This window comes from Gossypium hirsutum, chromosome A12 (genome assembly GCF_007990345.1).
Source record: "Gossypium hirsutum isolate 1008001.06 chromosome A12, Gossypium_hirsutum_v2.1, whole genome shotgun sequence".
Taxonomy (NCBI): domain Eukaryota; kingdom Viridiplantae; phylum Streptophyta; class Magnoliopsida; order Malvales; family Malvaceae; genus Gossypium; species Gossypium hirsutum.
This window is the reverse complement of record NC_053435.1, coordinates 89,303,858-89,364,805: the sequence shown is the minus strand read 5'-3', so window position 1 is coordinate 89,364,805 and position 60,948 is coordinate 89,303,858. Positions and strand designations below refer to the sequence as shown.

The 60,948-nt window shown below is 32.8% G+C and overlaps 4 protein-coding genes across 5 annotated transcripts; 2 read left to right on the top strand and 2 right to left on the bottom strand.

The window, feature by feature from the left end:
• Nucleotides 1–24,481: 24,481 nt before the first annotated feature.
• Nucleotides 24,482–28,447, bottom strand: LOC121210958 (benzaldehyde dehydrogenase, mitochondrial). Its single transcript, XM_041083015.1, has 11 exons — nt 28,240–28,447; nt 27,985–28,122; nt 26,937–27,079; nt 26,702–26,855; nt 26,378–26,607; nt 26,107–26,196; nt 25,682–25,855; nt 25,463–25,600; nt 25,158–25,295; nt 25,009–25,070; nt 24,482–24,915 (listed from the first exon to the last, which is right to left on the bottom strand). The coding sequence occupies exons 1-11, from the start codon at nt 28,292–28,294 to the stop codon at nt 24,642–24,644; spliced, it is 1,596 nt and encodes a 531-aa protein (XP_040938949.1). The 5' UTR covers nt 28,295–28,447; the 3' UTR covers nt 24,482–24,641.
• Nucleotides 28,448–30,438: 1,991 nt separating this feature from the next.
• Nucleotides 30,439–34,144, bottom strand: LOC121210957 (sec-independent protein translocase protein TATC, chloroplastic). The gene is made up of 4 exons (XM_041083014.1): nt 33,761–34,144; nt 31,730–32,031; nt 30,979–31,269; nt 30,439–30,814 (listed from the first exon to the last, which is right to left on the bottom strand). Exons 1-4 carry the CDS (start codon nt 34,032–34,034, stop codon nt 30,605–30,607), a joined length of 1,077 nt encoding a protein of 358 aa, XP_040938948.1. The 5' UTR covers nt 34,035–34,144; the 3' UTR covers nt 30,439–30,604.
• Nucleotides 34,145–34,848: 704 nt separating this feature from the next.
• On the top strand, nt 34,849–40,099 carry LOC107946216 (uncharacterized). Of its 2 annotated transcripts, XM_016880450.2 has the most exons (8): nt 34,860–35,124; nt 35,438–35,580; nt 36,078–36,127; nt 36,233–36,816; nt 37,896–37,976; nt 39,105–39,167; nt 39,592–39,640; nt 39,883–40,099. In XM_016880450.2, exons 1-8 carry the CDS (start codon nt 35,071–35,073, stop codon nt 39,888–39,890), a joined length of 1,032 nt encoding a protein of 343 aa, XP_016735939.2. In that variant the 5' UTR covers nt 34,860–35,070; the 3' UTR covers nt 39,891–40,099. The 2 variants fall into 2 exon arrangements, with proteins under 2 accessions (XP_016735938.2, XP_016735939.2); XM_016880449.2 differs by lacking the exon at nt 39,592–39,640 and having other exon boundaries at nt 34,849–35,124.
• A 12,530-nt stretch (nt 40,100–52,629) lies between these two features.
• LOC107946215 (zinc finger protein 5) lies at nt 52,630–53,779 on the top strand. Its single transcript, XM_016880448.2, has one exon. The coding sequence runs from the start codon at nt 52,831–52,833 to the stop codon at nt 53,455–53,457; it is 627 nt and encodes a 208-aa protein (XP_016735937.2). The 5' UTR covers nt 52,630–52,830; the 3' UTR covers nt 53,458–53,779.
• Nucleotides 53,780–60,948: the final 7,169 nt, after the last annotated feature.

Sequence of the window (60,948 nt, the reverse complement as noted above, 5' to 3'; positions counted from 1 at the left end):
AGGGCATGATTCTCGAATTGTCAAAAACCGAATATTGCCTTCGTTTTAAAGGATTTTTAGAAGACATGAGTGAAATTTTGAAGGGATATTTGATTATTTTAAGCAAATGGGAAATTGCAACCCAGCACGTTAGGGCACGATTCCGCGAATTACCAAATATCGTATATCGTCTTCGTTTAAGGGATTTTTAAAAGACATGGGTGAAATTCTAAAGGGACCTTCGATCACTTTGAGCAAACGAGAAATTGCAACCCAACACGTTAGGGCACGATTCCACGAATTGCCAAGAATCGAAAATCGCCTTCGTTTTAAAGAATTCTTAATAATTGTGAAACTAGCTTAAAATGCATTAATTCGATTTGAAATAAGACGAAATTAATCATAAAATTTGGATTTTATAAAACCGCATTTCTAAAATCAAGTGGAAAACGATGAATGGGGTAATATGTGTATGCATGAAAATACGACAATGGAAAAAATGAAGACAATACAATTTATTTAATCAACTACAAGAACTTAAATGACTAAGCATAACTAGCTTGGAAATATAATTTGATTTCAATCATGCATGGAGTATGATTAACATGACAATACAAAACAATGAATACAATATGCAATGACAATATGCATGACATAACATGATATGACTACTATTAGATACACAAAACAAAATGCAAATCAAAGACGTAATAAGGTATAAAATCATTTTAAGAACGACGAATAAAGGGGCACATGAAATGTAGGTTGACAAATTTGTATATATAAAAAGAACTAGGGCTAGATATATAGTTTTTTGAAATAGACATTATAGAATGAAAGTTTGAATCGAATTGCATGTAAAGCATTTTAAACACAAGTACATTTAAAAAGTTGACACTACATGATGATTTAAATAATATATATAATATAAAAGAATAATAATGAAGACATATGACAAGACATAACACACAAAATAGATTTATAAAACATATGTACATGTAAGTTTATTGTAAAAAAAAACGTGAAATTAATAACAAGATATATATATAATTTCTTAAAATAGTCTAAAAATTATGCATAATCTTATATCAAAACATTTAAAATAATAGACTATATATATACAAAAGCAATATAATGTAAAAACTCAAACAATAATAATTTTATAATTACAAAAAAGAAACAATGAAATTTCCAAAATTATTTCATATATAGAGAGAGAGAGAGAAAATACTTGATAACTCACAAAGCAAAAAGTGTTTTAAATAAAAAACTATTAAAGCAATAAGTGTATTAATATATATACATATAAATTTAAAAATAAATACATGTAAAACAACATAGAAATGGTAACATATATAGGGCTAAATTAATTTTATTATAAATTACACAATAGATTTAAAAACAACATGTTTGTATATGTATAGAGGAAAATACATGTATAAAATACACGTATTTAGTAACGTATAGATCAAATACGGATATCTACGAATGTATATACATGCATGATAATAACTTAAAAACATTTTACGTAGGATTATATGATGAAGTACAAGAATAAATTTGAAAAGAAATCATGTGTATAAAAATAATATAAGGTTGATAATAGTATATATATAAAACTTTAGTACAAACTATATATGTGTATATATATATAATGGCGTACATAAAACATTTACATGAAATATACAAAACATATTAAAATAACCAATATATGAATGTATGAGTAAATTAGTTAAGATAAAATTAGAACAAGAAAATGGCCGATTTGCAAATAAAATAACCCACAAAGGACCAATGCACGAAGCGCGCTAGCATATAGGGACCAGAACTAATAATAAACCCAGCTCTAAAACGCAGCGCAGAGACATGGACCAATGTGAATTCGTGCGTAAACTATGGGAGAAAATTTTAAAAAAAGTAAGCACACATGCAAGCTGATTTGAACAGGGTGCGAATGGGGAGGGACTGATATGGCAAATAACCCTCACTGCTAAAACACACGGCTCATCAGGGCAGCAAGCCGGATCGGGTCGGGCGTGACTTTAAACGACTTCGTTTTTCAAGCCATTGTATTTGGCTGAAACGACGTCGTTTTTTGTTTCCTTTATAAGGCTAAGAATGGCCTTCATCCAGCCAGCCCACAACTGAACCCTAGCCCCCCCTTTTTTGTTTCTCAGTCGGATCCTAAAGGTCTCTCTAAGCACTAGCGTCGATCTGCCTTCGCAAAAAAAGACCGGCGGACTCTAGCCCTTGGCGATAATCTCCGGCCTTGAGACCCCTCCTTCAACTTCACATCCGACGAAGCGAAGAGGGATCTATGGCAGATCCATGAGGTAAGATTTCTCCTTTCTTTTTTTTTTATTTTAACACGATAATGGACGATAAAAAAAGAGTTATTTGAGAGAAATCCTAAAGCGACTATTAAACAGAAAATCACTTCCAAAAAAGAATTACTTTTTGATAATGCTTTGTATTGCTTCTGCTTTTATGCGTTTGTATTTCGAAATGTATCTACTGTGCGCGTAACCCATTACAAGTGATTCTCTTTAGGCTTTATAGCCGAGAGAAGAAGAGAAAAGAAAAAAAACAAAAATAAAATATACAATTTTTTTGTCTGTTGTTTTCTTGCACGTATTTGCTGTTGTGGTTTGTCCCTTTCTTCGCAAGTACAGGCGTGCGCTGGCGTGTGTATGGGAGCCGAGCTAGCGTACGGAGGCTTGGCGTGGTCGCTGGAAGCGTTGTACGGCGTTTGGAGTCTGCAGGGGTTGCGGCGCAAAGGAGGGAGGGGTGACCTAGAGTTGCTGGAGCCTTTTGGGCCATTTGGGCCTCGTAACATTGGATAAATGGGCTAGGGTATTAGTGTTGGGTTTTAATTGACTAGTGGGTTGTTTGGGTCTTTGGGCTTGTAATAGGACATTAATTAATGGATTGTGGTTTTTATTTATTTTATTTTGTTTTTTGGGTTTCCAATGCGCTGGGCAAATTGGCCTGCTTACACGGTGTATAGACTGAAAAAGTATGAAAATATACCTTTGAATAAACTGTTTTTCTTTTTGCTATTTTGACTGATATCTATTGCGTTCGTAAGTTTTCTACAATATACAATCGGCCTCCCTTTTATAGCCGAATAGAAATTAAAATATAAATGCAAATTTTCCTCATTTTTTTATGCTATTGCCTTGCTGTATTTTGTTACTTTTTCTTCTCGAAGGTTCGACTGACGTGGAAGTGTATGGAGGCCGTACGAGGGCAGTGCATGGGGTGTACGGAGGCTGCTTGGTGGCTACTACGGTGCCTAGCAGAAAGGGAAACCCTAGGGTTGCTGTTTTTGAAAAATTTTGGACCATTGGGCTTGTTTTCGTTACTGGGCCACTGTAATTTGGTCTGTTTGGGTGTAATGGGGTAAGGGGTTAAGTTTATTGGGTTCGTTGGGCCATTGTATAATTTTTATTTTGGTTTATTTTTGTTTTTGTTTTCTAGTTTTTTGGATTCTAACGGGCCCGGGCAGATTGGGCCAATTACATTTTCTATTTGTTAAAACTAGTCCACAAGCTCGCCTCACTCAAAAAATAAATTGTTCAAAAAAAAAGTACAAGGACTACTTTTAACAAATGGAAAATATAGAAAAACTACGTTAAAAGAAATGGACGAAGGAGGAAAACAGAGGGAGAAGTAGAAGAGAATGAAAAAAGAAAAAAAAAGGAATGTCAAAAGAACATAAAATAAAAAAAATTAAATTGCTCAAAATGAAAAAATATGGGGATCGATTGTATAAATTAACCTAAAATTTCTGTTTAAAATGATGATTTAACATGCCACATCAAATTACCATTACACCGTTAATGACAATTAATGGCTTAGTGACTAAAATGTTATAACTTGATAACGTAAGTGACTAAAACATAACATTTCAAATATAAGTGACTAAAATGTAACCTAAGGTAAACAAATGTGACTATTTTAATAGTTTGCCCTTTTCTTTTTTGCTTTTTAATATAATTACATAGAATTAGGGGTGAGTATTCGATTAGATCAAGTAAATTTTTTTTGAGTTAATCGAGTTGATGAGTCTTATTTTATCATCATAACTCGATTTGAATTTTTTTCAAATCAAATAGAGTGAAATGAAATTTGAGTCAAGTCGAATCAAGTGAAATCATTCAAGTTAAATTAAAAAATTAAGCATGTAAAATTAAAATTTTGTTACAGTATAATTATTTTTATGTTAGAGCACATAAATTTAAAACCATATATATTTGAAAACTTTTTCAAAGCAAATTAATAATAAAAAAGTACTTTAGTATAATAAACTTGAATCATTACTTAATTTATTTTTATCCCAAAATATTTTTTAGAGAATTTTTAACATTCTTTATATATTCTTTAGATTTTTATAAAAATTTTAAAAATATAAAATTTAGAATTTTTATAAATATTTAGAATTTTAAAAATTATTTTGAATATTTGAAAATTATTTTTTTTTGTAATTTTTGTTGAGAGATAAACTAATTTGCTCATTTTCAAAATTGACAGAGATCAAAGAGGTATTTACACTAATATGTTATACGAATTATTTGAATTGTAAAATTCAACTTGACTCAAACTCGAATTAATTATTCGAATTGACTCGAATAACGTGAATAACTCGAACAACTCAATTCGATTAATTCGAATTTTAATTTTTTTTATTTTCGAATTAAATCAAGTTTTGCTCATGCTTAATTGGGATAAGTCATAATTAATAATGAAAGCAGATTTTATTTTTAAGCGTTTATCATGTGCCTAAAATTTAATTAAACTTTTAGTATTGAGTTGATATTATAAAATTTTTTATATGTTTAGTAAAAACAAAGTATTGAATATAATTATATTGTTTGATAAAAATAAATTTAATTTTTAAAAATGATTTATTTTATTATTTAATATATTATTTGATATTATTTTGAATAATTTTGGATAAAAATTAAATAAATATGAGCTTTAATTATGTTATTCTCTCCTCCTCCCTAATGCTGTAATGATAAAAAGAAAGTTAAATATTATGAGTTTTTTTTATAAAAATAATATAAAAACAATTAATCATGAAAGTGATATTGGATTTTGATTATTTACGAAAATAAAATATTTTCAACAGTAGCTTTAGGTGCCGCTTAATAGGTGGTTGGCTAAACCATTCTAAATTTTCCCTCACTCATCAACCAATCATGATGCTCTAAAAAATAAATTTTTAAGTGGTGTTGCCTAACACATTGGCAGCACCGATATTAATTTTTTAAAAATTACTTGTATTTCCTCTTAAATACAATACAAAAAATAAACGATAAAAAATACTCTCTTTTTTTGCAACTTGACACATTAATGACACCAATGTGATTTTTTATAATAAAAAAAAACAATAACAAGGGGAAAAAAACCTGAAAAGGCGAAAAAAATGATAACATAAAGATTTATCTTTTCTCTACTACACCTCAAAATTTTCTTGGATAATTAAATTACCTCATGTTTATTAAATTTTCTTCTTCAAAAGCATTTAAAAAACATCATGTCAATTTTCTTCAAAAAAAAAAAGAAAATGTATTTATAGATTCAAAAATGGGAGGGTTTGAGTAAAAATATATACTCAAAAAATGAGTTTGGACAAAAAAATAAGGCCTGTTTACATAATAGGTTGGGCCTTAGGTAAGGCTTTTGGCCTGGGCTCGACCTGAATATGCAAAAAAAAAACTTTTTTTACTATTTTCTTGTTGTTTTTTACTGTTTTATTTCTATTTTGTTGTTTTTCACTATTTTACTACTGTTTCACTATTATGTTACTACTATTTTGTTATTATTGTTTGGATATTGTATAACTCTTAGTTTATTTGTTAATTTTGTTACTATTTTAGAAGTTTTTGCTTGTTAAGTTGCACCTGTCTTAGTGTTATTTAAGTATAAATAAATTTTTTATTTATTTTCAATTTTTTGAGAAACATTTATTTTAATGTTTTTAGTATTTTTGATATATTATTTTTTTGTAAAAAATAATACGAGCGGGTCGAGCCCGAGTTTTAACATTTTTATCTGAACTGGGCTTGGATAAAATTTGAGGTCCATTTTTCGGGCCGAGTCCGAACCTAGCAAACGGGTCTAAACTTTTGGTTAGGTCTAGCTAAAACTTGATCCAGCTCATGGACACCTCTATTCATGATTACCATTATGTCAATTTTCCTAAAAAAAGAAAAGGTATTCATTGTTACATCATGTCAATTTTCTTCGAAAAAAGTATTCGTGGTTACTACAAAAATAATAAAGGGTTGGATATTCTATCATATTTTGATTTGACTTTTAGAAATCTATGATCTATCGATGTAATTTCTCCCTGCTTTGTTCACTTTTTTTAAAAAAATTCATTGCGACGCCATAATAAAATTATTGTATTTCATTTCTATCATATAAACCAGAAAATACATGTATTTTTTAAAAAGTTATACCAAATGCTGCTAATATGTCAGACAATACCAGTTAAAAAAATATTTTTTTAACTGTATGATTGGTTGAATATGGGGAAAAAGTGAGAGTGGTATCGTCAACCTGTCGGGCGATACCTAGTGTTACTATAGAAAACACTCCATTTTCATAAATAGTCTAGATCCAGTATAATTTTTGTAATTAATCGTTTTTATATTATTTTAATAAAAACTCAAATATATTATTTTATTTTTAAAAAAACTATATATTTAAAGTATGATTTTAAATAATTAACTTAAAATTTGAAAAAAAATCTTTTTAAATGAAAATAATATTTTCAATGGTTTTTCAAACACATCTTTATTTTAAATTTATGATAAGTTACTAGATTTTAAATTATTTATAGGATAAATTGAAGTCTTTTTCATTTTGAATCATGACACTTATCCTTTATTCAACTTTTTTATATGGCTATTGTTGGGAGTTCTTTTACTTGGTCATTCCACGTTCTGTTAAAGCGAGAACGAAGTTTTTGCTTGGGTCGTGGGCTGTTTTAACCTCATGGATGTTTGACCTTTTTTGGCCTATTAAGGAGTGACATGTTTGATAAAACAACAGTTGGTTTTCAGCTAGGATTCTTTAGTTCTTTAACTAGTCAAATTGAGAAGTTTAAAGTGAAGATAATGTTTATCGTTATTCTTATCTATTGAGAGAGTTTTGGAGCAGTTGAAAGACTGATTTACAAAGACTTTTATTTGATAAATACCCAGGATAATTTATGGGATAATTTCAAGTTATAAATAGGAGTTTAAAGCTTATTAAAACTCTATTGGATGGACTCTTATTGATGCCTATGAATAGGTTGCTTGTGGCATTACTTAGAGAGTAGTTTTTTAGTGTCTTTGTTGACAACTTTAATGTGTTCTTATGGTTATTTTGTGACATTCTTTTAGGTATTCTTTGGAGGGTTTTATTGGTTGTATTGTGAGGTATTTGAGAGAATTATTTGTAACAATTTGACTTTGGGGTTGCAAATATCCATGTGTGTAAAAGGTAGTTTGGGCTTTAACCAATAGTTGTACCAAGAAAATTGTTGAATCAAATCATTCTCTAAGTGAGGCTCTGCTGATATAAGATTGTTGTGTTTGAACTGCACTAACAAACATTTCATGTTATCTCTCCTTACTTTGCTCAGTATGTTACTTTGCATTTAACCTTTTTGTTTATTTATGTTCTAATAACAATTGGAATGAAACTATTTTTCAAGCACAAACCAGAGTTTTTTTTTCTATTGGTATCAAAACAGGTTTCAAGAGTTGTTTAAAGCTGATCCTCTGTTCGGTTTGCAACTATGGAATTCGTGAGAGAAAGTAGTTTGATTACTCGACACCTATTGCTACTTGATTATAAAAATTATGCATATTGGAAGGCTCATATGAGAGCTTTCATCATGTCTAGTAATAAAGTTTCTTGGGAAGCTATTGAAGATGGATGGAGTCAACCTATTGTGACGGCTGCTGATTGCACCATACGTCCAAAAGATAGAAGCAAATACATTGCTTAATAAAGAAAGACTTCTCACGAAAACTCACATGCTCTAAATTATGTATTTAGTAGAGTTTACATGGAACAATTTAAGATAATTTCTACTTGTGAATGAGCAAAAGAAGTATGAATTACTTTCAGGAATGCAGTTGTCCGAATGTTGAAGTTGCAAATTTTGACTACTAAGGTAAAAAATTTAAAAATGATTGAAAATGAAATCATTTCTAATTTTTATGCAAGATTATGTCCGAATGGTGATCATTTTTCTGAGGATAAATTGGTTCGCAAAGTGTTGAGGTCTTTACCAGAACAGTTCACCATTAAAGTCATAGCAATAGATGAGGCAAAAGATATTACCATTTTCAAGTTGGATGAGTTAGTAGGCTCACTCCAAACCTTTGAGCTAAATCTAGAAGAAGGAAATCATAATAAATTGACACCTGAAAAGGACATTGCCTTCAATATTCAATCTACTGTTCAAATAAGAAAGCAGACTAGGGAAGCTATTAATGAGATTAAAAAGAAATTAACCTTGCTCACAAAGAGCATGAAAAGATATTCTAAGAAGGGAAATAAATCATGTTTTAGTAGGACAATGAAGATTCAGATGAAGAGGGAGAATTCACAGTAAAAAAATAAGACTATTCGGTGTTTTGAGTGTAAATGGTTTGCCCATATTCAGTTAGAATGTGCAAACACTAAGAGAAAATGGAAAAATTTGGTCACCACTTAGTGTGATAAAGGGATTAATGATGAAGTGTCAAATTTAGAGGAAAAGGTAAGTAACAATGTGGCGTTTACTGTCAAATTTGATGATAATGAAGAAGACGATGATGATATTAGCTCCATTAAACATGCATATTTTCAATTACTAAAGAAGATGGAATTGATTTGCAAAATCAATGAAAATAAACATGGGGAAGTGTGTATTCTCAAAAGTGAAAAAGAATATTTTGAAAAAGTATTTAAAAAACATCAAATTATCAACGAGGCCAACAAGGAGCCAGACGAATCCAAAATGACTCTTAAGAAGTGTAGGGGACAAAGTGCAAAGTTGGATAAGATGTTAGATACTCAAAGATTTGAACCATGCCACAATAGACTTGCTAACATTGATTAAGGTAAAGTGTAACACCCCTTATTCGTATCCTACGCCGGGACAGGGTACGAGGCGTTACTGGGCTTAAACACATGCATACAAACATTTTCGGGTCATAAAATTTCACTCCAATTTAAAACTTTCAAACTTTCTCTGAACATCCCTAATATGGACCTACGAAGCTTAAAACACGCTTTGGAAACGGTTTGGGAATAAACCGAACACTTTAGAAAACTTTGAAAAATTTCAATGCAAATAGGGGCACACGTCAGTGTGGAAGGGCGACTCGCCCGTGTGTCCTCTTAACATGACCATGTTGAAGGCCCGTGTAGCTTACACGGCCTGAACCTATCGGGACACGCCTATGTCCCTATCCCACGTGGATTTTTTCTCAATTCGAACCTACAGGGGTTTTCACACGGTCATGACACGCCCGTGTCTCAGTTCGTGTATAAAAACCTTGACATTCTGCTTCTAACGTCATCAACTATTTAGGGGCACACGGCCAAGGCACATGCCGCGTACTAGGCTGTGTGGCGAATTCAATTTCACATTTTAAGGTGCAGACTTCACATGGCCTGGGCAATTGCCCATGTACTATGGTCGTGTCCTTCACAAAGTTGAGACACACGACCGTGTCTTCACCCATGTGGTTACTACTGGACATTTTATTTTGCCAAATTTAGGTGCAGGGGACACATGGCCTGACTACACGCCCATGGGGCAGACCGTGTGTCACACACGGCCTAGACACACGCCCGTGTGGACAAAAACAAGGCTATCTACCAAGCCTTTTTGCCATCCTTACTTGCACCAACCTACATAACATCAAACATCCATACATAGATTCTAAGCTATTTTCTATCACATACAACATCTCCTACTTATCAATACAAGCCATGCAATAACCACATCCATGGAAATCCTCATCAAATGCATTTAGCAATAATAAATATTAGTTATCATCCATTGCCTTATACAAAATGAATCAACCTTCATAACAAGCCAACATATTTGGCTAAAACAATATGATATTTAGCAAAAAGACCAAGTCCCTATACATGCCATACTCAAAATGATAAATCTATCTATACCAAATATTCTAATTGATAGTGTGATCAAGCCTCCGATGTCCTTTGATCCCCGAGTTAGCTTGGCGATGCCATAAGAAAATAGAAAGGAGAGGGAGTATGCATAAAGCTTAGTAAATTGCATGTAAATAAGTAACAACATCAACCATACATCTTTAAACACATAGCATATTATAAACCAGCACAACATTCTTGATTTAACAATGGTAGATTTACTATATATTTACACATCACAAGTATAAGCCAAAGATTTCAAGATCGTCCCTACAATCATTCTCATAGATAAAACTTACTCAATTTCATCCTTACCATTAAGACATCGTAACTAAGCTCATATCTCATGAGTTTCGAGTAAGAACATGTTTCACTCACAACATGATTATATCTTTTCATATCTTTATCATAAGCTTAAAATAACCCGTGGAACCATTTGGAATACTAAAAGACACCCGATAATCCTCACACAAGAGGGTAAATTGCCGATTCCATGTCCCAGACATGGTCTTACCCTGGCTCACATGTTGAGGCCGATGCCATGTCCCAGACATGGTCTTACACTAGCTCTCGTCTCAATGTTGATGCCATATCCCAGACATGGTTTTACACTAGCTCTCGTCTCAATGCCGATGCCATGTCCCAGACATGGTTTTACACTGGTTCTCATAATGTGGCCGATGCCATGTCCCAGACATGGTCTTACACTAGCACACGTATCAACGTTGATGCTATGTCCCAGACATGGTCTTACACTGGCTCTCATAATGTGGCCGATGCCATGTCCCAGACATGGTCTTACACTAGCACACATATCAACGCCGATGCCATGTCCAAGACATGGTCTTACACTGGCACACATATCAACACAGATGCCATGTCCCATACATGGTCTTACACTAGCACACATATCAACGCCGATGAAATATTCCAGACATGGTCCTACACTGGCACACATATCAACGCCGATGCCATGTCTAGTCATGGTCTTGCACTTGCTCTCATAATGTAGTCGATGCCATGTCCCAGACATGGTCTTACACTAGCACACATATCACCTAATTGTCATGGCATGGATATTCAATCTATTTCTAAGGTTCAACCGGGAGTTTTTACTACATCAAGTCTCTTTGGACATATTTGTAACATTAATTAAACCACTCATTCAACATCGATTATTAATTGCATAATACAAAGTATGTTATTTACATACGAACTTACCTCGGTATGCAAAATATGAGCGGCTAGTTTGATTTAGTCCACTAGCTTGGTTTTCCCCCTGTCTAAGTCCGGATTCCGTATTTCTTGATCTATAATGAAAAATTTATTTATTCAATCATCACATTAATCAAGACATTCCAAAATTCCTACTTTGTCAAAATGACTATTTTGCCCTTAGACTTTCACAAAGTTACAATTTTGCCCCTAGGCTCGTAAAATGATTTTAATCAAATTTCCTCCTTTAACAAGCCTAGCCAAACCTTTATTACTCTTATAGAAAATCAAAATTTTCAATTATTTCACACATTTACATCCTATTTTATAAACTTCACAAATGGTCCTTTTAGGTGTTTTCATGAAAACCCCTTTCACTAAAGTTGTTTATTTAACAACCATGATTCATTTTCTTCCATAAATACTCAGCAAACATCACAAATCCTTTCATGGTAAATCTCTAGACTATCAACCATTTTTCAAAATAGTCCCCTCGTTAGCTAGATTAAGCTATAAGGGTTCCAAAAACACAAAAATCAACAAAAATGACCATCAAAATCACTTACTTGTAAGGGATAGAAGTTGCTGAAATTTTGAGTTCTCAAAACCCCCCTCTTTGCTGAAATTTTTGGTGGAGGAGAAAGGAAGATGAAAAAGATGATAGCTAGGTTTTTAGGTTAATATTTTATTATCAATTAAGTCATCTAACATTTGACCATTCCATGAATTAAGGCTCCATGTCTAGCCACTAATAAATTTGTGGTCTATTTACTCATTAAGGACCTCTAATTTAATGTTTCATAGCCATTTAACACTTTCAGGAAGTAAAACAAATCTTTCGCACTTTATGCAATTTAGTTTTTTTTCGAAATTAAGCAAGCAATCGCTAAATTTAGTTCACCAAAATTTTCATGCACTCATATAATCATGCTTTAATACATAAAATAATATTAAAAATAATTTCTCAAACATCGGATTAGTGGTTCCGAAACCACTATTCCAACTAGCCCCAAAATCGGGCTGTTACATAAAGAACTTAAAACTCCTAAAAGTTCTATTAAAACTAAATAAGTGAGTTCTTCTTCTTTTGAGACAGACAAAAGGAAGAATCAAAATCATATTTGTTATCATTATGGAAAGGGTACATATTAGATCTCATTGTTGCAAGTTAAAGGATGATCAAAGGAGAAATGCAAAACATGCTGCAACATATAATAGAACAATAACTAGATGATAACACAAAGGTAACGTGATGAAATGAAAACCCTTATGTATTTACTATGGGAAAGCTAACTATATCAGACCCCATTGTTTTAAAATAATGAGGGATTGGAAGAAGTTCAAATATGTTGCACAACTTGTTAGAACAATGAATGGAACAAAAAGACTACAGAAATAGTTTATTTTGGGTAAGGAAGGATCTAAAACATTTGAGTAATGAATATTTACATTTGATTTTGTTCTCATGTGAAACAATAATTCAACTCATGACAACCATGTTAAAAATCTATTGAGGATTGCAGAAATGTCATCTAGGTTTCTTGGAAAAAACTATTGTTGTTCTACAAGCTATAACTTTTCTTGTAGATAAGGTCCCATCCCTTTTAAACAACTTGATGGAAGCTGATAAAGAATAAATAGAGTGAGGGGGAGTAATGATGCTAATTTGGTGATTCTGTTTACTTTGATTTCACTTATAGTTGATTTCTTATGGTTGCACTTTTAACATATTTGTCAAAAAATGGGAGAAAATGGTAGCAACAAATGACATGTTTTTTTATTTGTTACGGTTGCTACATTTCACTTTGTCAAAGGGAGAGATGATATTGATTTTTTAAAAAGAAGATGCTAAGATGTTGCTATTTGTTTATGACATTGGTGCATACTTAATTGATTATGTGATCAAGTATGATTCTACCTCTTAGGGGGAGATATATTCTAACTCCTTTGCTATATGACTTGTTTGGAATGTGGGTTAACCATTTACCATAGGGTTTTGTCAAAAATGCCAAGGGGGATTGTTAGGGGGAGTTTGAACCTACTCGTTCCATATTATGTTAGAACGAGAATTGAATTTTCTACTTAGGCCATTGGCTATTCTGGGCCCATGGGTGTTTGACTTTTTTTTTCCTACTAAGGAATGGCATGTTTGAAAACAACAGTTGGTTTTTGGCAAGGACTCTTCAGCTTTTTAATTGGTCATATTGAAAAGTTTAAAATGAAGACAATATTTATCCTTATCCTTATCTCTTGAGTGAGTTTTGGAGTAGTTGAAAGATTGATTTATAAGGACTTTTATTTGATAAATACTCAGGATAATTAATAAGACAATTTCATCTTTTAAATAAGAGTTTAAAGCTTATCAAAACTCTGTCAGATGGACTCTTATATCATTCTATAAATAGGTTGCTTGTGTTGTCACTTAGAGAGTAGTTTTTGAGTGTCTTTGCCGGAAATTTTATTGTGTTCTTATGGTTATTTTGTGACACTCTTTTAGGCATTTCTTAGAGAGTTTTATTGGTTGTATTGTGAGGTATTTGAGAGAGTGATTTATAATGATTTGGGTTCAACTTTGGGGATACAAATATTCGTATGTGTAAAGGGTAGTTTAGGTTTTAGTCAATAGTTGTACCAGATGAATTGTTGAATCAAATCATGCTCTAAGTGAGGCTCCATAAATGTAGGATCATTGTGTCTGAACTACGTTAACAAACATTGTATGTTATCTCTCATTACTTTGCTCATTGCGTTACTTTGCATTTAACTTTTGTTTTGTTTTCTATTCTAACAGTTGTTGGAATGAAACTATTTTTCAAGTGCAAATCAAATGCTTTTTCAGATACAAATACTTACTTAGATTTTTCAATAAACATTATTTTTCATTCATTCCATTGTGTATTTTTATATTCACATATGGTAACCACATATGGTAACCAAGGTCTAAAAACTACTACAAGTCAGATTCTAACCTTTTCTACCCCTTTTTTCTCTATGCATTTTCAATGTTGTTTTAAGCATTGTACTTAATAGCGACAACACCACTTGCACCACTAGCGTGCAATCCAATCTTACCATACAATTACACATTAAACTTATTGTCTCCTAAAACTTTATAACATAGAAAGATGGAATTTCTATGTTTATGAACAATCATAATTTATTTAGTCATATTGATGGCTCTTCCTTTGCCTTTTTCCAAAACCATAATATATAATAACCAAAATGTATCTAATCCAAATTATCAAACTTAGTTCCACAAGACCAGCTCATCTAGAATACTCTCTTAACATCAATTAAACCAACCCTTGCTTTTATGGTTGTTATTGCCTTATTTGTTAACCAAGCTTGGATAACATTAACATTATGTTTGCTAATAAATCACAAACTAGACTTTTCAATCTTCATGATCAATAGCTCGAATTTAAAAAGATGCTCAATCTGTTGTTGACTACCTTTGAGATTTTTGCTCCTTGCCAAATTAACTTGCCATTACAAATGCCCTTATCAGCAATGATGAACTCAAAGTAATGATCCTAAGTGGTCTTGGCCTTGAGTTCTATGAGATTTTTGTTACCATTCACTCTTGCAAGACACTTTTTGTTGGAAAAAATCCAGTTCAAAAATGGTTTTCTTGCACAGAGGAAAATAAAATTTTGAAAATTGACCCGATTTGTGATATTTATAGCAAGAAACCCTAGACCAAATTCGCACTTGTTTTTTCAAATAGGTGGGTCCTTATGTTCCCAGCTTTCAATCAAACGATCTTTTTCACTATTCTCGTACCACAAACTGCTTCAAGTGTGGGCTCGAATGATTCAAATCAAAACACAGAACTAAAAATAATTTATTTTCTTTAGTGTGAAAATGAAAAATCTCTTCTCAAATAGAAACTGGCAGAATTTATTATTCCAAAAATTGTATTCAATAGTTGAGAATATTTTTTCTCTATTTTCAGGTAGAGTAACAATATCTTAAAATTGTCTAAACATCCTTATCGATGAAATCTATTTATCGGAAGAGAAGGTGGAACCCTTGTTAAATTGTAAACGTTTATTTCAACTAGAAAAACAAACTTCTAGTCTAATTAGAAGTATAGGTGGCGACAACCCTGGTTAATATTACTAAGGTTTGCAGTTCACCCCTTTTAACATAAGAGGCTTTTGGGCCTCTCCCATATCAGGTCCAATTACAAGTACTTTCCGGGCTTTTAACCCAATATTTTATAATTTGATCCAACTCAATATTTATTTTTCTATTTCCCAAAATAAACATTTCAATATATTTCTAATTAAATAATTTTCTCAACAGATTCTAATTACGTCAAAATCAATGCGACTTTACGGTAAAAGAATCTATGAGAAAATATATTTATTTTTCTGTATTCAATGGTTCACTTGACCAAATGATTTATTTCTATTTTCGAGCTTCATTTAATTCGAAAAACATAAATTCATTTTTCAAGTCATTTTCATTTTTCATTTTCATTTTGGAGAAAACCATAATCATTTTAAAATGTTTCTTATTGTTTCATTTTCACCATTTTTATTCATTTGATTCAACATACAATTCATTTTTTATTTTAACAAGCTAACGAAGGGAGTAATTAGACATATGCAATTGAGGCTCAAATGATTTATAATTAAGTTTCAATATTTATTAATTATAAATTCATTTAGTCATGAAGTCATTCCATTACAGTATCGTGACTGAGCTCTCCCTAACAACATACCATTATGAAAGCAACTCGATTAGTGTTCATCCAATGGCATTGTCATAAATGTGTTACCATCATAAGATATCCTTAATCTTTTTGAGATAATATCCGTTCTCTCAATATGATCCTATTTTATCTCATGGTAATCATTACATTTGCCTTCATAAAAATTCAATTATTATTAAATAGTAATCAAGTTATTCATCACAAAGATGAACCACATTTACTTTTTATCAATCATGTAATGCCAATGTGTAACACCCCTTACCCGCATCCGACGACGGGACAGGGTTCGAGGTGCTTCCTGACTTTTACTAACACTTCCATACTAAACAGGGCCATGAAATCTCAAATAATTAAAAACTTTTATTTTCATATACAATCTGTCCCATATACGGGCTTACGAGGCCCAAAACATACATCCGGAGTGGTTCGGAACCCAATCGAGAACTCATGAAAAACTTAAAAAATCTCTTGCATCAAGGCTTCATATGCCCGTGTGGGTATAGAGTATACGCCCGTGTGCTAGGGACACGCTCGTGTCCCAAACCTGTGTCCAAAAACCTGGACAAATACAAGGCTATTTTCCAAGCCATTTTGTCACACTCACAATAGATACACACATACTTATACAATAACATACAACATGGCAAGATTAGGTACTTAAACATTCCTAACATGTCATGATTATGGCAATTTCACATGCAATAGATATCATAGATTTTACTCACATCTTTACCACATTCATACTATAATCATTATAAACTCATCACATAATACCATAGCACATGCATGCATAATTAAAATAGATTTACAACCCCATAATCAAAATAGGACAACACATATGGTTAAAGCCATATCACATACTCTAATATTTAAACTCCTATACATGCCATAGGCTCAAAGTACTTGAAATCACTACACCAATAGCGTTAGCTTGACAGTGTGATAATATATCTGACAACCTCCAACCGAGCTAACCTGGAAACTCTAGAAAACATGGGAAAGAAGAGAGGGGGGTAAGCTTTCGCTTAGTAAGTTCATATGAAAACAATAAGCACTCATTAACTTGTTTTATCAATGTTTACAACATATTCTCAAGTTCACTACAAGCTGTCTTTCTGAGCAACGGTCACTAAATTATTTATATCTGGAGCTACGAAACTCTGAATTAAGTTCCGTTAATTTTATATGAAACTAGACTTATTTTTATTTTTTCCAAAAAAATATCAGAATTTTTGGTTAAGCCAAATTGTACAATTTATTCCTCAAAGTTACCCCTGATTCACTGTTTAACAGTTCCGACCCTTCTGTAATAAAGTTCAATTATCTCATAGTAAAAGACTCGAATAATGTTATCGTCTATTTCTCTTGAAACTAGACTCATATGTATACTTACTAATTTTTTTCTAGAATTTTTGGTTGGGCCAGTTAGTACAGTTTATTAGTTAAAGTCTCCCCTATTTTAAGGTATGACCACTCTGACCCCTGTGCACTACAAACCGAATTTCTCCCTGTAAAAAATTCCAACAACCATGAAGTTTATTTCCCCTAAAAATAGACTCAATAAGGAATCCATGCATGTAAGGTATGACTCTTAATAATTTTTGTACAATTTTTGGTGAATTTCTAAAGTCAGAACAGGGGATCTCGAATTCATTCAGACCCTGTTTCACAAGAATTCAAATATCACACAATATGGAATTCTTTTTCTTCCTCTGTTTCTTTCATGTGAAAATAGACTCATTAAGATTTAATCCCATATTTTATTCTGCCTCTAACTCATTTTCCACTATTTTTAGTGTATTTTCAAAGTTACACTATTGCAGTAACTCAAATCTGTCAAGGCTAAATTACTCATTTATGATCATTGTTCACAAAATTAATACAACATCGTTTGTATAATCATCACCGAGACATTCATATCACATTTTCATTTATCATCTTACCATATTGTTGTTATGTCGAGTTTTCAACCCGAGGGTTAAGTACATACCTGTTCAAAGTATCCATTTCACAACATTTACCAATACGTCCCTTTCATCTCGAGTATTCCTCCATTTGAGTAGAATTTTACCCGTTGAACACATCGGAATATAATTCGGATACATGGAAAGTTTGCACATAAGTGCCACATATGTAGCCAAGCTACCATGTAACCCGCCCATAAGTGAACTCGGACTCAACTCAACGAGCTCGGGCGTTCGCATCCGTAAGTGAACTCGGACTCAACTCAACGAGCTCGGATGCCTAGTTACACCTCACGAACTCGGACTCAACTCAACGAGTTCGAACATTCGCATCCATAAGTGAACTCAGACTCAACTCAACGAGTTCAGATGCTCAACCATCCTAGTGACATGTCACTTGTATCCTAATCTATTCCTAAGGTTCAAATGGGATTTTCCTCGAACACATCTCCTTGCCATCTTCCGTAAAATACCAAAACCAATACTCGGTAGCACTTTATATTTAACAGATAATACACATAACTTGCATTTTATTCGAAAATAACCACAAAGCATATATTTCATGATAGAAATCAGCATATTATATATTTAACATCAATAACTTAAAAATAACAATTATGCTACATTATTTACACATGAACTTACCTCGATACCACAAAGGTGAAAAAAAGACGTAATTATCCCTTAATCGATTTCTTTCCGTTCTAGGTCCAAATCTCGATTTTCATCATCTAAAATATCACATTCAACTTATTAAAACAATGTACTGATCAAATTAGTCCATTGACACACTTGGGCAATTTTTACAATTTTGCCCCTATATTTTGCTAAAATTACCAAATTACCCCTAGGCTCGTAAAATAATTTTTATCACATTTATTTACTCCTTGAGTCTAGATGAACCATTTTCATAACTATAGCAACTCATAATTTCAACTATTTCACACATTTACAACTCATTTTACAACTTAACAATCTAGCCCCTTTTAAGGTGTTTTCATGCAATTTCTTTCACAAAAGTTGTTTATTAGACAACTAGGACTCATAATATTCCATAAAAACACAGCAAACAACACATTTACTCTCATGGAAAAACTCTAGACTCTTCATCATTTTGCAAAATAGACCCCTCATATGAAAGCTCATGCTTTAGGGGTTCCAAAAATGTAAAAATCATCAAGCAAAGACATTAAAATCACTTACAAGCAAGGGAAATATGTTGCTGAAATTTTCCAACTTCAAAGCCCTTTCTTTGCTGCATATTTCGGTGAAGGAGAAGAGAAAAATGATAGCTTTTTCTTTTTGATTTGTTAATAATAAAACTAGTCAAAATTGGTGACCAAATTTCACCTAATTTTGACTTTTCAACAATTTTGTCTCCCATGGCCGGCCATCACACTTTCAATGGCCTAATTTCACTTTAAATACCCCCAATTTAAGATACAAGGCAATTTAACACCTTTAGGTATTAAAGCACAATTTTTACCTTTTACGCGATTTAGTCCTTTTTCGAAATTGGACTAGAAATTGCTAAAATTAACTTACCAAAATTTACATGCACTTATAAAAATATATTATAAAACATAAAATAATACTAAAATAATTTTCTCTGGCTTCGAAATAGTGGTCCCGAAACCACTGTTCCGACTAGGCCCAAAATCGGGCTGTTACACAATGAGAGGCTATCATTTACCCACGTCTCGGGCTATGAATTCTACTATTATGAATGACGCTACATATTAAAGAAGTCGTATACCCAATACACCAGTTTTTGGTTCCTTATTTATTTGAAATCATTCTTTTACTTACATCAAAGTATACAAGTAACACATACATGTAATTATATAGAGTATATTAATATAATCAATGAATTTTTTTTATTAACCAATTTGTTTGAAAAATTACAACTTTAAAAATGAGTATACTACACTCAAGGCACTAGATCCAACACGTTTCACATACAGAGCACTTTATGAAAAGTTAATTGATCATGAACTTTTCTTAAAACATGAAGAAGCGTACAAGCTTAACATTAACTCATATCACTATAGTTGTTGTATAGAGGGAAATCACAATTCCTTCTTGATGGGGTAATGATCTCAAGCAGAATTACAAATGCCTATGAAAGCAATTAGCCATGGTTTCCCAAAAGAAATTTTGAGCAACAATCTTTCACTTAAACTCTCTCCATTGCGAATAATGTGATCGTCCTAGTCACTTTGCCAAACTTTGTTACATTTGTCTTGCAATCATCTACAAAACCATGTAAACTTTGTTGTCCACCTAATGTAATAATTAAACCTTTTTTTAGGTAGCAACCAGACCCTAGTCATTGGCACATAGGCTACTCATCAAATTGCCTTTGATGCTTAAAGCCTAATAGTTGTGCATGTCTACTGTTTGTTGGGATGTTGGAGCATCAAACGTAATAGAAAATTAAAATATGACTATCCTACACTATGAATTCATATGCGAGATAATGAATCTAGGATAAAAAAGAGTTTGATATACCTTCTTATATCTAAGTAGACAAAGTCCAAACCTTCAGTTGATCCGAATGGATAATTTTGTTCCTAGTAGTATGCTCATAATGTGATGTAGAACTACAATCACAAATTTTCACTTTTCAACCTCTACTAAATGTTGGAAAAAATTCGGTTTAAAAATAATTTTCTTGCTCATCAAAAAATAAAATTTTTGAAAATTGAGCCAGTTTGTTATATTTACAGCAAGAAACCATTTACCAAAATTGCACATAGTCTAGATGGATCCTTCTCGTTCTTGGCTTTCAACCGAACAACCTTCTCCACTGTTCTTGTAACACAAACTGCTTTGAATGTGGGCTCGAACAATTCAAACCAAGAACAAAACTAGAAATAATTTTCTTTACTTTTAGTTTGAAAACAAAATTTTCTTCTCAATAGAAACCAATAAAATTGTTATTTCAAAAAATATATTTAATTCTTAGCGAATAAACTCTCACTATTTTCGGGTAGAATAACAATAACTTAAAGTTGTGTATTTTGCTTTATTGGTGCCATCTATTTATAGGGAAAAGAAGTAAAACCTTTGTTAAACTGTAGAAGTTTATTTCAAATAAAAAATGAATTCCTAGTCTAACTAGGAGTATAGGGGGTGACAACCTTAGTTAATAATACTAGGGTTTATCGTCCCTCTCTTTTAATATGAGGGGCTTTTGAGTCTTTCTCATATCAAATCCAATTAAAAGTATTTTCTAGACTTCTAACCTAATACTTTATAATTCAACCCAACCTGATATTTATTTTTCTATTTTGCAAAAGAAACATCTCAATTAATTTCCCAAGTAAATGATAGACTGTATCATAGACATGCCATGTTGGAAAGATGGAGTTCATTGATAGCACCCCGGGTTAAAATAAATCTTGATGCCACTTATCAGAAACACATGAAGATGTTCTGTTCCAGAATGTGAGTTGAATGACCGAAGGGAATGTGGTAGAATCGAAAACCATCATCAATAGACATATTGAATCCGCTTTCGCAGCGGAGGTGCTCGCATGCATATAAGCAATGCAGATAGACCTGAATCTGAGGAGTAGAGAGGTGACAATAGGAGGGGACTCCCTTACTGTTGTGAAAAAGTTAACAGTTGGTGTTTCTTTAATTTGATTTTCTATTTTGTTCTCAAAATATAAGGTACCTGGTGTTTCCTCATTAACTGGAATCCAACTGACGATTAACTAAAAAAAACTAATATTAAGAGGTATTACGTGGTTGGATCATAATACAGAAAGACGACTTATATTAGTAAATGAACCTAAACATGTCTTTAGTCCAATCGAAAATGAGCAAATCGATTGAAAGACTAATATGTTGCCTATCAAGTCCAATTGGAGAGATGTTTTCTTTTGAGCATCAAAGTGGATGACTCCTAGAAGATAAGTGACATAGATATGACTGACTGGATTAACAATTATCACACATGACCCAAGTAAAATAGATTTTAAATTCGTTTGTGGATTTATTCATTTGTGACATTCATAGTGTGATATACTTTAATCTTGAATGGATGGACTATGTATGCTTGACTTGTATACTTTGATGTAAATAAAAACCTAAATTCAAATAAATAAATAATTTAAAATTGATATACTAAGTATACAACTTCTGTAATATGTAACATCATTCAAATAAATTTGATATTTTAAATTTTCATACAATTAATCCACAACGAAAGTGTCGAAGAGAGAGCCCATTATTAAATAGAAGCTAGTCATGAATTTCTTTGGCATTTTTTAACAGATGAGGTGAAGGTAGCTAAACAATGGTTTTAGGTCGACAATGGGTTTTTGTTGTGTTACAGATTTTCCCTTTATTTAGGAAAAAAAATCGTTTGGTTTTTGAATTGTGTAGGTGAAGAAAATTTGGGTTAGTTGAATAATATGAACTTTTTAACCTCAATATTACATTTTAAAAAATTAAATACTGAAATGGCGATGCCAATACTATTATTTATCAAAACAGGGTGTTTCAAATACTTCAAATAATTTCAAATAGCCAAGTTTTAATATTAAGGGTTTTCAAATCATTACATAAATTTTTTAATCCATTTCTCTCCCCAATTATTTTTTTAAGTAAAAATTTTTATAATATTTTTATCAATATATGAATAAATTTCTTTACTACCAAGTGGTTGATAGAGGTGTTACAGATTTCTTTTATAAGCATTTGAATTAAGATCAAAATTTGGGTTTTACCTCTTTGCTTGAATAAAATTACTAATAACGTGATGACTAAAATAAATATTTTTAATTATAAAGTGAAAGGATTAAATATTAAATTTTACTAAAATATGGGAACTAGAAATAAAATTTAACCTTTTGTTTTATTTGATGCGGAAGGAAATGGAAATTATTAGGTGGAGAAGGAGACAAGGGAATCTGACAAAAATGAAGACATGGATCCCACGTGGGGAGATTTATATCTAATTCAATTGATTCTTTCTCCAAAATTCCAAATATACTTTCTTTATTTTATTATTAAAGAATTTATTTCGTTTCTTCGTCCTCTTTCTATTTTTCTATCTCTAGTAGCTTTTCTTTTATTCCAACTGAAGTACTAAACTCACCCACATTACAGATTTATAATTTATTTTCATAAATAATTTAAACGAAAATTATGTAGCAAGGTGAAGTATGAAATTGGGTTTAATTGAGGTTGAGCTATAAAATCTTCAATATTTGAAAAATGGGATTCTTTATACTTGATGGGTCTGTCTTTAAGTATTCTTTTTAGCTATATACATTTATTTTCAGAAAATTTTATGGAAATAACAAATAGATTGAATTCCATTTTTTGTTTATGAATGAACAATGATCAAGCATTGTGAATAAGATGAGAAGAAGAAATTAAAGGATTTCAAGTTTTGATTTATTTTGAAATTCATTTGTTTCCTAAATAAAACACCATTTTTCATTTCATATGAAAAAGTCCAGTCACAAAGCTGCCAGCCTAGACCTTGACAATATAAATAGATGGGGTACCTCATATGGACTTAAAAGATACTTATCGTATAAGCAAAGGGCTTTCCTTTACTTTAGGAAAAAAAATTATGCCTCACAATTTAAAATGAAATAGGTGTCACATGGTATTTGATGTTTACCATGAGACTTTATTTAGATTAGTTTAAAGGAAATTTTGGAGTGGAACCATAGGTTATAACTGGGAAATCCTTTTACCTTTGTCTATTTTTGTTAAAATGTTTATCTTTAATGTAATTTTAGGCGGAACAAAATAATTGCATTCAGGATCCCATTTCAAATGTAAGTCAGGATATAAGAAGCGATGGTTTTCAAGGATTCTGGATGTTAAAAGAGAGGAGTTCTTTCAACCTTATCATACAGAAAATGCAGCAAAATTTAGTGTTTGGAAATCCAGGTATCTCCTGCCTTCATTCTTTTATATGCCTTGTCATGTGTCAAAGCACCTACTATTAAAATTGATAAATTGTTCCTACTCTTTGGTGGGGGCATGACAAGGATCAAAGAAACTTAATATGTGTAGTTGGATGCAATTATGCAAACCATGAGATAGAAGCTGCTTAGGATTTAGGGGACTTGATTGCTTAATGAACCATTTGCATGTTGCTAGCGGAGTATTATCGTAGTCAATACTTTCTGGATATATTCAATCCAAGGGATCGATTTCCTGAATACGGTTAAGTGTCTTTAAAAGTATGTAAGAATGGTTTGGAAAGATCGTGGTTTGCTGGAGTGAGCTAAGAACACCAAGTTTCTCCGGATTGATTTGTGTGGAAACATGACTATTCCCTGTTAAAGCTGCATATGGTTTTCTATGGGAATATTGTGTTTTAAAGGGGGAATGAAAATTGCATAAAAAAATAAAGAAGCCAAATTCGAAGCCTTGGGTTGACGACTGGACAAGCTGACAAGAATTGTAGTTTTTTTTTCCGTCACAATCAACATTTCACCACTCCATTCCATAAATCTATGATAAACTAACAATTTCTCAGTCATCTTTATTCCTGCAATATTCACTAATCAACGAAACAGATCTAGCATTGTAAAAGGTAGCTTGAAGGAATTTTAAATCCATGCAGGGTCCTTCAAGGGAGTGACAACGGCCTTCACTTGCAAGTAATTGCTGAGACAGTGAATACCCTTTTCTCTGCCTTGTCCACTCATCTTGTACCCACCAAATGGGATCGCTGCATCAAACACATCATAGCAGTTTATCCACACTGTTCCCACTTTCAGTGCTCGTGTCAAGGTGTTTGCTGTGTCTATGTCCTGCGTAAACACACCCGCTGCCAGTCCATATGACGTCGTATTTGCCCTCCGAATAACCTCGTTGATGTCTCTGCAGTTAAGGAATGTGTTATTACCATCACCCTCCAATTCCCTTACCATTAACATATACACCATAATAAGCCAAGGCTGATGATTTGCTCACTTGAATTTCAGGATAGACTGAACTGGACCAAATATCTCATCCTTCGCAATCAACATGTCCTCCTAATAACATCAAATAAAGAGTTCTACTAATGAGCAGTTTATCTTCATTATCATATTTTTCCATTCAAGTTGTGAATGTAATAATACCTTTACGTTGGAGAAAACTGTGGGTTGAATATAGAAGCCCTTGTCCCCTATCCTCTCCCCTCCGGTCTCTAGAGTTGCTCCACTTTCAACACCTGATCTTATGTACCTCATGATCTTTTCAAACTGTTCTGAATCAATCTGGTTCAAGTATGGGTCGGTATATCAGTATAACTAGCTACCATGGAAGATTGGGGGTGCTTGAATATGATTTAGCATTGTTCTATACAATGACTGATTACATGCAGAAACAATTAACTTGGATGAGGTCACAAATTGAAGGCTCTATATGTTGGTGGTTGATTTACCTGAGGGCCTTGTTCAATGCCTGCTACAAATGGATCGCCAACACTACGTTTCAATGCACGTGCCTTTGCCTTCTCTAAAAATTCATCATACACACTCTCATGTACGTATGTACGAGAGCCAGCACAGCAACATTGTCCCTGCAAAATGGTTTAGAACTATAGTCAATAAAAAGGAACCCAAATTTGAAACTGACTTTGGCACATTTTCTCGGACGTTACCTGATTGAAGAACAAAGCAAAGTGGGCAAGCTCAACCGCCTTGTCGACATCAGCATCCTTGCATACAATAAAAGGCGATTTTCCTCCGAGCTCCAATGTTACGGGCTTAAGGTTGCTTTTTGCAGCCAACTCAAGGACAATTTTTCCCGTTTCGGTTGATCCAGTGAAAGCAAGCTGTAAATGGTTACCATTGATCTCTTAGGGTTCACTATAAGAGTGATGTAATGAAATATATATTTCGTTGACTACTTGTATTGCGTTCAACTGAATCTGACAGAATATATAGGAATTTTAGCACACCAGTTCAATTAAATTTTCTTATTTTGACTAAGCTATGTCTGCCAGGATCTTTAAAGTTACATGCAGAACAGGGACTGACTAGAGTTAGTGTAGGAGTGACTAGTTGTTTTAAGGATGTAAGGTACCTTGTCGACTTGCATATGAGTAGCAAGAGCAGCGCCAGCAGTTGGACCAAACCCTGAAACCACATTGAGAACACCTGGAGGAAGTCCAGCCTGTTAAAAATGTTTCCAAGTGAGATTGAGAATTTAATAATCACGTTATAAAGAAACTGTGTTTACATCCTTAATTATATAATAACAACATTTGCAGACACCTCAAGTTTGTGCCATGGATGAAATCTAAAAGAAAATTACGAGGTATTAAAAACCTCAAGGTCAATAGGAAAAAATCTACCTCGTGAAGTAGCTTGGCAGCATAAAGAGCAGACAATGGTGTCTGCTCAGCTGTCTTAATAACGACAGTATTACCACATGCCAAGGCAGGTCCAACCTTCCAACCAAACATTAGAAGAGGAAAATTCCACGGAATAATTTGACCAGCAACACCAATTGGTTCATGTATGGTTTGCACAAGGTGTGGACTATCAGCTGGAACTGTAAGACCATGAATCTTGTCCGCCCAACCTATATCAAACATTGCATAAAAAGCAGACAAGGTACTAGTAAATTATACTTGAGATGGAAAATTGCTAAGTGCATTTTCAGTAGTTTTACTGACCAGCATAGTACCGAATAAGACGTGAGATCATGGGTAGTTCAATCTTAGCAGCTTGTTCGTATGGCTTTCCGTTATCCCAAGTCTCAAGTGTTGCAAGTTCTTCGGTATGTTGGTCAATAAGATCAGCAAATCGGAATAATATCCTTGATCTCTCCTGGAATACAATAGCCAAATTTCAAGGGGGTTGAAGATATTTTAATATATATGACAAAGGAAGTAAAAAGGATGAAGTTACATAAGCAGTCATCTTTGGCCAGGGTCCTTCATCAAACGCTTTTCGAGCAGCAGAAACTGCTCGATTTATATCTTCAGCATCACCTTCAGCTACATGAGCAATCACATCTCCTGTCCTGGGATCATATGTTGGGAAAGTTTTGCCTGTTGGATTGGGAGATTTGGTGAACAACTGCCTCAATAATAACTATCATAACATGCCTACTCGGCACATACATGCACAATTATTAACCTTAAATAGATCATTGTTTTGGTTAAAAAACCTTTTCAAGTGTAATTTTCAAATCAAATTCTTCTAAGACTTGTGTTTACTTCTAAAACCGAAGCCTCTTATAAGTCCATTTGTTATATTTGAATGGAAACTAAATATTTTTTTGACTAAAAAAAGAAAGTGTAACAATATCGTTTTTGACAAAATACGAATTAATTTGAAAATATTTAAGTCAAAATTTCTTTTCATCCTCCTTAAAGTACATAGGGAAAATTTCTTTTCCACCCTTTCTGCAACTGAAACTATGATTCGGACCTCCCCTCCTTTGGCAATCGTACGACGGAGTAATGTTTTCAGTGGTTCCAAAACGCTTAAAAAGATCCATTATCAAAATCTGCTGAGGACAAGTACTATTTAACTCCACTCGTTTGATTGTGAACAAACCATGAGACCGATTGAGATGCAACACTTGTAAATCTTGGGAACCGAGGGTCATAACAGTGGGTTGATTCTGTCACGTGAATGTTGAGGGAAAACATTCAATTGGAGAAGAAGAGGAGTTGAATGGAGAGAGAGAGAGAGAGAGAGAGAGAGAGAGAGAGAGAGGAAGATGAAAGAATAAACAGGGGAGAGGAGAGAAAAGGAAATTCATTTTAATTGAACTTTTGCCACGTGTAATAATTCTATTTGTTTATCTTAATCATAAAGTTGCTCCATTTTTAAGAGAGGAAAAAAAAAAGAAGAAAAAAAAAAGAGTAGTTCCTCCTAGTATTGATTTATTTCACCAAGGGTATAAAAACAAACAAGAATGTAAAATGGTAAAAGAAGGAAAGCAGACCTGAAGCAGAATCAACAAAGTTGCCATTAATTAAAAGCTTGGTGTAGTTGACCTTGATAGAAGGAGTGAATGGTTTCTCTAAAGCAGCAGCGGTGGTGTAGCTACAAGCCACTGATCTGCCCACTCCACAGATCCTCCCTGTTATCAACATTTCATAATTTCAACAACTACGGCTATAAATACTAGTATCCAGTAAATGATATATGAAGTTGTTTCCATTTGAAACAAGTGATGAATTCGAATAAAAAAGAATACCTTTAGAGAGGAGAGAACGAGAAAGGAAGGAAGAAATTCGGGAAGCCGCTGTCATGGTCGATACAAATGATGTACAATGGGGAAGGAGATGGCGCAAGGAGGTTTAAGTAAGGGAAGGGTGAGAGAGGAATATTATAGTTTGACAGGGAGGTGACAGTTGGATCACATTTCTCAGATTTTCTTGGACATGTATTTGGTGCCACGTTAAGTTCCCAGCTTTAACTAAAATATAAATAAAAAAACTGCAAATCTCCATAAAAGTTGCAATTAGAAAATGTGTTTGGGATCAGCAGGGGCGTGCGTTGAATTATACAGTAAAGTGAAAAAGGTAAAAATCTACATATAGTCCTTGTAGTTAAGTGAAAATTTTGAATTTAATCCTTAGGGAATAACTTGATAGTGGATATTTTAGGAGGCAAATTAGATGTCAACAAACGTTGATATCAATTACAAAGGAAGGTTACTTTGATCAATTATACATCAACAATAGTTTGAGGGTAGGGAAATTCATTTCATATGTTCCTCAGTAATTTGATATCTGCTAACACCCCGTACCCTTTCAAGGAGTAGTTTATCCGCCTCGTGGACATCTAAATTTCAAGATGCAAATTAGGATAATAGTAGGTGAATGTAATTGATAATTTATTTTAAAAAAAATTAAATAAAGCTAAATTTCAAGATAATTAATATTTACTATTTAGAAAATGTTATTTATTACGGTTAGGATTTTTCATGCTATTTTTAAATAATAAAGATTAACTTTATTATAAATTAATTTTTTTTTATTAATATAAGGCTTGAATTGATCCAGTAAATTTTATTCAGATCCAGCAAGTAGTTTGATTAGTAATAGTAGTGCCATGCTAGCATGGCCAATGCAATATCAACATAATCTAAATTATATCATATCACAGATAAAAAGAAATTAAAAATAAATATATTTATAATTTTATCATTAAACAAAGTTTCGGAGTTTGTATATTAAAATTGAAGGTTGAAACCTTAATAATATATTTTTTAAGTTGATTATTTTAAAGACACTATATAAATAAATATGTTTGTTATAAAATGATATTTTTAATAATATTGGATGTTGGGGAATCATTTCAATTAAAAGTTTTATATGTAGTTGTTCAATTTTTTTTTTTTTATGTTATCCCATGTTTTAATAGATGCCTTTTTAAACTCGCGTGGAATCCATCATTACTTTTATTAACTTGAGAAACACACTACAATTACTATAAGTATATCCTTCCGTGATTCATTAATGAAACTCAGAGTTTTGTTCCATTGATTGATTATAATATAATGCTAAAAGAAACATTGGTAGATCACAGTTTTTTGGGGGGCAAAAATTGATCTATTCCCATAAAAAATGGGCTTAATCATTTAATTAATTTATAAATTCCAATCAAAAGAATTGTGGAGTTTTAAACATTTATTATTTTATATTTGAGGAGACACAATCCCGAGTATCAAGAAAAAAAAAAAGTAAGACTGAATTAAATTAGGACAAGTTGGTGAGCTTCTTTAAATGTTTAGATGTTATTGAATTATTATTAGTTTCAAAAAAAGAGAGTTTATTTCGCATGATTAAATTTAGAAAATATCAATTTTATTTAACCAGTTTTAAAAATATAATATAAAAAAATAAAAAAGAATAAATTACTTGTTTATCCCTTGATCTTCGCTGTTTAATATGAAGTTACAGATGATTAGATTACAACCTCTACCTGCTCTTCTTTTATTCAAAGCAAAGCTTCATTTAAATACGTTTGAGGTATACTGACTCTGAAACATTCTCCTCTTCCCACTTTGGTTCAATCATTCAGCTGAGCCTTTATGTTTTTAACACCTGCTTTTAGTTCCAGCCATTGGATGTGCTGGCTCATATATCGCCGTTAGATCAACCGACTATTTGCTTTGACTAATTTCTATATGTTATGCAGTCTCGGTAGTGACCATTGTAGCGGGAATTCCTCCACAAGTGTGATGAACATTAGGCTAGCAATAAACGAAGACAGCAGCTTCGGAACCCCTGGAGCAAGCAGTCTGGACATATTAATTTTTTGTGAGGATGGGCTGCTTGTTTCTGAAACAGACTAATGCTTGACCCACACCATTGCTTGTTTTCCTAAGCTACAAACTCCACATGTCACACAATCCTAAATTTGTGGAGAAAATATAAACTACAATCAATGATAAAATAAAAAAATATATAATGATACAAATTCCATACAAAGAATTTATTGGCTGATCTTGCAGTCATCCTTATGACTATTTTTTAACAATATACAAAACGAGCATGCTTGCCATGCACTGGCTGCTAGACCAATCCCAATTTAAGTTTTGAATGGTGTAGTGATCACCTTCCGGTAAGCTTAACAACCCATGCACCGCCTAAGTAAAGTCCCAAAAGTGGTGCTGCCAGAAGCATCTGTGTAAGAGGATCCGTTGATGGTGTAAGTACAGCTGCTGCAACAACTGCACCAACCACTACATACCTCCAAATGGAAAGCATCTGATCCCCCGAAACAAGACCAAGTTGTCCAAGAAGAAATTGTATGACGGGAACCTGCAGGATAAATCACATGCAACCATCTTAGCTTCGAGGTTAACTTCTGCTCTCCCCATGAGACAGTATCAGTGTAGGTTCCCCTAAGAGTAGTAGGAAGGAAATATGCAAGGTGGATAATATCTGGTCATGTGCTACCCGCAATACAAGTAGGAAGGAAATACCTGGAAAGACAAGCCTGTGCTGAACATGAGCACTAGTACAAACTCAAAGTACTGATCAATGGACCACAAAGATTCCACAACCCCTTCCGCGTACGAAACAAAGAAATTTAAGGCTGCTGGAGTCAGAACCAAGTAGGAGAAAGCAATACCAGCATAGAAAAGAACTGAGGAGCCCAACACAATAGGCCCCAGAAACCTTCTCTCTGCTCTGGTTAAGCCTGGAAGAACAAAGGCTATGATCTCATACAGAATTACAGGGCTTCCTAAAAGAAGGCCACAATATCCCGACACCTGCAGAATGCCATGAACTAAATCAATTGTTATGAGTAGTCCGAGTTTTTCTTTAAACTCAGTCCCTTCTCTTTCCCCCACCTCCCCCATTTTGTCTTTTGTAAGTTTTACGCACAAGGTAATGACCAATTGGTTTATCTAATCAAAGTTCGAAAATATTAATAAAGCAAGCAAGCTGCAGGTTAAAGTTAATCAGGGAGGATAGAATCAAAACTGTAATTGCAATGTCACATTCTTCGAAATGTAACGCTCTACAGTAATTCATCCAAAACTTTTACAGTGTTCCTTAATATAAGAGCACATCATTCCAAATGTATCTCCTATGGTGCTGTATTAGTTCCAAAAATAAATAAACATGAGAGAGAAGTTAGTACTCAAGACATGTTATGATATTACTATAAACTTTGCAACCAATAACTAGCATTCATAGTGTAAAACAAAATAAACCATTCAACCTAACCTTTAAAGTTGTGAAGAAAAACTCTCCAGGAGCTAGTTGCAGAAATCGTACACCCTGTGCTTTAACAGGAGCTTCAAGAAACACTATCAGTTCTTTTGAAAATGCAAAGCATCCCAATATAGCAGCTCCAACAGCCAATACAGACACAAATATCCTCTGTCGTAACTCTTCAAGATGATCAAATATGGTCATTTCTTTATCATCTGGGAGGAGATCTTTATCGGGATAAAGAAAATTATAAAGCGAACTTCCTTCATTATTCTGCTCAAATGGTGCCTCTTCCGGTGAGATATTAGCCACATCTATATCATAATCAAAGAAGTGATGTCAACAGTTTTTTTTACCTAAAAGCATGAACTTCTATTCAGATCCTGGAAGTACTATCATCAAGAATTAGATAAAGAAAACAACATAATTCCCAAACAATCTACTGATGCAGCTAATGCCTTTCCAATAATTTGAAATTAAATATGTCAAGAACATGTATCACACTAGAAGAAGGGGGAAACAGTGTTTTGGTAGAATTTGCTAATATTTTTGGTCCTAAAATAAAACTACTAAAGTCCCCACCTCCTCCCCTCTTCTTCTGGTGTGTGTTTGCACAGCCATTCTCTGTTTTCACAAAAACTTTTAATCAGGTAGAAAATGAAACAGAATGGGTACAGCAGATTATGAAAACACAGAAACAAGCTATTTTTCCACAGATGGCAAATATGGCAGGGTCATCACTCCAAAAATATCTATCATCTATATTTCTCTTGAAAGTAAGATACTAGTTCAAACGAGACAGTCAAAATTTCTTTTATATCTCATATCATTAACTTTGGAGTTCGCAGCAAGTAGCTATATATTCTTGGTTGGGTAAATCCACCCATTATCAACCAGCTTTCTGGTAGTATTTCTTGCTACAGTATCCAATCCAAACCTTGGTTTATTACTTCCCTGCTTGCAAAATTCACACACAGGCCTATTGGCTTCAAGTTGTTCCACTAGACCTATATGTGACCAAAGTGTAGTAAATGCTGGTATCCCAGATCAGTTATTTGAGATATATAGTGGCCTTGTGTTGCCTTACAATCTGTCACCTCACTGCAGTTTGGTTATTAATTGGATGCCTTTAACAAAAAGCTCTATGTGAGTAAAGCATATTCTACAAGAAAGTAAAAAACAGCTGTGCCAGAAATAGTTTCTGTAACTAAATTTTTTACGGACAAATGAAGCGTGGTATTATAAATTCCCAAGGTGTAATCATTCATTTATCCTCTCTGGCATTTAGAATTACTAAAGAATCACCAAACAACACTCTTATTAATGCCACCTTCTATGCTTCAAATATAAAAAAATGAGTTGGTGTTCTAAGGATTTAGTATCACCTTTGGCAGAAGGATTTTATCTAGATTAAAAAAAGAACTTATATAATTGGCATCACCTAAGAAAAGGGTGTGAAAGAAATTCATTTCCTGCAGTATTCTCATATGATTGCAACCAGTTGCTTATAATCCCTACTAGCATGACGAAACTCATGTCCAAGCACATAACATTAGTTAACTCTTCCTCTCCCACTAATAGCCCCTATGCTGAAACAAACCGCATCTTTAAAATGTTATACATCAATAATCTAATCCATTAGCATCAGGAGTTAACATTCATCCAAAAGCATGACTTATTTAACAATTTGAGGGTGGCCAAACCAAGCATGAGTTATTTAAGAAACTTCCCCTAAAACACCAGCCTTCTCGCCAACATATATTTACAATAAAATCTCCAATTCATAAATGAACACGCAGTTACACTCCATAACATGATGCCCAATCCCTCTTGCAAATTCCAATTCCACATATATATATAGTAAAATATCTAACTTGAGTCCAAAGATTCAATTTTATTTAAACAGTAACCAAGCTAAAATTTCATTTCAGAAAAAAAGAGGAGCAATTCAGCCTCAAAGAAATAAAAACAATAAGGAACAAAGAAACCAGGCTTTAAATTACCAAAAGCAATTAGGAAATTAAAAAAAAATTAGGTTGATACCAGGCCTATCTTCAGTGGCAGAGGCGCTTCTGGTTTCACTGAAGACTTGTTGCCGATTCTCTTTGAGATCATCGTCAACGGCAGCGAAACAAACGGCTGTTCTAAAACCTTTCCCGCGCCGGGAAGCAGCGAATTCCAGCTTCCCTCTCCTTGAAAGCCTGAATTTGAGAGAGTTGAACTCCAGCTGGGTCCTGGTTGACTCAACGAGTTTGAAGCAGCATCTGTTGAGCTGCAAATGGGAGATTAGAGCAGCGCTGGTGTTTGCGCTTCCCATCGTCAGATATTTCTTTATTTCTTTTTGGCCAATGCTTTTTCTCCTTCTTAATGGTTGGTTTTTTCTTGTAATTTCTAAATTGCTTCCCCTACCATACGTAATAAATTTTTTTATTTAAATATGTGTCAATATATAAATTATATAAATTCATGAGTAAACTATATTATTAGTCACTAAATTATGAATAAATTTTCGTTTTGGCCACTTTATTAAAAGAAATTACAATTTAATCATTAAAATTTTTAAAATTATTTTTTGGTCACCCAACTATTAAATGATATTTTTTTATTAGTTCTCAATTTTCATACTTTCTATCAAACCCTGATTATATATAAAATAATAATACTCAATTATTTAAAAATAAAAAATTATTTTTCTCTTGTCTTATCAAAGAAAAGTCATATCTAAATAGAAGAGGTAAAAATAGAGAATCAACAATTTGCTCAATTTTTCCTATGTATTTTTGAAGAATGAGTATTGAATATTTTTATACAAATAATATAAAGAGAAAATTTGAAAAGTTTAAAAATAATTTTCCCACATTTTTCACTTTATCTATTTGGAAATTATTTTTTGTTTTATTTTAATTTTAATTTTTATACTTCTCTAAATATTTTAAAAGAATTTTAATTTTTTTATCATTTTATATATAATTAGGTTAAATTGATAGAAAGTATAAAAAGTAAGGACTAAAATTATTATTATTATTGACAGAAAGTGTCGCTTAACAGTGGGTGAAAAAAACAATTTGAAAAACTTTTGTGATCAGATTGTAACTTTTTAGTTAAATGACCAAAACAAACACTTACACATGTTTGATGACTAATGGTGGAATTTACCCTTTACAGGTGACCACTTACAAATCCCTTACGATCCATGTTTAAAATCTCTCATTGAGGAGTTTTAGGGTTTCTGTTTTTCTACGCTTTCCTTTCTTTGAAAAGGCGATGATAAGCATCATTTTCGTTGATCCGTCAGAAGTTATAACCGAAAGAACCGATTAGTCGATTTTTAACTTATCTAGGTTTTTTTTTTCATGGCAGAAGCTTCGCGGGGCCGTGTCACTATTACTCTCGGCCGTACCGGCCAGGTATTTTTATTGTACTTTATTTTCCTCTTAATAGTTTTTTTTCTTTCTTTTTCGCTATTTTTGGTGATGTTGCTCAAGTATGTATGGTTGCTGCTGAAATTTAAGAAATAAGCTTGAAATTAGTAGGATTTTATCCTTTGAACATAAATTGTATCCAGTCTGACTTCGAACGATGCAGTTAAGCATAGTAGGTTTCTCCTTGTTATTTATTAAAGTCTTAAGCTTGTTCTTCAAAAAATAATTGATGGTGTAGTTCCCCTAATTTTTTGTTGGCTTGTTGTGAGTCTGAACTTGATCGATTGTGTTGGCGTAGGTGGTGAAGAGGGCTGGCCCTGCATCCGGTGTTGATCTTTCTGATTCTCATCCTGTTTCTGGAAGTAAGCGATCTGTAAGGGATAGGTTAGGAGGCAACACAGATAGTTCTTCCTTGCATGGAAGTCAGCTAAACAACAAACGGTATATTTTAAAGAATTTTACTGTAGTTTTCTCAGCATTTCTGAGTCTTGCTTTGCTATGTTGGTGCTTGCGCAATGGCTATTTAAGTAATGTTCTGTATATCCTTGTGGAATATAATGATGCTGCTGTTATCATATCAGATGCAGCTCGCATATTTACTTTAGGTGTTTGTTCAACTGATAAAATGTGTTCTGTTGTATGGGTGGACTTGAGAGTGACCATTAGACGTGAATGTGTTTAAATCCTTTTTTCTTCAATAGTATTTGTATAATTCGGAATCCAGGACTGCATCCTGTTTCCATTTTGACTGTGGGATATGCGTTTGACTAGGATTCTCTAAGAAAAATAAATGATGCTGCTACATAGGCTGTGAGAAGTAATACGTTGCCCTACCTTTGGCATTTATTTTCTTTGTTTGTGAACTTTCAACCCTATTAGTTTATCAATGAAGTTTACTTGTGTTAAAAAGTTATTGTGCTGGTTTGCCTTTTCTACAGACAAAGAGGAGATGGTTATACTACAAGTTTGAATGGCAATGGCTTGAATGGTAGTGAACTTTTGCCTCTGTGTTGCAACATCTTGCTTTCCTGATTTATGAATTGTTTGTGAGATTATTAATGTCACTTCTTTTGGGAAATTTTTTTTTAAAAAGCTGTTCACATTGGTAAAGATGATCTCCGATTTAAACTCATGCAAAAGAATGTGTTTAGACGGGCTCAGAGTGATGAAAACAGGAAGGACATGGACCTTCGTGAAAAGTTGTCAAGAATGGGACAGCCTTACGAGACACATCAAACATCTGAGTCAAGGGAGCGAATACCTGAACCAAGGGAGCGAGTGCTGGAGTCTAGGGAAACTAGCATCTTGGGCAGATTTCCTTCCACAAGAAGTGTGGATGATTTGCCTCGTGTTACCACTTCAAGAAGTTCTTATTCTCCTTGGACTTTAGATCATTTAAGGCAACGATCTCCAGACAGAGTAATGGGTTCTTCTAGGGGTTTATCTCCCCCAAGAAATGCTGAAGATTTTCAGAGAAGGCAGGTAAACAGGACATATGATGATGTCAGACCAGTTTCATACATGGGAAAAGATGTTATTGATGCTCCAGGTGTGAGTACAACATCTTTTGTTACAAAGTCCAGATTGCCAACCACTTCAGCAAAGCCCATGCCACCGGGCCCCCAAATTCCAAGTCCAATTCCTCCAAGCAGCATTGTACAAAAAAATTCATACTCTGTATGTGCTATTTGCCATCTACATTTCATGCTACCAGCGAATTGTGCAACTAACAAGTTTTACATATATTTTTTTTACCATATTCTCTTGTGAACATCTGCTGCTTATGCTCATAAGTTCAGACTGTTCTTTACTGTAACTCCTGGTGTACTTTGTATGATAATTTATCATGTTTGCATTTTTGAAATGGTCAAAATGTTTTAATCTTATTCTTAGAGCCCCATGCTTGGAAGCTCAAGACCCATCCTAAAATATTTCTATTTGAGGTGGATAAGAATATGGTGGGAAGCACCCTCCATCTTTCTGTTTGTTATCCAAATTGTCTTTTGGAAACTGTAACATTTCCTTTTTTAGGTGACATGCATGTTCTTGATCTCATTCTTAGAAGGTTCTGCCAACTGTTGGTAACTATTTGTATGGTTACTCTTGGTTCTGAGCAAGTGGCAGTTCTGAACCCTCTTATCTTCTGTTTGTTTTCCAAATTGTCCTTTGGAAACTGTACCATCGCATATTTTAGGTGACATGAATGTTCTTGATCTCATTCTTAGAAATTTCTGCTAACTGTTGGTAGCTATTGGTGTGGACCATGTGGTTGCTTTTGGGTATGAACAAGTAGCAGTTGAGGTTTCTTTCTGATCGTATATAAGATGCCTAAGATAGTGTTCTTACATTTACGAAATTTCCAGTAGTAGGTGCTACATGTTCCTTTCAAACCCCTCTTGACTCTATACCTTTTAACTACCTCTTCTTTTCATATTAACAAAGAATCTTCTCTATGGAAGCATTATTTATTTCTTTTTCTTTTTCTCATCAAATCTGCATCATAATGTCTGCCCCCTCTCTTCTTCCTCTATTCCACTACGTCTGCTTTCTTCACTGCCTTGATTCTCACAATATTTTTGCTAAACTTCCAACTCCGTTTTATCAAGCGCTCAATGTTGTTTGCTTTACTGGTCATGCATAAAATTGTGTTTTCCTGAGGACTTTTCTTTTAAAATAGTTATACGTGGACTTTGGTTTTTAAAGAGCAGTGTTTAGATGAATTTCTTACCTTTGTTTTTTGGCCGGCTGCCATATAGGGTGCTGAACAACAAACTGTTGAAGGCTTGCTACATTCATTGGGGCTTGGAAAGTATACAATTACCTTCAAGGCAGAAGAAGTAAGTAATCTGGGTCCCTAGATTCTCTGCATAAGGATAAATTGTTTTCCTTTTTTTGAAAGGAAAAAGGTGTTCAGAGATGCTTTGGAAGACTAATCAGCTAAGAACAAACATGCATTTTCATTTGATATGTTATTTCTTCATAGTAATTTGTTGCTTGTTCTTTGTTCTTTGCTAATTTCTGTATGTCATTAGCATAGTGCAAATGCAAGATCCTAGGATGTTTCTTTCATCTTCACCTAATTGCAGATTTGGTAGCATCCGGGATTTCGCATAAATTTTAATCCTTAAATATATCACTTTCAGGTCATATATTTCTAGCTTGATTCTTGCAGAGGTGGTTATTAATGTAAAGATGTCTTCACATGGTCCAAATAAAAGTGAATAATGGAAATTTATAGAAGCAAAGATTAATCTGTATGTTTTATGGCCCAAAACTGGAAATCCAGTGATTAGATCTAGAGACTTTCAGCATGGAGCTTACAAGTTTAAGCTTAGGATGAGGAATGAAGGTTATCAGTTGAAAGATTTACATCTTATTGTGTAACCTTCTTTATGAGTTCCTTTTGTATTTAAAAGAAATATAGGATGATTCATGTACCCTCATATCCCTCCCCATGCCAGATTGACAACCCTCTTCCCAAAATAATGGGAAGGGTTAGAGGATATGAAAAACCAGTATTTTATTATACCTTGATAGTAGGCAATTGATGCTTGTGTTTTGTGCTGCAGAGATGCAGGGACGTATTTTTATTTATTTTACTTTGAATAAAATATCAAAATCTACTTTTACTTGACAAATGTCGGATATGGTTATTCTGCCTACTATGGCTGGTGTTATTGTGTTTTAAATGATTGCAAGTTTGGTATTGGTGTTAAACTTGTGAATGTCTTATAAAACAATTGTACGTATCTTCAAGGCGTTTGAGTATTGATGTTTCCAAACAGATTGTACATAGAGAAATTTCCTGTATGGTGTTGCTGCAGCTGTTCTATCTTCCTAAATCTGAAGATTTACGTAATAGTTTTAGGTTTCTGAAATATCATGGACAGATGTGATTTTGATTGGTGAATTGCTTTGTTTTTATCTGTAGCTCAGCTGATCTTTAGGTTTGATAATTTACTCAGGTGGATATGACTGCATTGAAGCAGATGGGCGAAAATGACCTTAAAGAGCTAGGAATACCTATGGTAATTTAGCTTCTTTAATTTTTTGTTCTTTATATTCTTAATTGATGAGCTGAAATTAATAACCGATGCGAATATAGAAAACAAGTTTCTGATGTTGAAATTTCTAGCATGTCTTGTACGTTCTTCATTAATTTCAGAACACATTTTAAGTGATCTTTAGCATAGGCACAGAGCTTTGACCGATTTGAGCACCCAAGTACACATTGCCTAGATATTTTGCATGAATTTTGCTTACCTGCTGCCTAGGCCAAATTCATTCTAACTGAAGACATTCAGTTTTGTTCTGGCAACATGGTTGCCCAAGAATATAAAGCTTCCTGTGAAGTTGATTGGATGGATTGTAGTTGAACATTTTCAGAAAGCACTATGAATCAGCGATTTTCCTTGCTGATAATTTGTAGTTCTACTACCTGATTTGTTGCAGAGGAGCCTGCTAATGATTGTTTTGACTTTGAAACGGCTGCAGTATCCAGGTGCTTACCATGTTACAGATGAGAAGATTTACAATCTGTCTGCTAACAATAAATTTAGGGGATTCGGTAAAATGGGCTGTGATCAGGGTGTCTTCTAGATTCAAACCCATAATCATCATCTTTTTATGTGAATATATTGTTTGGAAACTGTTTGCCGTTCCCTCATACGTGGGTGCAAAATGAAATCTTTAAGTTTACATAATATCCTGAATTGTAACTAATGAAGGTGATTTGATTGGCAGGGCCCTAGGAAGAAGATACTTCTGGCTCTGCTGCCCCGTTCCAGAAGGCAGCCATGATTTTTACTTTCATATATTCAAAGGAGAACCATTGTATCTGTATTTGGTGGGTTAAGGAGTGCACATTTTGTAAGGTTGATCAATATATTTGTAAGTGGTGGCAAGGAATTTGAGATGCCTAGAAAATATTCATCATCAATATCAAAATATTTTTAGCGTCTCTAACATGCTACCTGCTATTAAGTTTTATTACTACTACTTGCGGGTACCATACCAGTGTTTGATCAAATACAAAAATGAATTGTCTTCACTGGAAACAATAATAGAAATGCGGTTCTCCGCTGTGGTAACTCACAGTTTAGAAGCTTTGTTACCAGAAATGAATTGGTTCGTACCATTTCCATCAAGGAATTGCCATCTTGAAAGTATTTTTCAAATTAGTACGTATAATTTGAATCAATTCAGCAATATAAAGAAAACACCAATTAATAAAAGCATGAGCTTATAAGTTGCTTGCAGCTACCAACATGAATAAACTGTATTCTAATTTTGGTGGTAAGACTGAGTTGAGTGGGTGAAGGGTTCACGAACCTGGTTTCCATAGCTTTACTTTCTCTAATCTTTCAATATCGTGCATTTTGGTAATTTCAGCATGCTTTGATGATTGAGACTGGTTATTGGCCAAAGCTAGAAGTAAGTAATCATGTCTTTATCATCAGTTAAGTAAATAAATTATTTCCTCAAAAGCCCTGTGCTTTATCTCAGTTTATTTTGGTCAATATTGTAGTGCTAATAGTGATGGAAATTTTGGAATTCAACTTTGAATCCAAAGTTGTTTAGTTCACTGAATTGTCAGCACAATTGGTTTAAAAATTTTAAAAACAAATTCTAATTGCTTTTGTACTCTTTAATTGATGAAGCATTTAATTAATTAATTTTATATCTAAAAAAAGTATCATTAAATTGAATACAATTTTTTATTAAATATTTAATTAAATCATATTCTTAATTATTTTGATTAGAGTATTTATCGATCAATTTATTGGACTGATATTTAATTTTTAACTTTGCTCCTACTAAATTGTTTTTGTCTTGTTGAAGTGGTCTATACTGTAGTACTTTTGACTTTATTTATGACAAAATAATCAACATGTTTTGACATTTCTGTACGAACCAAACATAAAAAATCTCAAAAAATCAAAGCCACCTTGTTTTACTAGGTAAGAGCTTAATTTTATCTTTTTCAATTCTTTACTATTCTCACAATTACTTTTAATTGTATCTTTTTCCCTTGTTTCATTCTATTTTGGATGGCATAATTTATACTTAGTTTTATACCCTTTATTTGAATAAGGAAACATGATAAGTTGGAAGGTCGCCTGAGCAACAAACTCGCCAATGGTCAATCGAATGGTCACCCCTAAGCTTTACCTTCCGTCCCAACCATCTAGAAAAGTAAGAACCATTTGTTGCTCCAGACCCCAGGCTTCTGTTAAGAACATAATATTATTGGTCATCAAACCTCACGTGAGTTCAACTGCTCCGTATCGTCAAGTCAAAATGAATGGCAAGGTTTGTCCCATCATAGACATCGTTGTCCCACCAAAGACATTCATTCCACGCATTCCGCAATGATGGCTAGATGCCATTCTACACAAGATCCCGCCTATAAATATATATGGGAACAATTAAGAAAAGATTAACTTTCCAAGCATGCTAAGCCTAGCATACTCATTGTTTCACGGGGCTAGACTTTTCGTCTCGTAATCCGTGCGGCCTTAAGTGATTCTATTGTTATAAATACGCCTAAGTCAGTTTAACTCTAACAAAGTGAGATTCTCACAAAATTCCTCCAAGGCACCAATTTATATAGCGGAAGCAACACAAACCAAAAGAATGCTCAATAGAACAGGATAACCACAGAAAAACAATGCAGGAGAGGTGTTTAAGTAAATGCTCTTAATTTAGTATTCTCTCTCAAAGAATACAAAACAATGGGTAATTTGCAACTGAGGGGAAGACTCTCTATTTATAGTTGAGCTCCCCAAAATCCAACGGTTTAGCTAAATTTACATCGACAGACGAGATGGAGCCTATGCTTATAATTAAGGGATTTACAAGATTTACATAATCAAATGAAATTTAATCTTATCATATATTTCTAAGCTTAGTTTCCCTATTTAGCAAGGTAGCTTACCTTTCTATATTTGTTTTATTGGGCCATCTGGGCTTCAAACAGACAAGCTTCTTCATCAGTTTTTTAAATCAGACAAGTTTTGTGGGTTAAATTATCCCTATCTAACCAATAGATCTCCATGGGATACATTTTGTGCGATGGTCATAGGCTTTGCACCTTGGCCCGTGACATTCTCCCCTACCCATTCTCATAGCGCCCTCGTTGCACTCTCGGAATGGCACTGACTTGATTCACCTCGAAACTTTCTCAACACATTAGCTTTTTCCTGACTAGTCTCATTATCGGGTCGTCCCACCCTTCAAAAATTTTTCCTTGGCTTTCGTCGCCTCTTAGCTTGCTTCATTTCACTCGTTGGTACATCTCGTTGGCAAGAAGCCATCGCTCTCACTTGCCTCAATTCTGACTTGCCTCAATCAAGATTCGCTTGATCTACACAACTAGGCTTTCGTATACTCACGTTGAATACAGGGTTGACCTTGAGTTTTCCCAACAACTCCGATTTGTACGCCCCTCGACTTCTCTACTTTAGAACTATGAAAGGGCCCCTATATTCTCACCAAGCCAACAAGTCATAATACAAAACACTACCAAAATGTTTGAAATGTACATTACTCACAATATTTACTCACCTCAACTGTCTAGTTTGCATCGTTACTTTTCCCTCGAAGTCTGATGCACAACCCGTGTTAATGTCCCTCCCATACGAAACATCCTCGGTTAGTTAGATTGTCGATAACACATTGACCCCAACTTTCATATCTTTATTCACTCGCATAACGATTCATGATAACAAACTATCAACGATATGAATTTAATTGTCCCAAAGAAAAAATCTGCCTGAATCCTGTCAAGAAAGTTTAAACCAAGCACAAAATCGTAATCATCTAACTAGATTACCTCAAAATCTTCATTGCCCTTTTATTCATCGATTTGTAGTTCCACGCCTTGAGCTACTCCTACAGTTGAGGCCTCCTCGAAATTTACCATCTTGATCTTCTTATTCGATTTCCTAATCGAAAGACCAAGTTTTCTCGTAGCTTTTTTCGATATGAATAAGTTTGATGCTCTCGTATCAACAAAAGCACTTATCTTCTAGCCTACAGTGTTGATGTTCACAAACATCAAACCTTCCTCAATGATATTCCTCTTTGCAAGAGTAGGTACCATTGAATTGCTTCAATGCTTTCCTCTCATTAGGCTCCGCTTTCTCCCATTTACTGGTCACAGATGGTTTAACTCGCTCTAGAAAATTTTGCATCCTATATGGACCACTAAAAAAGAAGCATTTCACTAGTTTCTTCCCACTCTCATTAGTCTCTTGGCAGCGTCTCTACTCATGATTGCACCAAGCTTCATGGGCGCTTCCTTTGGCTTATCATTCCCTTCGATAGCCAAAAACAAAGATATCTTCGAGCAATTCTTAATCATATACGATCCATTGAGGTAACATATTATCTTGATCCCCTTTTCTTTCGGGTTGTTGGTTTTACGCTTTCTATTTCGTGGTTTCCCATTACCACCATCGCTACTACTATTGTTGCCATCATCGCTATATCCTTCTTCATCTTCCTCATGTTTTCCCCCACCATTGTCCTTTCATTGGGCTTGGAAAACTCAAACCTATCTTTCATTAAAACAAGTTCAACTAAGGACTCCGCTACCATCATGGCTTTGATATGTTCCTAGATTCCTCGGTTTTGTAAATTTTGATTTGCGCTTGGCTTCAACCCATCTATAAAGGAGAAAAATGCCTCATTCTCGCTCAAATAAGAAATCTAGAGCATAGTTCACTAACCTCCTGCACATACTCCCTAACCGTGCCTTGTTGCATAAGCCGTTGTAACTTTTCCCAAGCTTAATCTTCGGCATACTCTTGGTAAAACTATCATTTCAACTCATGTTAAAACTCTTCCCAAGCCTCAATCTCACTATGCCTTTTATTCGTGGAGCTCCGCCACCATAAAAGCACAAAATTAGTAAGAAACATGGTAGCAATATTTACCTTAATAGCATCGTCCATGATGCCTTTGGCACGGAAGTATTGTTCCATCCTCCACAAAAAGTTATCCACATCGCATACAGATTTTGTCATCGCAAACTCTTTCAACTTCGGAACGTCTACCTTACAATTGAGTGTTGCACTCGACACTCCATTACCCATGGCTGCTCGACACAAGGTAAGCTCTCCCTTGAGCTCCTCTATTCTTATGCTCAAAGCATTTGTCGTGGCTATTATTTCCTCCTTTAAAGCCATCACCATGGCCTCGAGAGTAGCGTTCCTCTCTGTCAACATATTCTTCGTGGAATTAAGTACCTTATGCACCTTTTCCACATTGGTCTTGTGAGACTCCAACACAAACTCTTTGAGTTGATCCTCCATTGAATCAAACCCATCGGTGTGTCCCACAACCACCTTAAGTGTTTCACTCACATCCCTCATTGACTTCTTGAGATTGACCAATCGATCCTCTAAAGCCAACAACATATCCTTAAATAAGATTGGTTTTTTAGCCCATCTGCGAGTCTCACTTGGCTCACTCTGATCAGCAACTTTTTTCGACATCTCTACAGTGCCTTTGCAACTCTAGCTCGGATACCAACTATCATGAAGCTAGACCTTTTGTCTCTCAATCCGTGTGGCCTTAGGCCATTCTATCATTACAAATACGCCTAAGTCAGCTTAACTTCAACAAAGTGAGGATTTTCGCAGAATTCCTCCAAGACACCAATTTATCTAGCGGAAGCAACACAAGCCAAAAGATTGCTCAAAAGAACAGAATAACTACAAAAAAATAATGTACGGGAGATATTTGAGTAAATGCTCTCAATTTAGTATTCACTCTCAAAAAATACAAAACAATGGATGATTTACAACCGAGTGAGAGGCTCTTTATTTATAGTTGAGCTCCCCCAAATCCAACGGTCTAGCTAAATTTACATCGACAAATGAGATGGAGCCTATCCTTATAATTAAGGGATTTACAATATTTACATAATTAAATCAAATATAATCTTATCAAATATGATACCCCTCAATCTTCTAAGATTAGTTTCCTTATTTACCAACGTAGTGTAACTTTCCATATCTACTTCATTGAGCCACCCAGGCTTCAAATAGACATGCTTCTCCATCAGTTCTTTGAATTGAGCCAATTCTTGTGAGTCAAATGATCCTCATCTAAACGATAGACCTCCATGGGATGCATTTTGTGCAATAGTCACATGCTTTGCACCTTGGCTCGTGATCCTTGCACTTAGTTTTCATACTTTCTTCTCCCTTGCTCTTTGTAACCTTTTGCTCTCTGCCTCAACTCGGTGAATCGGCTTTTGTAATAACCACCACATCTTCTTCCATACCTCTTCCTTGTCGCATTATATCAACACTTAGTTAAGCTCATTTAGCTCGAAATAGGATTTTTAAATTTTGTCAAATTTATTCATATTTTGTAAATGATTAATCCAAAATTATTTTAGACCCACCTACTTTTTTTTTCAAAAATTTAAAAAGTTAATTTACCCTATTTTCATTTAATATTTAACACCTTTATATATTCTTCTTTTATTAAAATTTTAAATATAACTAATGAACATAATTTTTTTAATATTTACATTATAAAATTATGTATAATTATAAATTTAATTTTTATGTGATGCAAATTATATAATATATTAAAATAATATAATATAATATATCTCAAATTAACAATAGGCGAAGTTAAGCTAGAGCTTTAAAAGTTGGAGTCTAACTCATATCATAAAAGATAAAATTTTCTTACTTAAATTCATTAATATTTTCATTTAAATACTTTTAAACATCAAATTAAAATTTAAGTTTGGAGGAATTATTTCACCCTGTTCATGTTCATTAAGTATTCCACCAACTAGGCCGATGAATCTTCCTGTGCCTTCCAATATCTGCAATCACCATGTCATGGCTTGCACATCATTCGACCAAGTTTTTTTTTTTTTTACAAGAAGTTCTCACTTTTCATTACCAAAAGTACAGTCCTTGTAGGGGTTCTAGTGTGAGTTCCTTAATATTAGGTGTATCCCTACATAATAAATTATATATATATGGATAGTAATGGACAGGATAGTGATGAATATTGCTTAATTTAACATTGTTTAATAAGTAGCATGTTCTACTCCATCATTTGTCTCACTTCATTAAAATTATTACTACCTTCATAGATGTTATGTACATACATTTGCACCTATCTCTGCTCCACTTCAATTTGAAATTTGCTATTTATCTTTAATATTTTCAATTTTTTTAATGTTAAGAAAATATTTAACTATAATTCTTCAAAAAAAAGTTTTAAACATAATATATATATATTTATATTATGTTAACATATGTTTACCATTTTAATAGTTTATATATACAATGATAATTTTATATACTAGAGTGAGTAGGGGTGAGGTAAACAATTACCATGATCGTTCCATATCCATCATCTAAAATAAAAAAAAATCTACCCTGTCTTGCTTTACCCTCCCTGCGTCCAGAAGTGGATTAGTTTAGAATTCATTAAGCGGTTTAAATTTTACCATCCTAATTAAATGTTAAATTAGTTAATGTATTAGAAATGTTTTAATGTTTTAAGTAACTCATTCATTTTAAAAGAATTACTTAAACTTTTTAGAAACCGCTTCATATTTTAAGTAATTTTGTGTTTTTTACAAATTACTTAATTTCTTAATTTTGGTTTCACATTATAAGTAACTATTTTATATATTAAGTAATTCCTCAAAGTTATTTAATTTTTTTTTATAAATCCTTTTACACATTAGGTTAATATGTATTAAGTATTGGTATCATGAACTTAATTTTTTAGAAAGCATGTATTAAGTAATCCTACATGTATATTTAGTATTTCTTTCAAGCTTTATGAATTATTTAATTCTTTAGAAACATTTTCATGGTTTAAGTAATTATCCATGATTAAAAAATTACTTAATTTCTTAGAAACCGCGTCATGTTTCAAATAAAATTTCATGTATTAAGTGATTCTTCCATCATTTATGAATTACTTAATTTTTTTAGAAACCATTTCATATTTTATCTAACGTTTCATGTATTAAGTAATTGTTTTGTGATTTACTATTTCTTTAATTTTTTTTAGAAAATTTTTCATGTCTTAAGTAATCTATTGACACATTTGAAGGCAATGTTCATTCTATAGTTGTTTTTGTAGCTGAAACATTGTTCACAACTTCAAACACTATTTCATTGTTATATTTACACTTTTGAAGAGTTGATAGATTTTAGAACAAAAGTATTGGGCTATTTATTTTTGATGATATTGAATTAGTAAAGCCCAAAACATGAAAATCAATTGAGTTGAAATTGCAAACTTAAAGATTGGTTTCTTGTGGATTAAGTCAAATTACTTGCGGAACAAGTAAATTCACTTTTTATAGTTGAAGACATTGGATTACATTGAAACTTTTAGGGAAGTATTATCTTAAGTTGATTTTCAGCTTTACTTTATAGAAAAGTGATTAGATTATAACTCTTATGTAAGTAAAACTTAAGCAGTATATAAGCTTAAGTTTTGCCTAGGTTAGAGAGTAACCAAGAGATTGAGAGTTTGATAGAGCACAATTTTTTTTTTAAGTTAGGAATGTGTATGTGTGCATTATTTCTGTAAGCAATTAAGAGAGTCTTTAGAGTTGCAAAGCTAAGCTTTCAAAGGGAAAGTTTAATGGGAGAGTGATTTAATCTTTGTACAATTGTGATGTTGCTAAGTTGGTGAGTATTAGACTAGTGTTAGAAAATAAATCATTGCTTGTACTATGAGAAAGATAGTGGATCATTCCTCTAAGCAATGCCTCGCAAAAATGTTGGTTGAGGTCGAACTGGGTAAACAACTTGGTGTTTACATTTTTGCACTTTTAATTTCGTGGTTGAAACTATGGCATAATTTCAAGTACCATTTTAGTCACAATTTTGGTTTGCCAAGCAAGGTACACCCCCTTGTTTCTACATAATCCTTTCAAGTTTTACAAATTACTTAATTTCTTATAAAATTTTTCATGTTTTATGTAACCTTTTATGTATTATTAAGTAATTCTTCCCTGATTTACGAATTTCTTAAAAGCCACTTTGTGTTTTAAGTAACATTTTATGTATTAAGTAAATTTTCCATGGTTTACAAAGTACATAATTTCTTAGAAAAATTTTCATGTTATAAGTAATGTTTCATGTATTAAGTAATTATTCCACGATTATGGTGTACAAATTACTCAATTTCTTTGAAATCTTTGAAAATATCATTGTTTGACACCTGTCCAAACACAATGTCCCAATTGATGTTCCAACACAGTTTTGGGACAAGACTGTTTTATAAAGACAATTAAGGTTAAAAGAGAAATAGGCACATGAGATTTGTTAACGTAGATTGGATAATAATTTTATTCTACAGAACCTTATTCAGTGAATGATTTATTTAATAATAGATCTGAAAACATATTGTCTAAAGCGATGTCAATATTCTGTTAACATTTAACGGTGGAGTAATTAATTTGATCGATCTCTTTAACAACAGTGACAAAATTAACCAAAAAAAAAATTGGGATGATTAAAATAGGAGTAACCCCTATATAGAATAATTAACGAGATAATTTATCCAATCTTATATTAAGTAATTCTTAACTTGCAACTTGGTAATTCGGCTTCTGTAGCCTTTATAATCATTTTCTTTTTTATTCAACGGCTAAGTTACTTTTACCTCATGGAAAACTGTTTTTAGAATTTTCTTGAACGTAGAGATATATGTACTCGTACAAAAGTTATCCCCTAAATTAATGTGGAATTTGAATTAAGTTTTATGAAGACAATAAAGTACTGGACTAATCAAAATTTTGCATGTTATTTTTTGTCATATTTAGAGTTAATTAATTAAATAACCATGATAGTTTATTAAAAAATATTATTATGATTTTATTTTTATCGATAGATGAGGTAAGTGTGAACTTAGGCTCCGTTTGTTTCATAGAAAATGACCTCCGGAAAATGATTTACTTTTCTAGAAAAGTTAATATTTTTAATGTTTGAATAAATCTGTGTAAAATATTTTCTGTTGTTTGGTAGATTTTTTAAAAATATTTCATAAAAGTTGTTTTCAATTAAACAAACATACATTTGAGATTTTCTTATTTTTTCATTGTTTAATTGAATTTACTTTTATCTATAATTTTATATTTTACATTGTTTTTGCATATATTAAAAATATTATGTTAAATTCAGATTCATTACAACGTCATACTAAGTGAGTATTTTTATTTAAAAATGTAACATCAACAAAATTGACAAAAAAAAAATTAACGATATTGGACTTGATTTTCAAATTTGAAAAGTAAAGGGATATATATGTGTATAATATATTACCAATTTTACTTTGCATCTACATATAAATCCAAGACTGAATTTATAATTAAGTGGATTAGCGTAAAAAATCTTTATATGCATGAATACTTTTAAAAAATTGTAACCACCAAATATATATAACTGTATTTATATATATTTTTAATAGAATTTTATCCCAACAATATACCAAAATACTAAAAACTCCCGAATTTGACAGTCGATAACAAACAAGGATAACATAAACTAGATCAATCAAAAAAAAAAAAAAGAAAAGCTTCTCAAAAAGATAGATAAAAGGCAAAATCACCGGTCAACAACAATATTAAAAGGCAAAGATAAAACATGAACAATAATAAGAAAAGTAAAATTCATAGGCAACGAAGGAATGATTCAATCAGTGAGTTAAATTGTCTTAATTATAAGACACCTTGAGTTTTTAGGTGCAACAATGGCCTATCAACAATGCCCAAAGAAGTATCCAGGCCAATGACAAAAGGTCGAATAATTAATCTGCATCTAAATTGTGTAATTTCGAAACACCATTGCTTGCCCAATTGCTATACCAAACCCTAAAATCTTGAATCCAAAAAAATTAATAGGGATATGATCAAAACACCAAACTAAAATGTTAAACCCATGAAATTTCATGAATGGATCATTTTAAAAAGAATAGAACTTTAATCAATTCTCAATAATTCGACGTGACAAGGCTCTGATATCACTTGTTAGATTTGTAAAATAAATCTAAAATAAAACTGAATAAACCAGGATCTATCATGTCAAATCATCAAAAATAAATCAAGAATAAAACTAGATGCGGAAGTGTACCTGAATCCATGAATTCCTTGAAGTTTTACTGGATCTTGGGGATTTGATCTTCTAAATTAGCACACAAGAAATTCAGAAAATGTCTACTCTCTTTCCTAATGATAGGATATTGAAAAGATATCTTGTGTATAATTTGGGGACCATAACTCTAATATTTATATCATTGGCATATTAGTTCTAATCAAATTCTAATTAGCCCATCATTAATTAGAATTTGATTAGAACTCAATTACTAGAGTATCTACATATATTTGACCCATATTTTATTTAATAATTAAAACCCAATAAAATTCTAGCTAAATTAAATCACTTTTAATTTAGGTTAACTTATCATAATAGTAAATAATAACATACAATTACCTTTATTATACGTCTGATGTCCAAATTTTCAGCACAAAAGCCCTGAAACAAATGTTTGTAGCTAAAAATAGTTAATCAATCAAAGTTATGGTTGTGTAAAGATGGATGGAGGCAGGAACTTAGGGGAAGGTTGATGGTATTGGTAGGGGCCACCTTATAGATCCTATATTGAATTTTAAACCCAAACGAAACCAATCAATCAAACAAACCAACCCACCCAAGTAGCCACCACCAACCATATATATGTAACTTCAAAATGCTTGATGACATGACAGCATGCCTCCTTGGAAATCTTCTCCCATACCAACAAAGTAATTTTTAAATAATAGATAAATACAAAAAGTGGGTAATTGATTAACAATAGAATGAGATCAGATTTTATATAGAGAGAGACTTTGAATTAACAGCACAATCTATTAACTTTTTTTAACGAATCCCAAAAGCTACAAACTGGTCCAACACATGTGCTTTGATTATTTGTACAATAATACTATATTAGTTGATTGCTTCATCCACTTGAAAACATATATGTATATATATTATGTATATATGTGGTGTTACTATAAAACAGCCTTTGCCTTCTCCAAGAAGATGTGGCCAGTCCTCATCTCATGTAACATGATAGCATCTTACATTACTATATATATTAGGCATGCCGTCTATTTGAGTTTGGTATTTAAATCTTTTTATCGAATCTATTTCTTAGATTTTATTCCATAATCAAAATTAATTTTTATCATTATACTCCGTTAAAAAAGATAGTTAGAATCAATCAGGAAGAACTACATCACCACATAATTGAAATATAATTAAATAAAAATAATTTATATTAATATTAAATAAAATAAAAAATATTTCCAATCCCTTCCTCACTATCCCTCTCCTTCGTCCGCATCCCAATCATCCCTTTTTGTAAATAGGGGGCTCTCCAATACTGTCGGCGACGTCGTTTCCATCTCCTTCAACCAAGCAAATTCATCCCCTGTTGTAAGAATCGAGTCCTCTGTCAAATTAGCAAACCTCTCTTTGGTCCTTGATTCTTGTTTCGTGTCGACTTGCAACATGGGGAAGAGGGAGAAAGGAGGGGAAGAAATTTTTTTTAATTTTTTTTATTTAATTATATTTTAATGACATGGGGATTTGGCTCTGGCCTTTTCTTAATGTAGTGTAACGGCGGCCAATTCAATAAATAGCAGAAAATATAATTGAAGGGCCTGCTATATTAATATATATTTGTTTGTGTAGCATCTAGTCTCTTAATATTCTAATCCCATTCCGAGAACATGGTCAATATGCAGACAGATTACCCCATATTTATTTATTCTAAAAGAAACTTGGGTGGAGAGGATATTGCAGAGAAGTTTCATCAAGTGCCGAATAATGGCATTTGTTTAAGCATTATTTGGATACATATAAGTTTTTTATTAATTAAGAGCTTCTATTTGTAAGTTAATTTGTTATAAGCTTAGAGTAGGGTGAAACCACTTGTTGGTTTAACAAAATAATGATGGGAATTATGGGGTTTTTCTTTTTCGGCCATCCAATAGTGGGGTTTAAGTACAGTGCAAGTTAGAATTAAGCCCATGTTTCTTTGACTTTTTCTAAATTAGATATACTTTAATCTTCCTTTCCAAATTGGATTAATTGTTTAAAAATGTTCAAGTGCTACCATCATTGATGGTCTTTTTCATCTATATTTAAAGTTTACTCATCATAAAATTCTTCCCTAAAATATTTAAGCACATTGTATCATCTTTGATTGAGGAATTTTCAACTTCATAAACACAAATTTAATCATTTTTGAAATGTAATATCCTATATATTTAAAACTCAATCTTGACATTTACTTCTTCTTTTCTTATTTTCAAATTACAGCCTCTTTTGTACTAAAAAGATTTTCTAAGTGGTATGTATCCCTTCCCAAAGTTCACTTATTTAATAATTTGTAACATAAAGTATTAATGCATGGAACGACTTCTCTCATCTGACTTTTCTAGTTGTTTTGCCTTTATTATATTCTTGCTTGCTAGGATGCTCATCACTATTTAATATGCATTGCGTTGAATTGTGGGAGACCATAGAATTACTATAAAACGGGCAACTACAATCCAAACAACTCATATTCCATATCGGTAGAGATACATTTTAGCAACATTTTGCTTCTAATTTACCATATTTCACTACATATATAGAGATGGCAAAAGATGCCTGTAGTGGCGCTTATCACACTTGTGACAGTGGAAATGGCTATTCTCAAGCAGGATCCTGCGGTGGTAAGAAGCTTAAGTTGTTTGGTTTTGAGCTTAGCCCTAGTAAGAACAATGGCAACTTCCTCAAAGGTTGCGTTGAAGGCGATGAAAGCATAAATTCATCGAGCAGGGCTGCCGGGGTAGACGACGGAGACAGTACCGATGAGAAGAAATTCGAGTGCCGATATTGTTTCAAGGAATTCGCGAACTCGCAGGCGCTGGGAGGTCATCAAAATGCTCTCAAGAAAGAGAGGATGAAGAAGAAAAGGTTGCAGCTTCAAGCCAAAAGAGCAGCCAGCATCAACTCTTATCTTCAGCCTTTGCATGACAGCTGCTATCCTAATCACTTCACTTTATACCAAGAGCCTCCTCAAATTAGGTTCGACCACTACCAACAAGAAACACGTCTTGGTGCATCACAAATCATCCATTTCCAACAAGATTCCTCCATCTTCACCATAACACCAGCTGACAGCACCAAGCCATCAAAGCAATGGTGTAAATCCTTGGATCTTCAGTTGGGCCTCAGCTTGCAGTCCACAATACATAGTTCCTCTGGAACTGGCATATAGCTACGGAATTTCAATGAATCAGAGTAAAGGTATACAGTGCCATGTTTTCTCCAATTTTATGAATTCTTTCTACCTTTTGAACAAGAAAAGAAAAAGGAAACCCAAATTCCATCTTTGAGAAAGCATCTCAATTTTATGACGACAAACGTCATACATACACATGCTGTATTGATACTTTTCACATGTAGCCAAACATAGAGCTATCTGCAGTTCTAAATTTTGGTCACAAATTACATCGCAGAGTGTTGCGAAAGTTATGTAAAGTTATATATAATCTTTCAAAGATTGAATTCTTTTTTTAAAATAATTTTAAATTTATAAATATTCTAGTTATAAATACTATGCCTCACTTCTAGTAATTTTTATTTTAAGGTTTAAATTCTATCATATGCAAATAGTAAAAGTAATTAAATTAGGTATACAAATCAAACTATCAAAGCCAGTGGTGGGAGGTGCATAATACTTGAGGCTCAGACATAAATTGTAACCCTAATGCCCCTCTTGCAGTAGATATCTGTATTCCTGAATCCTTAATGGTATTGGGGTTGTGAATTCCATGTATAAAGATTGAGGCTGCTATCATTTAATTGCATAATTGGAAATTTTTTTGTGTTCATCAATAAACTAGTTCAATGGGAACTTGAGAACTGCAAAAGGATCATTACATGACCAGAGATGCAATTTGTATGAGATCATAAAATTGGTAAAATCACATCTCCAATTCTTTTCAATTCCAAAATTAAGTAAATTGATCCCTCTTGATAAAATTAGAGCAATTTCATTTCTGTTAATTTTGAAAGTGAGCAACTAAGAACAATTGAACAAATGATGCGGATAAATTTGATAAATTAGGTCCAATTGACAAAATGTATAAACATTTAAGGCTAAATTTATTATTATACTAATCAAAATTATATATAATTGAGAAAAAAAATATTAATACCGTAATTAATTGTTCTTAATTTCTTACTCTTAAAATTCACAGGAACTAAATTACTTTAATCCTTTAAAACATCCTTTAAAAAAATTAATTTATTCAATTTAAAAATCAAAAATAATCGAATACCTTTTTGACAAAAAAATTTTACATGCTTGGATACAGAGGATTGTACATACAAACTTTAAGCTTTCAGCATAATGAAAATATATTAATTATATATATATATCTGGACCAATACTTTCCCTCATGGATTTATTTATTTTTATCTTTTCTTGATATATATATTATCCACCCACATCTATTTAAAAATATAATAATACCTAAACCTCAGGTGATGGCTTGATAGTTAAAGGTGTTTACTATTTCAGTTGTAGTTTGGGTTTAAGTCACACTAGTCGCATTGGTTGTTTAGGCTTTACCCTATTATTATAATTTACCAAATAAAAACAACATAATATAATATATTATAATTTAAAAATGAACTTTTAGTTTAAATATTTTAATCCAAATCTAATCCATATTTTAAATAGATATAATTTTTTGTACAATCCTATTTTTTAAATCGAATGTTGTTACCGAAATCTCTCAATTTTATGCGAACCTTTCATTTATAAGTGTCCAAACCCAAATCCTAAACTGTCCCTGGTGGTAAGTTAGGTACCTGCTTTATTATTTTCCAGCTTCTGCCCAGATAACTTTCCATAATTTGGGAATCTTATCAACAAAGAAAAAATACATCCCCAATCCCCATCAGCCCACATATCCAAAGTCTTTGTTTATAATCTGCAGAATAAAGTTATTGGGGGGAAAACTGCATTGCCATTACACATAGCAAGAGGCAAAAGAAACAAAAGTGTCATTAGCAATATTGGGCCACAACACAACTACTAAAAAATGTACAAAAGGAAACATTGTTGCTCTCACAAAGCACAGCATTTCTCCAGGGAACCTGTGCAATAAGCTCCATGTGCGCAGCTCTCCAAATCTCAACAATGTAATTAATTAAGCAGCCTCAGCTTAATATAAAAGCGGCAGCTTCTCAAAAATTTGGAAGGCACTCTTCCATTTCTTTATGGTCAAATGAGAAGGAACACTTCTCAAATGGCAATCATAGGGCAGAATTATGTAAAGAAATTGCAAGCATACGGTAGATGAAGATGACATGCCTCACAATAGCTTTCCATCAAGATAATATGGTAAATAACTGAGAATAAAACTACCAAACATTACTTTTTCAAAGTTTAACAATGCTAAATGCATACAAACATAGATACAGAAAGTGTTAATATAGGGTTTTCTACGAGCAATAGCATGCACTTATTCGTCGCGGAGAATTCCCCAAGAGAAATGCAAGGTTGGAATAGGGAGAGAGATGTACAATCGACTGCATGTGGTATCCATATGTTAAAATATATATAGAGGAAGAAAACCTGAGATATAATATCATTTATCTGCTCAGTGTGGGAGAAAGACAGTGGATCAGCCATATCTACATGTACCATTACTCAAACTTAATGGAATCATCTGAAAAAATCAATCATTAGCACTCCCAACATACAATGAATAAGACATAAATAATGGGTTGTTGAGAGATGAATAATGGACCAAATAAGTCAGAATCAATATGTATCCTGATTGTTGATCGATTCTTGATTAGTGTTCGTTATTAACAGTACTCTGGCCGTAGAGGAAGTCTGCTTAACTTGTTTAGTTCATTTTTGTTTAGTTCTTTGATATTTTCTTAGTGTTTCTTGGTTAGTGTTTGAGTATTTCTTTAATTCTTGATCATAAATCGAAGTCTTGGAAGAATCATGATGGTGAATGACACAAACAATGTTCAAATAGATGTGGACAACATCAACAATGTGCAGTTGAATGCAACAATCAGTACAAAGGTGTTAGATTATAATCCGTAGTATCTTCATCCTTTAGACACACCAAGTACTTTATTGGTTTCTCATCAATTAACAGTAATAGAGAATTATAGTATATGGAGTAGGTCAATACGTATAGCATTATTGTTTAAGAATAAATTGGGGTTTGTTGATGGTACTTGTCACAAAGATATGGTGCTAACATAATTTGAATTCAAGGTAAAACTATTAAGCGAAAAAGCATACTAACATAAATATATATAGCTAATCATAGCATTATAAAATAACATTTTACTAACTCATGCTTTAAACACAAAACAGAATACTGTTATACTAGATCATTCTACACTCTAAGTAGCACAATCATATCGAACACACCAATAGCGCAACCCTCCAATACACCGATAACACAACCCTTGAATACACCAATATTTTTCATTAGACATTTGTATATCGCATTTCCCAATTCTCATTATATAAACACATATAACCATCATATCATATATCCTTTTGAAGCCATTTATAATATTGTCAAAACATAACCTATTCATAAATATCACCAAATCAAATTATTACCTAACACATACCAATCACTTTCATATTTGTCAAGGCATGTTAATTCAAACATGTAAATCATGTATGGAAATCAGATTAGGTTAGCACAGAATGATATTATTATGTAACACCCCATACTCGACTCAATCGTCGAGTTTAGGCTATAAGATGCTACATTCGTTGCTGAAGCAACTACGATTCCATTTGCAATTCAATTTAATGATTAATACATGTTATTAAACTCATTAAATATTTACAACATGGTATATAATCCAAGTTGGGCTTTAATCGAGCTTACGAAAGCTATTTCGGTAAATTGAGGTTGGCTAAGGACTAAAATGCAAAATTTCAAAAACTATCGAATTAGCGTCGCGAAGTCAAGGTACCGCATCATGACTTCAAACAAACAGTGAGTGTCATCGTGACATCAAGGTAAAACTAATTCATTTTATGCAATTTAGTCATTTTTATATTTTTACAAAATTGCCCCTAATATTTTACTTTTATTTAATTTAGTCCTTGGGCCTAAAACATGCAAATTAACCATTTTTATTGAAAATTAATACCAGCCGAATAGTGATCGCTTCCATTCCAACCTATTTTTGCAACAATTTCACATCAAGTCCTTGTATTTTTACTATTTCAACAATTTAATCTCTAATCGTTAAATTCATCAAAATTACTTAACAAAACTAACACTTCAAATTCATCATTTAACATTTAAAATCATATAGATTCATCAATGGAAACATTCAAAATCTTTAACAGTTTCAAAAATGAAGGTACGAGCTAGTTGAATCCAGTTGCAATAATCTTAAAAACATAAAAGTTGTTAAAAACGAGTAAAAATGGCTTCCCTTGCATGAATTGAAGCATAGCCGAACGTTGGTTCTTCTTGCCATAGAGTTTCAATGAAGAACAAATAAATTTGAAGAATAAAGCTTAATGTTTTCTTATATTTTTAACCTTTAATGTTTATTTTAATAATAAAACAACATATAAAGCATTTTAATTAAAAGAAATTAAAGAATCCAACCGTCCCACTATCTTAAGGATGGCTAATTTACTCATTAAGGCTATCCAATTATAATTATTTAATAAATTAACACTTTTAAACTAATAGTGATTGACTTTTTCAACTATTACGATTTAGTCCTTTTTGTTTAATTAACCAACTAAACTTTAAAATTTCTTAACGAAACTTTAATACAACCTAGATAACACTCCATAAATATTTATAAAAATATTTACTGCTCAGTTTATAGAAACGAGGTCTCGATACCTCATTTTCTAAAACTACTTGACTTTAGGGTTATACCATTTGAACCTAATTGTTCATTCGAATAACATAAATTTCCAATATAAAAATTTATTTTAATACCATATTAGACTCGTAAATATTAAATAATAATATTTACGAACTTACTCGTCGGATTTGTGGCCTCGAAATCACAATTTCCGACACCACTGAAAATTAGACTATTACATGAAATGTCAATGTGAGTATATTATGATAAAGTGTATTGTAATGTTGAATATGTTAGAAGATATCAGAATAAAGGACTAAAATGAATTGATGAGATTGAAATGTGTTACATAGTTATAATGTGTATCAATTTGGTATTATTCTAATAACAGTCCCGAGTACCATCGATTTAGTTATCATGCCTTAGGTTGAAAACTATCGGTGTTAGGCCATCTAGGATGGTAAGATATATAGTTAGTATGAACCATCATTGTCGGGCTACTAGGGATGGTAGAATAAATAGATCATGAATGCCATCAATGCTAGGCCACCCAGGATGATGAAACATAAATAAAAGAAAACCATCATTTCCAGGCCATCTGGGATGGTATTATATTGAATTGAATGAACCATCAATGTCGGGTCACCCAGAATGGTAAATTGTGTTTTTTTTTAAAAGTCATCGTTGTCGGGCAACTCGGGATGACTGTAGTAGGTAAGAGTTATGGAATGATGATAAAATTGATGTGTTTTATATATTTGTGTCTCACGATAGAAAAAACATGTAAACTACTATATGAATTTATTAGAAACGAGCTTTGGGGATCGGTGCAAATATGAATGGCTCATAGACTCCAGTAATAGATTTCAATGGTGATGTAACTGGTCATTGATGTTGACTGAAATTGGATTTACATGACTTGAAGTGAAAGGTATAAATGCATGTGTTCATGTGTAACCTAGAACTTAGTATTTAACGAATAATCTAATTTGGTTAACTAGCTTATCATGTTGAATAGATAGGGTTTACCAAATTGTTGGTGTATACTAATATGTGGACAGTTTTATGCATATATGTAATATAACAATTTAGTAATGTTACATCTTATTATTTTGTTTTATGAAAGTACAATTGAGCCCTACTACTCAGCATACAATTTGTTTTCTCCTTGCACATGTTTAGGTAACCTTCGAGATTTGAAGCTAGCATCCAGACCGATATTTTTGACTTAACAAAGTTTGTATAATTCGTTTGTTTTGGTTTTGTGGCAAGTACCTAGGGACTTTTAGCTAAATGTCTCAAATGGTAAGTTGTGTATGATATGATCTTATGCTAATGTTTTGAAATTGTGTTTGGATGTTTTTATTTAGTTGGTTTTAAGTCTTAAGATTAATGGTTATGCACTTGAATGAATTTGGGTTGATTTTTTAATATATGAATGGTATAAGTTAGATTGAATAGTTGGTGTTTTTTGGAGATTACTATTTAGTTTATTTTTACTTGAAATCATTTGGTAGGTTTGGATGCATGAGATTGTATATAAATGATTTCAGGTCTCTTTTAACGTGTAACATGTTGAATTTGAAAGTAACAAATTGTCACATTGCGACAATGAACATTTGACGTTGCGACAAGGAACAAAGCAAGGTTTTCACAGTGATCTTGACTCAAAATTTTATATTCTTTACAATTTGGTCCATATCGACCTCAGGATAGCAAACGAGCTTTTGTAAGCTTGTATAAGACTCAAAAATGATTATGTATTGTTTACTATGCATGATTTACTTGTAATTGAATGCATATTAAAGTTGAATTGAATGTTATAGATTGTAGTTGCTCCGGCAACGAATGTGGCACCTTATAACTTGGACTCGGCAATCGAGTCAGGTATCAGTGTGTTACGGGTTCATTGTAATAGCTATGCTAGTATTGGAGGATTCGATGCACTATAGTAGAGTGTTCGTTTGGTTGGTGTAATCACCATTCCATGGAATGATGGATACATGGCTTATTCTGAAAGCTCTCGTAATAACTATTTGGTGAAGGGAGCATTAAACGAATATTCACAAGTTGATTTTCACATTTAATAAATGGGCTTTAATGGATCCTACACACTTGAATGGTGATGATTATTGTATGGAATATTAATGAATGAAAAAGTAATGAAGTGGATCTTAATCCTCACGAATTAACTTCCTCTTTTTAAAACCAAAAAACCCTTTTAAAACATGATATTTTTTAACCATAATTGAACCACGTCAATAAATGAACTCTCAAATAAGCCAATGAAGCATACATGCAAACAAAAACCGAAAATAAGAGAAAGAAAGTATGGATTTCAACAATAGTGGTTAGAGAGCAAGTTTGATGCTGAAATCGGTGGAATGTAACCTCCCTAACCCAGCCTAGACATTATGGCCAAATCCTAAAGGTTACATTAGCCACCGAAATTGCCAAGTAAAAATGTTTGTTTTAAAAATCGCTATTTTGAACAATTTTCGATAAACTTAGCGCAATTGCATTAGATTTTTTAAAAACACCTGTTTGATAGGATATTTATAATTTAAGTCCAAATTATTAGAAAGTTATGTCGTTTGAAAAAAAAATCAATTGTCTTTTTCAAAACTCTTTAAAAACCTCGTTTTACTGTTACATAGCGAAAAAAAGTATTGCATTTGATTTTGTATAAAATCCATATTTTAAATCGTGTTAGGCCAGTTATTTAATTTTTTCAGTTTCCATACAAATACCTCATGCATGCAAAAAACCAAAATAAAAATCATTCATACCACAATCCATAATAAAAATTATAGTCCCAAAATAAAATAAGGAAATTTTACAATACTATATTGGGTGAAAATTCGAGATGAGACCT

What these genes read in the sequence shown, in the direction of transcription:
- LOC121210958 (XM_041083015.1), bottom strand. Translation starts at nt 28,294, where the DNA reads ATGACAGCGGCTTCCCGAATTTCTTCCTTCCTTTCTCGTTCTCTCCTC. An exon ending in GGCCAAAGATGACTGCTTAT is followed by an intron (nt 26,856 to 26,936) that starts GTAACTTCATCC and finishes ATTGTATTCCAG; the next exon opens with GAGAGATCAAGGATATTATT. An exon ending in TCTTATTCGGTACTATGCTG is followed by an intron (nt 26,608 to 26,701) that starts GTCAGTAAAACT and finishes TGTTTGATATAG; the next exon opens with GTTGGGCGGACAAGATTCAT.
- LOC121210957 (XM_041083014.1), bottom strand. Translation starts at nt 34,034, where the DNA reads ATGGGAAGCGCAAACACCAGCGCTGCTCTAATCTCCCATTTGCAGCTC. An exon ending in TGCCACTGAAGATAGGCCTG is followed by an intron (nt 32,032 to 33,760) that starts GTATCAACCTAA and finishes ATTATGATATAG; the next exon opens with ATGTGGCTAATATCTCACCG. An exon ending in GCACAGGCTTGTCTTTCCAG is followed by an intron (nt 30,815 to 30,978) that starts GTATTTCCTTCC and finishes TTTATCCTGCAG; the next exon opens with GTTCCCGTCATACAATTTCT.
- LOC107946216 (XM_016880449.2), top strand. Translation starts at nt 35,071, where the DNA reads ATGGCAGAAGCTTCGCGGGGCCGTGTCACTATTACTCTCGGCCGTACC. An exon ending in GAATGGCAATGGCTTGAATG is followed by an intron (nt 36,128 to 36,232) that starts GTAGTGAACTTT and finishes TTTTTTAAAAAG; the next exon opens with CTGTTCACATTGGTAAAGAT. An exon ending in TACAAAAAAATTCATACTCT is followed by an intron (nt 36,817 to 37,895) that starts GTATGTGCTATT and finishes GCTGCCATATAG; the next exon opens with GGTGCTGAACAACAAACTGT.
- LOC107946215 (XM_016880448.2), top strand. Translation starts at nt 52,831, where the DNA reads ATGGCAAAAGATGCCTGTAGTGGCGCTTATCACACTTGTGACAGTGGA.